Source organism: Magnolia sinica, chromosome 12, assembly GCF_029962835.1.
Source record: "Magnolia sinica isolate HGM2019 chromosome 12, MsV1, whole genome shotgun sequence".
NCBI lineage: Eukaryota > Viridiplantae > Streptophyta > Magnoliopsida > Magnoliales > Magnoliaceae > Magnolia > Magnolia sinica.
The window spans coordinates 39,239,016-39,311,104 of record NC_080584.1 but is presented as its reverse complement, the minus strand read 5'-3'; the positions used below and the strand labels follow the sequence as shown (position 1 = coordinate 39,311,104).

The following is a 72,089-nucleotide window of genomic DNA, read 5'->3' as shown; positions in this document are numbered from 1 at the left end:
CTTGCATTGTGTGTTGTGATTACTGTACGCCCTATTGACATCAAGGTCGTAGCCTCCACAGGTATTTTGTGGATGGCCAGATGGGACATCAAAAATCTGTTCTACATGGGGTGCTATAGATATCCCTGGGTAAAAGTCCCTAAACCCTCTTGGTTCTAGAGGTTGCTCCAACGTTTAGACAGAGTGGATGCACGAGCTCATGAGGGCCGTATACCGTTAGGCTGCGTCTCTCATTGTGTCATGGTCGATTGGAAGGGGGTACGGCCTTACGTGCCCAAGTGGAGGGGGTAACGGTAGGCTAAGTCTGACCAGCTCGAGGAATGAGTCCGCTATCGATGAGTCGGGCCCGATATTGGCAGGCGGATAGTGAGGTCTCTTCCACTTACCTTGTTACGCGCGATGGGGCGACAATCTGGTTTGGAGTGTAATAGACCCCGGTAATTTCCAAGAGAGGAACTGAACTGATATGTGGACTTATTGAGTAGGAGTTGCATACTCATACATTCATTTCATTCACTATCCACTCGGGCTGGTGGTGCCCAACTAATTGTTGTGTACCTTCCCATGGCCAGGATTTCGTTTGGGCGCACGACTAACCTAAGATCAGGAGTCTACCACATTGGGTCTGACTATCTAAATTTAGGTATGGGACGGGTTTGGATAGAAGTCCTTTGTGATAGACCCCGTAGCTTGCGATACTACGTACTATCATCCCGACTTCACACTTCAACTTGGTCATTTCATTCACATCGCATATTGCATTGCATCCTCAACACATAGTATTTGGCTTACTGTCTCCGCATCACATAGCTGATCTACATTACTTCATCAGTATATGATATTAGTTTAATTATAATTTTACATCGCATAGCCTGGTTAAGGCTGATGATATTTATGGGCCTATCAGCATATTTTCGCATTACTCTAATATTTTATGATTCATGATCTTGTCAGTATTTTCACTTATTCCGATAATGTATGATTTATAAGCTTTATTGTATACTTGGCACTTACCTTGTGCACACATTTTCACCATCTACTAAGATTTCTATGAGCTTATGCACGATAGATGCGTGCAGGTGGTGTTAAGTTATAGCGACGTTGAGCTTGGAGCATGCAGCGGTCTTCTGGAGCTTGAGTTTCAATTTATGTATTTCCGTTTCAACATTGTACTCAAATTATTATATTGGTGGATATGTGAGGATGGTGTTGCCCTTGTGATTTGGGTAATCTTGTAGTTATGCTTATTACGAGATAAATGTATGTTGAAAAATCCTCCTTGTAGGATCCCGGGATCAAAATCTGGCGTATGTACGCTGGGAACCGAAAATGGGGTACTAAGGAAGTTGTCAGCACCGGATTCGGGGATCTGGAATTTTGTGAGCTCGGTTTCTGAGTTTGGGGCATGACACATGATTTTTCCAGAAAATATGGGACACATAGATATCAAGCCAGGGGTGATCCAACTCCTTCCAAAATTTCATGGGCTTGAATCTGAAAATTCGTATCTACACTTGAAAGAGTTTGACAAGATTATAGCCACTCTATACTTTCCAAACGTGTCCGATAACACAGTCAAGCTGAAAGTCTTTCCTTTTTCTTTAAAAGAGAAAGATAAGAGGTGGTTACATTCACTACGTCCTCGATCTATTGGTAGATGGAATAACATGACAAGGGAGTCCATATAAAAAATTTTCTCATACCACAAGACGAACACCCTCAGAAAGTCAATCATGAACTTTGCCCAAAAGGAAGATGAAACATTCTTCCAATGTTGGGAGCGGTTCAAAGATCTTGTCAGTTCATGCCCACAACACGGTTTTGAAACGTCGCGCATCAAAAACTTCTTCTATGATGGACTGACATCTTCCATGCGCCAATTGGTTGAGACAACATGTAACGGGGAATTCATGAATAAAAATGTCGATAATGTATGGGAATACTTTGATAAGCTTGCTGAAAACACACAATCATGGGACATCTCCCCAAAATCAAGCACCACGTCTAGGCCAACTCAATCTAATGAGAGGGGTAAAATTTACCTACTAAAAGAGGTTGATAATATCATGCTAAAGTGGCTAATCTTACTAGAAAACTCAAGGCCATAGAATTAAAGAAGGATAAGGCTAAGGAAACTATTTGCGGTATTTGTGCTTGCAACATTCATACAACTGAAAATTATCCAATAATACCTACCTTTCAAGAGATACTGAATAAGCAATCCAAAGCTGTGAATAATTACCAAAGACCTTTCAGTGGGCCTACCTCTAATATGTACAATCCCAGCTGGAGAAATCATCCAAACTTCAGTTGGAGAAAAGGACAAATTGCTATACCTCAAGGATTCCCTAATCAAATTTCACATGAAGGGAAACCTCAGGAAGATCCAGTTTTAAAGCATCTTTAAAATCAAGAGCTTTTCAATCAGGGTATGCTACAAGTCTTTCAAGACCTCACAAAGGTCATACAAGGACTTGAGATTAAAAGTGAAATTGGGAATAAGGGGAGCCTTCCAGCTCAACCTCTTCCTGATCCAAAACCGCAATATGAAGTTAGCGACCCGAGCTCTTCAAATTAGATAGAGCAAGCTAAATCTATCACCACTCTTAGGAGTGGGAAGACCATTGACAAAACCATTCTGGTTAGGGTAGAAAAGCCTAAGGACCTGAAAGAGATCAACAATGATAGATCTAGCCATGCCCCATAAGAATTAGAAGCAGAACCTCGAGGGAAGTCGATTGCCCCATTTCCCCAACGGTTGATTAATCTAAAACCTCTCTCTAACTCTCAAGACATTCTAAAGGTGTTGAAACAAGTGAAGGTCAATATTCTTTTACTTGATGTCGTAAAACAAATACCTTCATATGCAAATTTCTGAAAGACTTATGTATGACCAAAAGACGGTAAAATATTCAAAAGAAGATCTTTTTAACTGAAAAAGTAAGTGTCATCCTAAAGCAAGATGTACCACAAAAGTAAAAAGATCTCGGTAGCCCAACCATCACTTGCGTAATTGGGAACTACCAGATTAAGCACGCACTTCTTAACTTAGGAGCAAGCTTGAATCTGATCCCGTACTCGGTCTATGAGCAACTAAGTCTAGGTGAATTAAAACCCACCCGGACCACATTATAACTTACTGATTGCTCAGTTGTGTACTAAGAGGGATAATTGAGGATGTGTTGGTCCAAGTTAATAAATTTTACTACCCGGTAGATTTTATCGTCTTAGATACTCAACCCATCGTGGACATGAGCACTCAAATTCTTGTAATTCTTGGTCGCCCATTCCTTGCCACATCAAATGCAATTATTAATTGCAGGAATGGAGTCATGAGTTTGTCTTTTGGAAATATGACATTGGAGTTGAATATCTTTTTTAATACGGGCAAGCAGGTAAAGGATGATGATGATGCCCACAAGTTAACTTGAATGATTCTTTTGTGGAGGATAGAGCACTTTTGACTTTATCCTCTGATCCTCTAGAGACGTGCCTAGCCTACTCCCATGATTTTGATGATGACATGATTAGAGAGATGGGGACCATGCTGGATACCGTGCCGGTACATGAAGTTAACCGGTTAAGGCCACAGTTCGAAGAATTTCCCCAAACTGATGTAGTGTCTCTACTGTCTAACCTTAAAGTGTCGAAGCTTGACCTAAAACCTTTACCCTCTGATTTGAAATATGTCTATTTAGGTCAAGATGAGACATACTAGTGGTGATCTCTTCCCACCTTAAGCAAGAACAAGAGAGTATGCTTATCTCTACTCTCATTAAGCACAAAGGAGCTCTTGGATGGTCGATTGCGGACCTTAAGGGAATTGACTCTTTGATTTGTACTCACTGCATTCATCTTGAGGAGAATGCGAAGACCTCCTGAAAACCACATCGTAGACTAAATCCAAACATGAAGGAAGTGGTTAAGGCCGAGGTTCTTAAGCTATTGGATGTAGGTATCATATACCCAATATCCGATAGCCAATGGGTGAGTCCAACTCAGGTGGTTCCCAAGAAGTCTAGAATCACCATCATAGCCAATGCTAATAATGAACTCGTGTCAACTATAATCACTACTAGTTGGAGAATGTGCATTGACTATAGGAATTTGAATACCATCACGAGGAAGGACCACTTTCCTTTGCCCTTTATCGATCAAATTTTAGAAAGGCTAGCTAGTCACTCTTACTATTACTTCCTCGACGGTTATTTAGGCTACAATTAGATCAAGATAGCCCTTGAAGATCAGGAAACCCCGCCACTTTTCAGCTATGCATGCTGAGTATTTTTTCTAACATGGTGGTGCAATATTTAGAGGTCTTCATGGATGACTTCTCAGTCTTTGATTTATCTTTCAGTGAATGTTTGGAAAATTTAAAAATTTTGCTAAAGTGATGCGAGGAAAAGAACTTGGTACTGAATTGGGAAAAGTCTCACTTCATGGTTCATAAGGGAATTATCCTTGGACATATCATCTCGTCCAAGGAAATTGAAGTAGATAAGGCTAAAATTGATCTTATCTCTAACCTACCTCCACCCAAGAACATACGAGACATTTGATCCTTCCTAGGACATGCCGGGTTTTATAGAAGAATTATAAAGGACTTCAGTCACCTCTCTTATCCTCTATGTAATCTACTTCAAAAGGATGCACCATACGAGTAGACTAAATAATGCCATGAAGCTTTTACTAAGCTCAAGGGCATGCTAACCATTACACATATCATGAAGCCACCTAACTGGAGCCTTCCTTTTGAATTTATGTGCGACATGTCTAACTATGCTCTTTGGGCGGTTTTAGGCCAGAGAAAAGAAAAGAAGCCCTACGTTATTCATTACACAAGAAGAACTCTAAATTCCACCGAAGTGAACTACTCGACTATGGAAAAGGAACTCTTAGCCATAATGTTTGCTTTGGACAAATTTAGGTCCTACTTGATCAGATTCAAGATCGTCATTTACACAGATCATGTGGCGCTTAAGTATCTTCTTTCTAAGAATGATGCTAAGCCCCGCCTCATAAGATGGATCCTCCTACTCCAAGAATTTGATTTGAAAATAAAAGATAAAAAGAGAGTAGAGAACGCCTGATAAGATGGATCCTCCTACTCTAAGAATTTGATTTAGAAATAAAAGATAAAAAGAGAGGAGAGAACGTAGTGGCTGACCATCTTTCCTGCCTTGATCTCTCTGATTCCCTTGAGACAACACATATAAATGACATGTTCCCTAATGAACAATTGTTCAAAGTCTCCCATTCACCTTGGTTTACTAATATTGCTAATTATCTTGCCACAGGTTTCATGTCAACACATTGGACTACGCAAGATAAGAAAAAATTCTTCACCGAGGTTCGTAAGATCTTCTAGGATGATCCATATTTGTTTAAATATTGCCCAGACCAAATCTTAAGGAGATGTGTGTTAGACAATGAACACCAAAGTACCATCTCCTTCTGTCACTCTCAGGCTTGTAGTGGTCACTTTTTTGATAAAAAGACCACAGCCAAGATTCTGCAGTGTGGCTTTTACTGGCCCCCTATGTTCAGGGACACTCATGAGTTTTCCAAAGCTTGTGAGAGTTATCAGAAGTTAGGAGCATTGTCCTGTCGAAATATGATGCTTCTAAACCCCATTCTGATCAATGAAGCATTTGATTGTTAGGGCATCGATTTCATGGGACCATTCCCCCAATCCTTTAGGAATTTATACATTCTACTAGTAGTAGACTATGTCACTAAATGGGCGAGGCGATTCCATGCCGGAACAATGACCATCAAACGCTCACTAAGTTTTTAAAAGAGAACATCATTTCCCAGTTTGAAACACCTTGAGCCATCATTAGTGATGGGGGCTCACATTTTTGTAATAGGCCATTCGCGAACTTAATGAAGAAATATGGCATCTCTCACAAAGTGAGCACTCCATACCACCCACAAACAAGTGGGCAAGCTGAGATTTTCAATAGGAAAATTAAACACATCTTGGAAAAGACGGTTAACCCTAACCGTAAGGATTGGTCAATCCAATTGATCGATGCCTTATGGGCTTACCGTACTACATTTAAAACCCCTATTGGAATGTCTCCCTTTAGACTTGTCTATGAGAAGGCTTGCCTCTTGCATGTGGAGTTGGAACATAGAGCCTACCGGGTGATCAAAATTTTGAATTTCAATCCAGACAACGTTGGCTCGCTATGTGAACTTCAGTTAAATAAACTCGAATAAATTCGGAATGATGCGACAAGAACTAAAGAATTTATAAGGACTGGATGAAGGTGTTTCATGACCAACACATTCTTCAGAAATTATTCACACCAAGTCTGAAAGTCGTCTTGTATAATTCTCGGTTACATCTCTTTCTGGGCAAGCTTTGATCTTGTTGGACCGACCCCTTCACTATTACCAATGTTATCCTCATGGGGCTGTTGAGATAAAGAATCTGAACAATGGCAATGAATTCAAAATAAATGGACATCGATTAAAGCCATTTGTTGAGAAATTTGATTTAGAGGGCATGTCTATACCTCTGATTGACCTTGTTTACTAGGATTGACCTCCTAGTCTGACGGAGGTATAATTAGGTTTATTGCTTTCATAGAATTTAGGAATAGGATAGTTTGCTTCCGTTGTTTTAGGATAGTTTGCATTCCGTTTGTTTAGGATAGTTTTCTTTCAATTGTTTAATTCTTGTGTTAACCCACCTTCACGTTGAGATTCTTTGGAAAAAAGCCTCAAAATTCATTCATCAGGTACTATCTTTCCATCACTTCTCCTTCAATTACGTTGTCTCTTTTACAAATCATGTTTATTTCTTTTACATTAAGGACAATGTAGATTTTAGGTTGGGAATGGGAGATTAGGTAAACTAATCAGTGTTCTCTCAGTTTTGAGCAATTTTTTTAAAAATTTTTCAATGTTTATTTGTTTGGAAAGCGATAAGTTGTGTATTTAAGAATGTTTTGAGTATGATGATAAGATAGAAATCAAATTTTTAATTGTTGGAGTTTGATCAACTAAGTAGCCTATCACTTATGGTTCTTACACTCAATTGATTAAGAGGAATTTTGAATAGCATGTTAATCTAAATTACAAGATACATCCAATTTGTTTTCTATGAATAGTACTAGATTTTCTGATTGTTAGTATGATGATCATTGAAAGATGGTGAGAACCAAGTCTGGAGAATTTTATCCACCTTAAAAGAAGAAAAGAATCAGTAAAAAAATAGGAGATCGACAAAAAGAGTCATGTATGGTGAAAAGATTGAAAAAGTCTGAAAAAGAATGAAAAATCTGAAAGAAAAAAGAAAAGATGAAAAGACTGAATGAATACAAATGACCGTCAATATAAAATTTAAAAACTGGAAAAAGAAGGAAAATGGGATAAGTTCAGAATCAGTACTGTAATTTTCAACCAATCTTGAAGTAATGAGCATGGCTAACATTATGAAAAGATAGTATTTTTACTGGGCATGTTGAAAAGCTTGATATGCGAACTATTCTCTGACTTAACGGATAAAGAACTTATTTAATTGATTACTTATGTGATTCAGCTCTAGGTTTTCAAAATCTCACTGTCTCAGCTTGAGTCTACTCATTCATACTTAATTATACAAAAGATTGTTTTCTGAAAAAGGTTTGAGCATTGCGCATTGAAGTTCATTTTTCGCATACTTTGCCTGGGACTAGCAAAATGCCGGTTGGGGATTATGTTGAGGGTCAAATATTATATATTATCCCCAATTTATTACTTGGTTTTATGAACATGATAATGCTTAATGTTCTATTTTAATCATGTTTGTGTTGCAAGGTAAATTTAAAAGCTTGGATTGAAAAGGATGCTAAGAGCATAGATTTAATACTCAAGAATCACCATGCAAAGGATGGATCCTAGAAGACCAAAAATGAAGAATTCACATGGCAAAGATCCAAGAAAACCAAGTGAGGAATAAAGAGTATTGAATACTTGAAGTGAAGAAAAAGAACCTAAAAATCTGCCTCCTTCGACTAATCCCTCGACTAGTCAAAGATTCCTCGACTTGAACTTTAGCGAAGAAATCCTCTAAATTCCCATCATCCTTAACCAATTGAAGGAGATCCTCGACTGGTCAAAGGTGACCCTCGACCATTCGAGGGTTACGCAGATGGTGCGTAGACTACATAGGTGGTTTCCGAAATTTTCCAACTTGGTGCAAAAGGAGGTGATGCACAAGTATAAATAGAAGTCCCCAAGGCACCCTAGGCATCTTTTAAGGTTTGAGGAGGGGAGCAAAAGCTTGGAGAAGCCGTCGTCAAGATTTTTTCTTAATTTAGTCATTTTTATGCTTTTCTTAAGAGATTTTAGTTCAACATGTCTATAGTTGGCTAAACCTCTTAGCTAGGGCTAAGAGATGAAGCTTGTAGCATGATTGGGATGTTTGCTTTATTTTGATTCATGTTTTATTGAACTCTCTTAGATTCTAGTTTGATTCTTAAGGAATATTTTTAGTTTTTAATACTTTGTTGTGACAAATTACAATAAATCTGCGATAGCTTGAAATATCTTCTTTTCCTGAATTGAGATTGTAAAATTAGGAAATCCTATTATTCACCATCGTCCCTTGGGCATGGTAGGATGATGGAATCCTTCCTAACTTTCACAACTCTCTTATGATTAGTTGTGGGATTGGTAAATCCTGTTGTTTGCCTTGTCTCCTGGGCATGGTTAGGTGATGGAATCACTTCGAAATCCTTATAACTCTCATCCATTAATGATTGGATCCATGAGAAGTTCAGAGATCTAACAAATCTCTTTTTACCAATTGGATAGGATAGGACTCTGACTCTAGTTGTGTCCTTGAATCTAGTAAGGTAGCATCCTAAGAACCTATAAGTGGATCCTTGGAAACCCTAGTTACCACCTTTGAATTTGTTAGTTTTAATCACTTTAATCACAATTAATGTCTCAATTAATTAAGATCTAGATTCACATCTTCTTCTAGTTCTAGTTCTAGTTACTTTCAGAATACACACAAGATTAGTCCTTGTGGATTCGACCTCGGTCTCACCGAGATTATTACTACATCCGACCCTACACTTGGGGTTATGAACACATAGATCTTTCAGAAATTTGGCATATCTGTTTAACGACATTTGTTGAGGATCAAATATTGCATATTAAACCCCATTTATATCTTAGTTTTATAAACATGATACTGCTTAATGTCCTATTTTACTTATGTTTCTGTTACAAGGTGAATTTAAGAGCTTGGATTGGAAAAGGTATTAAAAGCATGGATTTGACTCTCAAAGATCGCCAAGGCAAAGAATCGATCTTAGGAGACAAAGTTTGAAGATTTCAAGGTCCCAAGATTCAAGAAAACCAAGTGGAGAAGAAACGAAGCCGAAAGAACAAGTGCAGAATGCACATTGACTGTATCATTGAGCACCGTCCGATGACATCAAGGGCACATTCGATGACATCGAACACAAGTCGATGACATCAAATTTATGAAGGAAAATTGAGTTGGTCGTTGGAAAAATTGAAGATGTGTTTCGATGACTCGAGAACTTGTTCGATGACTTGAAGCTTTGCTTGATACGTTGAAATTTCTGGGGAATTTCAGCAAAACTCGGTGGACATATTGGGCACCATTTTCGATTACTCGAAGCACTCCTCTATGACATTGAAGATCTACTCGATGACATTGAATTTATTGAAGAAATTGGAATAACTCTCTGAACTGTTTTGGACACATTATCGATTCCTCGAACAATGCTCAATGACATCGAAGGCCTCTTCGATGACATCGAAGGTAGGTTCGATGACATGGAAGGTAGCAGACTCCAGATGAAGCTACAAAAGCATGGAAAAAGCATGTATAAAAGACACCTTTTATGACGTCAAAGCCTGTTCGATGTCATCAAACAAATCACGCTAAGTTATGCAGAGTTACGCGAAGTGCATATATTTGAGGCAGTTTCTGGATTTTTTCAAAGAGGAACAAAAGGAGGTGTTGCACAACTATAAATAGGAGTCCCTAAGGCATCCCTAGGCACTATCTAGGATTTGAGAAGTGGAGCAAAAGAGTAGAGAGCCGTCGTCAAGCGTTCTTCTTCTTCCTTAGTTTTTCATGCTTTCTTTTAAGCTTTTAGTTCGAATCATGTCTATGGTTGGCTAAACTTCTTAGTTAGAGCTAAGAGGTGAAGCGTGTAACGTGATGGGATGTTTTCTATTGCTTTGATTCATATTTATGTTGAGCTCTCTTTGATTCTACTTTGATATTTAAGAAATACTTTCAGTTTTTAATGGTTTGTTGTTACTTAAATTACAATAGATCTGCAATAGCTTTGAGTATGTTCTTTTCATGTATTAAGATTGTGAAATTAGGAAATCCTCTTATTCACCACATCCCTTGGACATGGTTGGATGATGGAATCCTTTCTAATCTTCATGATTCTCTTATGTTTGTTTATGAGAATGGCATATCCTACTGTGAGCCATTGTCTCTTGGGCATGGTTTTGTGATGCAATCACTTTCAGTTCTCACGACTTTCATCCGTTGAGAATTAGATCAAAGGAAGTTTAGATTTGGTTTTAATGAGATATCTTCTAACTGGATAAGATGGGACTTTGATTCCAATTGTGTCATTGAATCAAGCATAGATCTCCCTGATTGTTATAAGTGGATCCTTGGAAACCCTAGTTCCCACCTTTGAATTTCTTAAGTATTTCATTAAATCTCTCACAATTACTCTCTACACTTCCAGATTTAGGTTTTCATCTTCTTCTAGTTCTACTTCTAGTAGCTTTCAAAATACTCCCGAGATTAGTCCCTGTGTATTCGATCTCGGTCTCACCAAGATTATTACTACATCGCAACCCTACACTTGCAGTTGTGAACAAGTTCTTGGTGTCATTGTCAAGGATTAATGGTTGTGTTTTTCTAAGATTAGCTAGTTTTGGAATTAGTTTAAGATTACAGTTTTTCTATTTTCTATTTTTAGGGTTAGGGTTTTTCTGTTTTATTTTATAAACTAACTTCGCTTTCTAATTCTAGGTTTAGAAACTTTCCTAATTTGTTTTTAGAAACTAACTTTTTCTCTTTTTAAAAACTTTCTATTTTCTCTTTTTAGAAACTTTTCTTCTTTTTTTTTTAATTAAAAACGAAGTTGCTTTCCTTATTTCCTTTTTAAAAACCAATTCACTTTCTTTTTTTTCTTTTCTAGGATCCTAACATTGAACTTTCTAATTGGGTAACTTCTTTCTAATTCTCTCTCTCTTTCTAATTCTAAATTTCTATTTCCCTTCTTTCTTTTAGGTTTAGGTTAGAATCTGAAATTGAGGGCTGAGAGTGTTTCATGCCCAAGTGGGTCCATGACAACACTCGACATCTTTTGAGTGAAGGAGAATTAGTTAAGGGGTTATCTATCCATCACAGGATTAGACACCACTTAAGATCCTCAAAGTTAATTGAGGTTATGATTACAAATCAACCTGTGAATCATCCTGTAAATCAACCACAACCTCGAGTTGCGAAAGTCCAGGATGAGAATGAGGTGCACCATACACCCCCACCTCGTAATTTACGAGATTACTTACAACCAGCAGGGGTGAGCACGCCCTCATGTATGGTTTTTCCAAGAAACATTGGAAACATAGATATCAAGCCTGGAGTGATCCAACTCCTTCCAAAGTTTTTTAGGCTTGAATCTGAAAGTCCATACCTGCACTTGCAAGAGTTTGACGAGGTTATAGCCACTTTATACTTTCCTAATGTGTCTAAGGACACGGTCAAGCTGAAACTCTTTTCTTTCTTCTTGAAAGAAAAAGCTAAGACATGGTTGCACTCACTACGTCTGTGATCTATTGGCACATACAATGACATGATGAAGGAGTTCATAAAAAAATTCTTTCCATACCATAAGATGAACACTATCAGGAAGTCGACATGAACTTCGCCCAAAAGGAAGATGAAACATTCTTCCAATGTTGGGAGCGGTTCAAGGATCTCGTCAGTTCATGCCCACAACACGGTTTTGAAACGTGGCGCATAACAACTTTCTTCCATGATGGACTAACATCTTTCATGAGCCAATTTGTCAAGACGATGTGCATTGGAGAGTTCATGAACAAAAACTGGAGGTATGATATTACTTTGACAAACTCATTGAAACCGCACAATCATAGGACATCTACACAAAATCTAGCACCACATCTAAGCTTACTCAAGCAATGGAGAGGGGTGGGATATATTTGCTGAAAGAGAATGATGATATAAATGCTAAAGTGGCTAGTCTCGCAAGGAAGGTCGAGGCCATGGAACTTAAGAAAGATAAGGCTAAAGAAGTTGTTTGCAGTATCTGTGCTTGCAACATATATACAACTGAAAATTGCCCAACGATACCTGTTTTTCAAGAGGCACTGAATGAGCAATCGAACGTCGTGAACAACTACTAAAGACCTTTTAATGGAACCATCTCTAATGCATATAATCCTAGTTGGAGAAATCATCGGAACTTTAGTTGGAGGAATATTCAGACTACTACTTCTCAAGGAATCCCTAACCAATTCTTAAATCAAGGGAAACCTCAAGAGGATCCGGTCTGGAAACATATTCAAAACCAAGAGCTTATCAATCAGAGTATATTGCAAACCCTTCAAGACCTTTCAAAGGTCATTCAAGGTCTGAGACAAAAAATTTAATTGGAGAAAAAGGGGTTCTTCAAGCCCAACCTTTTCCCCATTACAAAACCACAATATGAAATAAGTGATCCAAGCTCTTCAAATCCAATGGAGCAAGCTAAGTCTATCACCACTCTTAGGAGTGGAAAGATAATTGATAAATCTATTCCGATAAGGGCTAAAAAGTCTAAGGACCCGAAAGTAGATAAAACTGATAGACCTAGAAACACTCCATGAGAATTAGAACTGGAAATCCAAAGCAAACTGATTGCACCATTCCCCCAATGGTTGATTGCACCAAAACCTCTCTCTAATTCTCAGGACATTCTAGAGGTGTTGAAACAAGTGAAGGTCAATATTCCTTTAGTGGATGTGGTTAAACAAATACCTTCATATGCCAAATTTTTGAAAGACTTGTGCATGACCAAGAGGCGGCAAAGTATCAAAAAGAAAATTTTTCTAATAGAAAAAGTGAGTGACATCCTAAAGCAAGATGTGCCATAGAAATACAAAGATCCCGGTCGCCCAACCATTGCTTGTGTAATTGGAAATTACCACATTGAGCACGCACTACTTGATTTAGGAGTGAGCGTAAATTTGATCTCATACTCGGTCTACGAACAACTGGCTTCAGGTTAATTAAAACTCACGTGGACTACATTACAACTTATCGACCGCTCAGTTCATGTACCGAGAGGGATAATTGAGGATGTGTTGGTCCAGGTTGACAAATTCTACTACCCGGTAGATTTTATCTTCCTGGATACTCAACCCATCGTGGATATGAGCACTCAAATTCCTGTCATTCTTGGTCGTTCATTCCTTGCCACATCAAATGTAATCATTAATTGCAAGAATGGAGTTATGAGTTTGTCTTTTGGAAATATGACATTGGAGTTGAATATATTTTTCAATACGAGCAAACAGTTAGAGGATGATGATGATGCCCACAATGTTAACTTGATTGATTCTTTCATGGAGGATAGAACTCTGATGACCTTGTCCTCTGACCCTCTAGAGATGTGCCTGGCCCACTCCCATGATTTGGACGATGATATGATTTAGGAGACGGGGGCCATGCTTGATACTGTACTAGTACTTGAAGTTAACCGGTGGAGGCCACGATTTGAAGAATTGTCCCAAACTGATGTAGCACCTCTACCATCTAACCTTAAGGCACCAAAGCTTGACCTAAAACCTTTGACCTCTTATTTGAAATATGTCTATTCAGGTCAAGATGAGACATACTCGGTGGTGATTTCTTCCCACCTTGGACAAGAACAAGAGAGTATGCTCATTTCTACTCTCATTGAGCATCCAAACCATAACATTTATTTTCCATCCAATATGTTCATAAGGTCACAAATAATTGTATGAAGAGGGAAAAAAATATTCATATTGATCCAAAACTTCTGTTACCCCAAAAAGGGTTTCAATGGTAGACATTTAATCACTACTTTTTGCAGTGTGGTCCATTTGATAGTTCGATATGTCTTATTTTTAGTCTCAAGCATTAATACGAACTCGCCAAGTGGATGGATGGTTTGGATATAACACATACCTCATGATGGGACCCACAGAACTTTCTGACAACAATAGAGCATCTATATAGCTGGTGTGAGCCAATCTGTATCCTACTTGGACACGGATTAGCTACTAATAGGTTGAATAGCGAGATTCGCTATCGAAGTGATGTCACCAAGTTTTATGGGCCCACTATGATGCATGTGGGCCCCACTATAAATATGTGCTTTATCTACACCATCCATCTATTTGGAGATTTAATTTTAGGGCATGATTTAAAAAATGAGGCAGATCAAAATACGTAGTTGACCCCACCACAGAAAACAGTGGGGAGATTGATGCTTACTGTTGAAACCTTCCTAAGGCTTACCGTAATTTTTATTTGAAATCCAACTTGTTCATAAGTTAACACAGACATGAAAGAAGGGAAAAAACAAATATCAGCTTGATTAAAAACTTTTGTGGCCTATTTAAGTTTTTAATGGTAGGCGTCACTCTCTCCACTATTTTTTGTGGTGAGGTCCACTGAAGCTTTGGATTTGACTCATTCTTTGGATCTTTACCTAAAATTATATTTCTAAATGGACAGATGGCGTGGATACAAAACATACATTATAATGGGCCCACATAACTTGGTGATGTCACTTTAGTGGCGAGTCTCGCTACTCAACCTATCAGTATCCAATCTGCGTCCGCAGCAACAGATCGGCTACTCCCCTGCCACCAGCCAATGGTTGGTGGTCGGTGCTATATGGGCCCCACCATGATGTATGTGTTTCATCTATGTCGTCCATCTATCTTTCTAGATCATTTTATGGTATGAGACCAAAAATGAGTTATATCCCAATCTCAAGTGGACCACATTATAGGAAAACAGTGCTAAATGAACATTGACCATTAAAAACTTTTTGGGGGCCATAAAAGTTTTGGATCAAGCTTATCTTTGTTTTTTCCATTCATCTGGGTCTATATTACCTAATAAACAGATTAGATGTCAAATAAACAGTACATTGGGCCTCAGGAGAATTTTAATGGTGGATATCCAATCGCTATTGTTTTCCTGTGGTGTGATCCACTTGAGATTTACATTACTCTAATTTAAATTACATCATGGTGGGCTCAAAGAAGTGCCCCGTGTTAAAATTTAGGATGTGTATAATGCAAAGGAGAAAATCTCTCTCACATAGGATAATTTTGGATTAAAAAAATAATAATCACAGAGCTCATTCTCCATTCCCCATTAAGCTAGACTCTCATCACCGAAAAATTTCAACATAAAGGACTCCCAACATAAAATCGTGAAGCACTTTCCTTCTTATGCATTAACAAACACCACTAAACATGGAATATTTTCCAAATTCCACGTTAAATACAAAAATTCAGCATTAACAAACAGGCCCTTAATATATTTGACTTATGAGACCTTTTCTAATATTAATAAAGGACCATGCATTTGCTGTCCATTGGTTGGATGATTAGGAACATTAGATGAGAGTGATCCTTGCAATGATCAGGCCTTTTTCTAGTATAATAATACAGATTATTAATCAGATGGTTGGGATGATCCAATCAAGTGACTCTTTGAGAGGATGACAATAAAAGTGGTCCCTAGATGGATGTCCCAGCAATGATTAGCCCTTTTCTAATATTCAAAAAAATACATATATGGACCTTCCATTTTCCCATATGTTGATTTTGGGAGGGATGGGCAACCGAAGGGGGAAATAAATTATCAAGCCTTTTCTAGTTATAGATCATCCACTTCTTTATATGTTGATCGGATGGTTAGGATGATGTGATGAAAGTGACCTTTTGGGAGGAATGGACATTGAATGGTGGGCCCCCTATGATAGACGGTCTATATTGGAGAGTGCATTTTCTCTAACATAATCAATATCAACAGTCCATTTTCCTAGCAATTGATCAGATGTTTAGAATCATCCAATAAAAGCGCTTTTTGAGAGAGATATGCAATCAAAGATGGAACACATGATGGATGGTCTAAATCAATGATCAAACATTTTTCAATATGAAAAAGTGAGTGTCATCCTAAAGCAAGATGTGCCATAGAAATACAAAGATCCCGGTCACCCAACCATTGCTTGTGTAATTGGAAATTACCGCATTGAGCATGCACTACTTAATTTAGGAGCGAGCGTAAAATTAATCCCATAATCGGTCTACGAACAACTAGGTTTAGGTGAATTAAAACCCACACGGACTACATTACAACTTGTCGACCTATATCGAGAGGGATAATTGAGGATGTGTTGGTCCAGGTTGACAAATTCTATTACTCGGTAGATTTTATCGTCCTGGATAGTCAACCCATTGTGGACATGAGCACTCAAATTCCTGTCATTCTTGGTCGTCCATTCCTTGCCACATCAAATGCAATCATTAATTGCAGGAATGGAGTTATGAGTTTGTCTTCTGGAAATATGACATTGGAGTTGAATATATTTTTCAATACGAGTAAACAGGTAGAGGATGATGATGATGCCCACAATGTTAACTTGATTGATTCTTACGTGGAGGATAGAACTCTGATGACCTTGTCCTCTGACCCTCTAGAGACGTGCCTAGCCCACTCCCATGATTTGGATGATGATATGATTTGGGAGACGGGGGCCATGCTTGATACTGTACTAGTACTTGAAGTTAACTGGTGGAGGCCACAATTTGAAGAATTGTCCCAAACTGATGTAGCACATCTACCATCTATCCTTAAGGCACCAAAGCTTGACTTAAAACCTTTAACCTCTGATTTGAAATATGTCTATTCAGGTCAAGATGAGACATACTCGGTGGTGATTTCTTCCCACCTTGGACAAGAACAAGAGAGTATGCTCATTTCTACTCTCATTGAGCATCCAAACCATAACATTTATTTTCCATCCAATATGTTCATAAGGTCACAAATAACTGTATGAAGAGGAAAAAAATATTCATATTGATCCAAAACTTTTGTTACCCCAAAAAGGGTTTCAATGGTAGACATTTAATCACTGCTTTTTGTAGTGTGGTCCATTTGATAGTTCGATACGTCTTATTTTTAGTCTCAAGCCTTAATACGAACTCACCAAGTGGATGGATGGTTTGGATATAACACATACCTCATGATGGGACCCACAGAACTTTCTGAAAACAATAGCGCTTTTTGAGAGAGATAGGCAATCAAAGATGGAACACATGATGGATGGTCTAGATCAATGATCAAGCAATTTTTCAATATGATCAACTAGAACCAACCACTTTTTTTGCCACTATTGTTTGGCCCAAAATTTAGGCCAGTCCAAGCATCATCTGGCCCACTTGATGAATGGCTTGGATCTCTCACACATGTTTGCCACCATCCGAAGTCTAAACTAAACATCACTTAAAACTATTTCCGGAAAACATTTAAACTTTCTACAATTTCCATAGAAAATAAATGCCGAAGAATAAAATTCCCAGCAACAAAATAAGCCCCAGCCACCCATTGAAAATATCGAGTATTTTCAACTATTAGAGTTTCTAGAAGCACCTAGCCACATAAACTAAGCCACTCATAGCAAGCAACACTACAAGAAAATTGGCCTTTACCGGCAGTTAAAACCGCCAGCAAAGGCTTAGAAAACGCCGGCAAATCCTTTGCCCGCGGTCAGCTAATAGCCGATAAAGCCTCGGTCGGTAAAGGCTTTACCGGCGGTCATGACCTTTACTGACGATTATGTTGGACGCCGCTAAATCACCAGTTTTTGCTACACTACCGAAAAATTGGTCAAAAGCTATGGATAAAATCCGTAGCTAAGGATGATTAGCCCCACAATGTGACCGTAGCCATTGGAACCGTAGCTCTTTAAAACTTTGCTATGGATTAAATCCGTAGCTATATGGATCATGGCCACAGACAATCCATAGTAATAGAGAAAATCTTTCTTATCAAAAAGTTTTTTAAAAAAAAGAAAAAGAAAAGGAAAAGGTAACTCACATGCATCCTAGTTTTTTTTTTTTTTTTTTACACCAGTCTAAGCAGCTAACATACCTTGGTTAATGTCAAAGATCTCCTTGTTGCCAATGATTGCCATTGTTTCCAAGGGACTAGTTTCTTCTGTTGATCTTCGGTGAGCTGTGTAGCAGTAGAAGGCATTATCACCAGTATTTTGGAGTCTTTCAACAGGTTCAGGCCCTCAATGCAAAAAATAATCTTATCTTCTGGCTAGAGTGGTCAGATTCAGAAACTCCTGGGATTTCCCGTTGTGGCTTGTCTGCGGTCATGATCTGCAGGAGTAATGGTGCACGGGTAGGTATGTATGGTGCTTGCTCAACGCTTTCGAATTCAAGCTGCAGGTGGATCTTTTCTTTTAATTTGGTCTGCATCCGAGTTATTGCCTACTGGGAGCTTGTTGTGTTGCTCTTCTGTTTAATGCTAACTTGGTGGCAGCCTCTAGCTATGGGATTGTGTGCTTTCCTTTAGTCTTGGAGCAAGGTTTTGTCTCTTTGCTAGTTAGAGAGGTTATCCCTTTCCCCATTTTCATATTAACAAGAGTTAAGGAAGCATTTCCATTCTTTATACAATAGCAAATACATACCTGTGCAGAAGGGGCTATTGTGCAAATGACAAAAGCCTTTCCAACAGTTTTAGTGCTAGAGGATCTGCATTTATTATTAGAATAGGTAGTGAAAATCTCACATTTATCTCAAAATACTCGCTTAGTTTTTTATGCCGAAAATCCAAATTCAATACTTGCATAAAAGCTCACCTTTGAATAATGGACACTCCACACTTCTTATAGAAGTCTACTCCAGTGTACATGGACCCTGGATAGAGAAAAAGGAAGTCTACTCGGATGCATCTCTCATGTTAATGATGCATTGTGATCGACTGCAAGCAAACAACATGCCCCAATATTAAGATAATCAAATGCAAACATTATCAGTTAGAGGAATAACAAACTACTCAAATGCAAACGTTATCAGTTAGAGGAATAACAAACTATGTTACATAAATGTGAGGGAATGAACAGATAGTACATGGCTTACATGAAGTTATATTTTAGGCTTCTAAACAAGAAATCACTTGTTATGCATGCCTCTTTGTCATGAAATGCATGCCTCACCAAGCGAAGCCCTCATCTAGGCTTACACATCTAGCATTTACTTGACAATCACTTGTCATTTCTGATAATTTTGGAAAGGTTTCAAAGGTCGATATGTTAGAATTAGCATTCTATTGATGTTGGATACACTTAAGTGACATGAGATGAGATGAGACAAACCAGGTTTGAATCATCTAACAAAACCTTCTCAAAAACTCCAAAGGGCAGGGCAACTGATGTTGGAATTCCTATCGAGGAAGGCACTTTTCCTTTTAGATATGAAAGTTTATTTGAATACCATCCCTAATTTTCCATATGCATATAGATTTACTCCAAAATGCCATACCAATGAAAGAAATAAAGAAGTGGAAGGGAAAACAGATCTTCAAAAAACCATTCCATATATTTTACAAGACTAACCATTTAACTGGTGAATTTATGAGCTGGTATAACATATCTACCTGCTTTTTATTAGAGTTAGGGATGGTGAAGATCCATCTTCTTTCAAATTTGTTGAGCTTGCATCAGAGAGTTCACTTTCCTCAATCTCACCATTGCTAAGACAAATGGATAAGGATCAGTTCCGTATTCATGTAGCTGATAGAAGTAGCATGAACACAAAATTACACAAAGAAAATAGTAAAAGAAAATTTGTGAAATTGGACCATAAGCTCATTTTATGAGGAAAATATAGGCTTATCTTGTAAATCATGAGATATATTGTCATAATCACATCATCCACAAATTCAAGGGATATATTTATTTACCTGTAAAGTATTTTTGTAGAGGTAGGTTTCAGGCATAACAACTTTGGCAAGATGTGATGGTTCATATATGTGGCATACAAGTAACTCAAATTAATCTATCAGCACCAACTTAGATGCATCATAATCTAAAAATTACCTTGAATTGATTACCAAACTAGCCAATTAGTGGACAAGTATCAGATGGTTAAAATTGAAAAATAAAAATAAAAAAATCCAACTATTCAACAAATAAGTTTCCACAAATCAAGGTTAAGATTGTTGAACCAATCTGATTTTCAGATTATAATCTGATCTACAGTGGACCCCACAATTTGAATGGCATAATGAGATAATGCACGCTGCGTTTACAGATCTTTATCTCTAAGTGCATGTGCATCATGCATCAAACTCTACCAAAGTATGAAATAACTTCCCATGCCCCAAATAGGGATGAATATTTTTGAAGATGTGCTCTTCTTTATTATGTTTATAAAGATGCGCTCTTCTTTATTATGATTATAAGAGAATGCTATCTTACAAACATTTGAAGAATCTCACTTCCATAAAGAAGGATATCCCCAAAGAATATTATTATTTAATCAACATAAACAAAACTCAATAAACCATTCCCGATTAATATAAACATATGAGGTTGTTCCCTACCGCAGCAATTACTATCATTTCAAATGCTTGAATCCCAGAAACACAGTCAGGATCCAGATTGGAGACAAGGATGGTGCACCTGTCATTTGTACCACTTATTCCAAGAGGCAAGCCTCCACCAAATGCAGTTGCAACATTTCACATATAGAGTAAAAGACACACACTTGTGGTGAAGCATCATTCAATGTTTTTATGATATAAAGATAGCTCTACTATAGAAACACACATTGGTGAAGTGTCATTGCACATAGAAACCCTTCTCGGGTTCTAGTCAATAAATTTGCATTTCACGTTCAGTAATGTAAGCCATAACGAAGCAACCAAAACAATACCTGTGAACATACCAAAATCAAAAATGCACAGCACCCATTTTGTAACACAGACAATGGCACCATTAATGTCCATAACAACTGAAGAAACATGAGTTATCAATGTTATAAAAATGAATTAAATTATATTAACTCCTAGAGGGTTAGAAACATTAACGATTTCTTTGAGTACAATAGTACAATATTTCTCAAACTACTTTAGACACAGACATGTTTCCATAGTCTAGACATGGTCACAATGAGTTGAAACATAATAGAAGAATAGACAAATAATGCCTTCAAGAAGCTTAATTTCATTAGCAAATGTTATTTTGTTGATCTTCTTAAAAAATTATTTACAATTATAAAGACTCTGAAAAAGAAGCATCTGGAAATAAATGAAATGTGAAAAAATATTATTGAATACAATTACCATTACATTTAATCAACATAAATGAAATGCTTACTTACAATTTAAATGCATTCCAGCAAGGCGAACACCCATCGACTTAATTCAAGAATAGAACAACGAAAAGAAAAGACACAAGGAGTTTAGCATCTTAAACTAAATGAAACACACAAAAGATGCATGTTAAACTCAATACAGAGTAACCATGAAGAAAATGCCAAGCATCAGTCAATTTGGGACAGTCTTTTGAACTAATCATCCTAGGCATATCCAAAAGTTTGATTTTCTCAGCCAAAGTTGGCCCATTTGCCACTCCATAGGTACCACATTCCATACCTTCTCAGGAGACAACATTGATAACCAGCCCAAGCTAGAACCCCTGACCCTGGCCAGAGCTAGGCCACATTCCATACCTTTCAACAGAAAATGGCAGTTATCTTGTAACTGTCAGTGACATGTCTATTGTAGGGAACAATTTAACTAAGCTTTGGTTTCACCACTATCTGCATCTACCACACATGGCATGCACATATAAACATCCAAATCATACTAATTGGGGTTCCAATGATCTAGAATACCTTAATGCTTAATACTGATGGGGCTCCTACCCTTACAAATGGTGGCCCATTAAATGAATGGCTAAAGATAATCAGCTAGCATCCCACAGAACTGGCAAAACAAGTGCCTGTAAACTGGTTTGAGAGAAGAATATTGACATATGAAATTGTTGAGATGCATTTTCCAATGGAACCAAGAGAGCATTAAAAGCACCTGACAAAGATTAAAATTGGCACCTTAACATTCCTAATCTTCAAATCCATAATGAATAAGAGCATAGTAAGCCAAAGGCATATTGCCATATCAAGAATAAAAATTATGCCATATCAGAACTGAAATGAATATGAAACTGGTAAGGTGAAGTAATGAACCTTCATCTTACTGGATACATCCCCATAGTAATGAACTTTCATAGAGGAAGACCTTCTCATACTCCTGTACATGATACCTTAAGTAGCTATCTACTCTAGTAATTGCATAAGCTTGTTTGGTTCAACTTTACCAAGTCTCTCGATGTAGACCGGTCTTCCTTCTTTAACAACTCCATGGTATCCCTGAAGGTAATAATACAAGACTTCTCCCAATGTTACATACTTAAAGTCCTTCAGATTAATATATGGTTACAGTGTTATAAATAGAAAACTTGAAATCTCTATATTCTGGAAATAATTTGAGAAAAAATATATTGAATTATTCCAATACAACAGTAGCTCCGGGCACCTTCGGCTTCTCGACGATAGGTATTGTGAAACAGAAGAGTAAAAAGGCTACAAAAATGAAGAAACCCGAGATATTGAGCTTCTATTTTAAGGATAATAATGTAGAAGATCCAAACTTGTCCCCACAATTATTTACAGATAGAGACCCAAATAGAAAAACAAGAATAGAGGAAATCGCAAAAGCTAATAAAGAAAATAGGTGCTACTTTCAGAGGTCACAGAATGCAGTGAACTGTCATAGGCAGTCTCGTCCCCGCTACATTTGCATCGAAATGGGGAAGAAAAGCACAATGCCTGAAGAAAGGTTATGTTTACACATTAAAGTATGAGAAAGAAAATAGCCGATTCTTATAACAACTTTGTTAGCATGCCACCAATCTGAGCATTAGGCAAAATTAAAGAGGACCATTACCAAAATTAATTAAACTTTGCTGCATAAATTTCCATAACAATTGTACAAATTTCCATCTATAAGAATTTTAAAAAGACATGGCGTTTGGCTAACAATTGCCACTATATGAAAGACATTGACAGTATGGAGGTCAAATTCAAAAGGCAATAAGGCCCTTCTAGTATGGAGGTTGTCTTTAAAGATGGCTTAGGATAAATACAAATATGTTTCTTAGGTCTATCTTGAGCTAAACATAATTCAAAAACTTGATAACTTGACTTCAAAGCCTAGTTCGTCCATGCATTGGCCTCACCTGATGCACAACTTATACGTCCACTTGGTATCCTTGCATAGAATGGCATATTAGGAAGACAAATTACATGATCCGCTTACCCAAGGATATGCATACCATCCTCAGGTCCTTCGTACAAATGCAGCCCTGTTTTGGTCATCCAGATAGTAAAGCCATACCCCATTCCTAAGCAACCAAATAGTAAAACATTCCTTAGGCAAGATAGTAGCTACACGACAAATCTTTTGAAGAAAAAAAAAACCCATAGAACCTATGCAATGAGAAAATATAGAAGATGATTAGTTATCTAGGAATGGGAATAAATAGAACTAGATGTAGAATGCTAACAGAATTGAATTGTGCTAGAACATAGATCTTCGATATGTTATTGCTAACAGGAATATCGATCAACCTATAGTTGGCTCCCAAAGGAACAACAAGCTTGGCTCTCTTTTTGGTAAGAGGGTACAGGTGGGTACTAGGACCACTTTTCTCAAAGGATGAAAATATTGTCATTGGACCTTAACCTCTTCTCTTACTAAAACTTTTATCCAATGGAGCACATCGAAGGATGACAGATCATTCTTACCAGTGAAAACAAATTTTCAAAAGCTTAATAGAATGCCTTTTCCTGATCATTTTAGTTTGGGAAATAAATCTAAATTACTCATATGGTTCTAAGAAAATGATACCAAAAAATGCCAACTGAATTAAATAGATATTTCGTATTTAGCATGAACAGTTTAATGAACTAATCGTCAATGAGTATTAGTAGCTAGTTGCCCACCTCTTACTTTTGTACCAATTTTATATATTCTGGTGCATCGTCAACAGCAACTAAAGCCAGTTCACAGAGTTTTAAAGCTGCATGTAGATCCTTTAAATGCCCCCACTTAGGCTGTCTCAGTAGGCCTAGAAAGAAGTGTAGATGTCATAAAATAAACTGACAAATGAGCAAGAATCTTCTACATAATGATCATAATAATAGTAGTAAAGGAACAGATTTCAAAAGTTAAGAATCCATTAACATTGATAGATCATGACCATCTGATTCTTTGAAGCCATTAAAGACACTCTCCAAAGTGCCTATACAAGTGGATACACAACAATCCTGTTTGTTCGTTTTGTGAGCTAGTTCATCTCTGTGTCATGGCACTCAAATTAGCTTAGCCTGTTCGATGTGTGCCACATGAGAATGAAGAAAATGAATGGTTGGCCAAAAGTTATCAGCAATCCACACTCAATGCATACTTGTCACAAAAGACATTATATTTTTCAAGAACACGACATTCACAATAGGATCCACATGATAAATAGTTCAGATTGCCTTAACTATAGCTCCACTTACATGTAATAGAGATTTAAACCCATAACTATTCTATCAATCCCATCAAACTCAACAACCTATTTCAATCCAAATAACATAAATCAAATCCATCTAATAAACTGCATAAAACCCATTCAAATATATAAATAATAATAATCATCAAAACATTCCTTGTTGAGCCATTTCATCAAACAGTTAGCATGCATGAAATATAGGAGGTATTTCACAATGAGGTTTTTAGTTTTTATGGCCATAATGGACTTCATGGCCATAAGGCAACAATATTTTAATATTAATCAGTGATTATGCCTCCCATGTGGTACCTTGCCATGTCATGTGTGAGTTTGTGCTCACTGAAATTTTAAAAAACCCACCTCACATGATAAAATTAGGCCCCCACACGTCTAGAAATCGAACTCCTCTTCCGCTTTCTTCAACACGTCTGGAATTTGAACTTCAATGCCAGTTAGATCTAACTCCTAACTCCTAAAAAAATCCAAAAACAGGACTCCTCACAAAATGCAATTTCTACAAGAAACCCACCACCAAATGCTTCGATCTCAACTAGATTTGCTCCAAGCCATATTTAAAACCCCAAAAACTAGTGAAGCGAGAAAGGCAAAAGGAAATCCAAACTAGATCTGCTCCAAGTTGTAGAGAGAGAGAGGGGGGGGAAAGGGAAAACGAATAGGGGAACAGGGCGCTGGGAGTAAGTGAGTGAGTGAGAGAGAGAGAGAGAGGGAAAGGGAAAGGGAATAGGGGAACAGGGCGCTGAGAGAGAGAGAGAGAGAGAGAGAGAGAGAGGGAAGGGTGGCGGAGGGCGCTGGGAGTGAGAGAGGGAGGGAATGGAGGTGGAGGGCACTAGGAGAGAGAGAGAAATAGAGGAGAGAGAATATAAGAATGAGGGTTCTATTTTTTTAAAAAGCTTTTTATGCACCCTTTGCTAGCGGCAGCTTTTAATTAGTGCTAAAAGAGTTCCTGTAACACCATTGGATCGTCAGCGGCCACACGAAGTGCTAATTAATGATTCTTACATTTGCTGGCAATTCGTGCTAGTCATCGGCCAAAAAAGTGCGGCAATGGCCCACTTTCTTGTAGTGCAATGAAGTGGATACTTTTATAATTAAAGCAAAAAAGGGGCAGAACATGAGCTTCAAACCAGTACATGATTATGATATCATTGAAATGTGACTTTGAGAGGGCACCTGACATAAAAACTTGATGGGTAACATTTATTCCCACAGCCAAAATGTCTGCTCCACTTATGAACACAATATCAGCAGCATCTGGGTCACCAAATATCTGGTCATCCAAAGCCACAAAGCAAAAGGTATTAGCTAGCAGATGAGTGTTGCAAGTCAAACCATTTTGACGGCAGGGCACGTAAGACATCACAAGAAAAAAATAAAAAATAAAATAAAATAAAAAGTGAACTGAACAAGTAACCTGCAGACAATCAATATGCAGTAACCAATTTGCAAGATGCAGAAGACTGTCACAACTGAAAAGGAAATGGTGTCTTTATAATGTTGGATTTCAACCATGCATTTTTTGTTTAAATCTATGTTACTTAAGGTACAATATGAGATTGGATATAGTGCATTAATCTTACCAGTATATGGATTCCCAGACTCCAAAGGGGAACATTGACTTGTCTCACCAGAAATAAATAGAGGTTAGACTAGAGTGATAAATCACCAACACTTTAATCTGGTGGTGACTCGTACTCCTCACATGGAACACATAAATGGCAATCTAGAAGTTCAAAATCATTGGGTCCCATTCAGTGTTGTCATACACTACAAGAAAACTGGTCTTTACCGGCGGTCAAAACCGCCGGCAAAGGCCCAAAAAACTGCCGGCAAATCCTTTACCCGTGGTCAGCTAACAGCCGGTAAAGCCTCGGTCAGTAAAGGCTTTACCGGTGGTCAAGACCTTGACTGACGATTGTGTTGGACACCACTAAATCTCCAGTTTTTGCTACACCCTACCAGAAAATTGGTGAAAAGCTACGGATAAAATCCGTAGCTGAAGATGACTAGCCCACAGTGCGACCGTAGCCATTGGTATGGTAGCTCTTTAAAATTTTACAACGGATTAAATCCATAGCTATAGGGATCATGGCGACCGACAATCCGTAGCAATATAGAACATCTTTCTTATCAAAAAGTAAAAAAGAAAAAGAAAAAGAAAAAGAAAAGGTGACCCACATGCATCCTAGTTTTTTTTTCTTTTTTTACACCAGTCTAAGCAGCTAACAAATCAGAATAGGAATAAACTATCTCACTGATGTTGACATTCTTCAAGTTCATGCCGGTAAAATCATCAACATATATATAAGAACTAGAACCTTATGACCAAAGGTCCTCTTCAAGATCCTAGGGGAAGCCTTACAACTAGTTCACTCCATACATCACCATTTCAAATTTAGAAATGCAAGTAAAACATACAAATGGAAGCATGGCCAGGTAAAGTATAATCGATCCATTTCACATGAATTGGTACTGATTTTCCTAGAATCATGATACCTAGATACTTTGAGAAAGATCAATTACCCAATGCCAAATGGCATGAACAACGCATCAATAGAGCTACTTCATCCTTGTTCCGCACATCCATTGTTTCCGAGCCCTTTTCAACCAACTCATCTAAAATTTCAACCGTCTAGGCATCAACAGAGTAGAAATCAGCATATGCACAATGCCTAATGAGCAAAAGGTTCAGAATACAGTTTGACAAGTCATTCAACAAAGAAATGAAGGACCTTATTGATCACTTTTGTGTAGCCACTAATGATTTCACTTGGATGCAATCCCATCCTAATAAGCTCCTCCGCATTTTGGAGAAGCTCCCTAACAAAAGATATCGTCAAATTAGCTCCATCGCTAATTTCTTCCTGTTGTGCTTTGCCTGCTTACACCAGAATCTTGCAGCAGGATGTTGTACCTCAAGTTCATTCACAATAGTTGCAGCATCATTTGTAACAAAGAGTTTGTCCAAATTATTAATGACCATCTTATTCATACCTGAACATGCCCAAAAAAGGGGGGAAATTTTTAATCAACCTCACATATTTCGAAGCCAGACCGAGGATCATTACAATGAGTAAGAATCTAATATGGCCGGATAAAAACCTTATGAGCTACTGCTTATATGAGAATATTTTGATAGCATACACCATGTGAGGCAAAGAGCGAGTGCGAGATCATTGAATGTTAGGATGGTTGTACTTGTGAAGAATTACAAGGACGTGGTGCATCAGACGATGAATAGTGTCCCGATGCATCTATTTTATATAATTGGGAACAAAGTTTTGGTTGATAAGATGGACCTACCATGGATAGATAATGACCCTCAGATTTTACATATTAGACAATCCCATCCAGCTCATCCATGGATTTTATTTTGTACCATTATTATCCCTAGCAATATATTTGTAGGCCACTGATTCAAGGGTTAGAATCATCCGATCTGGGAAGTTTTTAAGCACTAACATGCATTATGGGCTCCTTCAAATCAATGGTCATTATCCCCAAAACATAGGACCTTTATGCACAAAACTCCTTGCAAGTTTGATGAATTGTAGTTTTTACCATCCTTTTTCACTCACTAAGATTCTACTCTTTCTTCTTATCTCAACAGTCAAGTCATTGTTAATAAAAATAAATAAATAAATAAATAAATCAAAATTAAAAGAACTGAATTTTTAAGATCGAGAGTAAATTAAAAATGACGAAAGTAGAACAACAGAAATCCAAGAAAGAAAAGTGAACAGGCATTTTTTTTAATCAGTTGGATTTATGATCCAATGAGTGGCAAGCTATTTATGAAGACATGATCCACCATTAGCAAGATTTTTCCTTTCTCATCAACTCATCTCCACTATATATGTGCCACATGGTTTGTCAATATGATAGGCCGCCATGTGGATATACTGTGGCTTATTAAAAAGAAAATAACAGGTGCAACTCGAGCCTAACTATTTGAATTAGACCAATGTGTGAATTTTTCCCCAACCTTTCTAAACCCTCCATTTGCAAATCAATGATGGGACAAACAAGATAGTCCAATCCCCTCTCTTTTTTATTTCTACAGTTCATTTATGCGGCTGACCACTTGATTAATGGTCCCAATCGCCCTCAATATGTGCCACGTGTACAATAGAGATGAAAGAGAAAGGGATCAAAAGAAAACCATAGTAATATTAAACAGTAGAACATAACAATCACTCACTAATTGACATTACCGAATAATTAACAGAAATCCTGGTCATTATTAACATTTTCGAAAATAACACAAAAATGGGAAATGAATAAGAAAGTCTACTAAAAAGCATCGAAAATTTTGAATATTTTCAGGGCAAAGAAACTTCAGTAGGCAGAGCCGTTACCGTTCGGTCTGAGTGAAGTTTGGGTGATGGTGGAGAACTGCTTGCAAGCATCAATGTTCTTGAGGACCGCTTCATCGAAGGCATATTGCCATATCAAGAACAAAAATTATGCTATATCATAACTGAAATGAAAATGAAAATGGTAAGGTGAAGTAATGAACCTTTATCTTATTAGATACGTCCTCATAGTAATGAACTTTCATAGAGGAAGACCTTCTCATACTCATGTACATAGTACCTTAAGTAGTTGTGTATTCTAGTAATGTGCATAAGCTTGTTTGGTTTAGCTTTACCAAGTCTCTCGATGTAGACCAGTCTTCCTTCCTATCAAAAAAATACAGCTACGTGGATCTATTCATAAACATTTTAATTATTAAAAAGAACGTTAATATACACATCCAACAAGAAACCTTTGTGGAAATATAGCATAATAAAACTTATGCAGAAAGATCTTCCATTCTGCTGGTTGCTAGACCTGCCCTTACAGATTCTTACAAAATCAACACTCCGGTGGAGGATATACATGATCAGATGTTAGCTGATCACAACAAACACTTACTACCATGATTGCAAGGATCAAGTCAATCACTGATGCAACCAAATGCACCTTTGGCCATTTGATGCAACCAAATGCTATAATAGAGACTTTTATTATGAAAAAAGAAACTGTAATGAAGCATCAAACACATGCTAGTGTAAGACGGTGGTTACTACAATAAGGAGAGTGAGAGGTTACCGTAAAAGAATGTCTCATAAGTTTTCCAAAAGAATATAATTGTCATGAGAGCCATTTAAGTGCCCAGGGAATTGAATAACTGAAATGGCCAAGCTATATGTCCTAGAGGGGGGGTGAATAGGACTATGCCAAATTAAATTTGAATACAACAGAATATGAAACAAAGAATATATAACACTATACACCAATCACAATATATGTAAGACCCGTGTCCTAGCTCGTACCGTTCCATAGGCTTTCACGGTCCTCCTAGTCAAATTTCGACGACCCACGACGCGTAAATAGCAGTGGCACATGATCCTGAGTTGTACCCTGTATTTTAGAGTCGGTTCGACCCCGAGACTTGTACCCTAGCGACCGCACCGTCGCCACGGTTCCAATGTCGCATCTCGCGCACCGAGGTGATACCCAGGCCAGAAGATGTGGGCCCGCGTTCAGTTCGAGAAAAACACCGCGCTGTTGCAGAATCCAAGAGAACATCACATCAAATCCCATCAATCTCATCAATCAATCACACATCACCTCACATGTCAAAGTATAACCCCATCCCCAAGCAACCCCCAAAGTCAAACTCTCTCTTACACAAAGTACACCCACCACATCACTCACCCAACTCTCTCTTCCAACCTCTCTCTCTCCCTCATTCTCTCCAAGCAACCGTCCATGGTTTCCATGGGAGAGAAACTAGTGTGGCCCACCTTCCTACCTTCCATCTCCACCATCCAAGTCCGATCTCAACCTTTGAAGTCCACCCATTTGAGCTCTAGCCTACATTGGCGGAAGAATGAAGAAGAGATCTAACGGTGGGTGTTTTTCTCTCTCTCTCTCTCTTGGTTTGATGGCCCACCATGGATGTATATATGAGATCCACGCTGTCCACAAAATGGGACAGCCTTGTTGAACCATCCAGGGACAGCAGTTGCTGCATGTTTCTAGGCACACCCTATTGAAGGGAAAACACGAAGATCAACTTAATCTCAAGCTAGATGGCCCACCTACGTGAAGCCCCCTCTGATGTATGTATTTTATCCATGACGTCCACTTAATGGGACCACCTTACTGCCGTCATAGGGCCTGCATGACCGTCCGATCATGTAGGGTTGTTTGAAGGGAGATTGTAAATATGAGCTTGAACCTGTAGCTGGTGGGCCACATGCGTGGATCCCACCTTGATGTACGTATGTTCTATATCCCTAGCCGTCCATCTGCATGTCCCAGACCCAATGTCCGTGGGTCGCACCATGGCAGCAGTAATAGTGGTGTGCTGGTACCGTGGATCTCCAGGCCACCCTACTTTGTTGCTGACTGCTGGGATGAAGGCAAGCATAAATATCAGTTTCATCTCCTCTAGTGGGCTACTGTACATGGACCCCACCCTGAGAAGTATGTGATCTGCATCTATACCATTCATCTGCACAGGGTTCTGTGAGCTGCACCGTACAAGCAGCAGAGGCGTCCATTTGCATTGTCATGGCTGTTGACCATTTGAATGGGGGGGAAAACAAATACCAGCTTGTTCCTAAGCCGGTGGGCCACACTGAGGTGGATCCCGTCTTGATGCATGGTGTCTACACACCAGCCGTCCATCAGAGAGATCATTTTAGGACTTGGGACCAAAACAGGCAGGCCCAGCAGACATCAGGTGGAGTGAGACGCCACCTTGATTATATGTGTTGCAATCCAGGCCGTCCTGGTGGCCTGGACGCTGTTTCTTTGTAATATAATATATATATATATATAATATACTAATAATATAATTTATATATTATATAATAATGTTATATGGTGGGCCCCACGTGGGACCCACCTATCTGGGATGCTGATTGGCTGGTCTATATACACCAGCTATAAGGCTGGTGTAATTGACGTCAGCAAGTCCTGAGGGTCCCACCTTGTTGTGTGTATTGTATAACCACCGCCTGTCCATTTCACATGGCCCGCCCCACACGTGTAGATGGGATCCACACCGATGTATTTATCATATCTGCACCGTACGGATCTTCTGGACGGTGGCCACACCTTGATGTAATGCTTTACATCCACGTCGTCCATCTGATTTCGCTGGGACCTTCTCACTGACGTGCTGCAGCGCAGCACGTGAGAGCCTCTATGATGTACATGTCTCACCCCTGCCATCCACATGGGCATGGGGCCCCTATACTGTATATCCAAACCGTCTATCTGTGGGCCCCGCCACCTACGTAGCTGTTGTACTAATGTCAGCAGATCAGTGGTCCTAATCATGAGGATTGTGTATATCTAAACCGTCCATTTGGACGGTGGGCTAGCAGGCCACACCAGCTATATGACTGTTGTACTTCGACGTCAGAAAGTCGTGGGGCTCACATGAGTTATGTGTTACATCTAAACTGTCCATCGGAGGGCCCCACCGGCTATATTACTATTGTAGTTGATGTCAGCAAGCGCCAAGGGGACCACCAGATATATGTGTTGTATACCCACGTCATTCGTCCAGTTTTGTGGGAACCACCGCGAGGTATGTGTGCATCTAAGCCGTTCGGCCATTTATCCCACCGTGATATATGTGTTTCATCAACATCGTCCATCTACTTCCTGTGGTGTGGGGCGTACTGAGATGTACTTGTCTATATTCACACCGTCCATTTGGACGATGCTGATTGGAGCCGACCTTGATGTATGTGGCCTTCCATGATGCATGTGCTGTATTCACACTGTCTATCCATTTGGATGGACGTGTGGTTCACTTGGACAATGTTTGGATCGTACTGATTTACATAGACAATGTTTGGGTGGTGCTAATTTACTTGGGAATTGTTTGGACAGTGCTAATCACATTAGTGAACCATGTACCCCTATAATAGTGTACAGTGATACACATGATACACCTACAACTATTAAAATGAATTTTGGTGTAATCTAAGCCCACTTGAGGCCCCTTGGTGCGGCCTATCCATGAGGCCCATCATGATGTATTTTTTGGCCCATGTGCGGGGCCCACCTGTTTGTATTTTGGCCCATGTGACAGGGCTCACTTGCCTTGTATTTTGAGGCCCATGTGATAGGGTCCACCTGCCTTATATTTAAGGCCCATATGATGAGGCCCACCTGCTTGAATCTGAGGCCCATGGGCAAGGCCCATTGTAATGTATTCGAGGCCTATGGGCAAGGCCCATTGTGATATGTATTAGGCCCATGATGTGTGGCCACTTGATGTATGTTGAGGCCCTGGTGTGAGACCATGGGCCCACTATATGTTTGGCCCTATGAGGACCGCTCCTTGAGAGCAATGATGGTTAAATGTCCACATTGTTGGGCAATGATGGTTTAATGTCCATATTGTGACCTTCCCTTAGGCCTTGTTCAACCGATTATCATGGCCAATTGTCAATTTCGATTGACGTGACCGATTTACCGATCCTGATTGTCATGGCCGATTGTTGATTTCGATTAACTTGGCCGATTTACCGATTCTGATTATCGATCGATCCCGATTATTGTGACTGACTTGCCGATTCTGATTATCGCTCGATCCCGTTTATCTTGACTGATTGCCGATTAGCGATCGAGGTCGTTTATCTTGACCGATTGCCGATTAGCGATCGAGGCCATTTATCATGATCGATTGTCGATTTCTGATTAACTTGATCGATTGCCGATTAGCGATCGAGGCCATTTATCTTGACCGATTACCAATTAGCGATCGAGACCGTTTATCTTGACCGATTGCCGATTAGCGATCGAGGCCGTTTATCTTGACTGATTGCCGATTAGCGATCGAGGCCATTTATCATGATCGATTGTCGATTTTCGATTGACTTAACCGATTGCCGATTAGTGATCGAGACCGTTTATCTTGACCGATTGCCGATTAGCGATCGAAGTCGTTTATCTTGACTGATTGCCGATTAGCGATCGAGGCCATTTATCATGATCGATTGCCAATTTTCGATTGACTTGAGCGATTGTCGATTAGCGATCGAGGCTGTTTATCATGACCGATTGCCGATTAGTGATCGAGACCGTTTATCTTAACCGATTGCCGATTAGCGATCGAGGCCATTTATCATGATCGATTGCCGATTTTTTATTGACTTGACCGATTGCCAATTAGCGATCGAGGCCGTTTATCTTGACCGATTGTCGATTAGCGATCGAGGCCGTTTATCTTGACCGATTGCCGATTAGCGATCGAGACCGTTTATCTTGACCGATTGCCGATTAGCGATCAAGGCCATTTATCTTAACCGATTGTCGATTAGCGATCGAGGCCGTTTGTCATGACCGATTGCCGATTCCGATTGACTTGACCGATTGCCAATTCCGATTGACGTGACCGAATTGCCGATTCCAATTATTGACCGATTTCAATTGTCGAGATGGATTATCGAGACCTATATGGTGTATATGCGACTCATAGTCAAGGCCCTTTGTGATGTTTGTTAAGCCCCTGTGAAATGTCACGCCCCAAACTCAGAAAATGGGCTCACAAAATTCCCGATCGCCGAATCCGACACCGACAGCCTCCGTAGTACCCCATTCTCGGATTCCGACACTTACATGCCAGATTCCGAATCTGGGATCCTACAAGGAGGATTTTTAGTATGATTTTTTTTTTTGTAATGGAGCATAACCACAATCATAACCAAGTCACAAAACAACATCACCACATATCCACTATATCAAAAAATTTTAAGTACAATGCGGAAAGGGAAATATATGGTGATCAAAAAGCTCCAAAAATGATCAGACGCGCGCTCCTGCCTCAACGCTGCTACTGTCCAACGACACCTGCATGTAACGGTCGTGCATAAGCTTACAAAAGCTTAGGTGGTGGTGTAAGTGTGTACGCAAGGCAAGCGCTAAGTGTACAATATCAGAGTAATGCGGAAGTATGCGGTAAGTCCATGAATGCTATCAGCTGTACCAAAGCTATATGATGCAAGACATGAATGCTATCGGCCATACCAAGGCCATATGATGCGAGGCCTCAGTAGCCAAATGTCATATGCGAGATGCAAAGTAAGAGTGCCAGAACTCGTCAAGTACACATATCAGTACAGTTCCTCTCTAGATATCACCGAGGTCTAGTACACCTCACACTGACTGCCTCCTCCCTCGCTGCACAGTCAAGCAAGTGGAAGAGACCACACTATCCGCCTGACCAGTAGTCTGTCAATACCTACCCAGCTCGTCGATAGCGGACTCATTTGCAAGCTGGTCAAACTCAGCCTAGCTTATAGCCCCCTCACTCGGGCGGATAAGGCCACACCCCCTTCCAATCGACCACGACAAAGTGGGAGACGCGGCCTACTGGTATTCGGCACTCGGGTGCTCGTGTATCCACTCGGTCTTAACGTTGGAGCATCTCCTGATACCAAAAAGGTTCTGGGATTTTCACCCAAGGACATCCTAAGTGCCCACAATGTTAGAGCCAATATTTTCGATATCCGATACGACCATCCACGATGTGCCTGTGGAGGCCACGGCCCTGATGTCACTAGGGCGTGCAGTGATCAAGTCACACATATACAGAATGCATGAGTCACATCGTCAAATCATGCAGTAATCGTGTGCGTACCACACACTCATATGGGGGCACTCCGTCTCATAAGGAGTCCCGTAAATGCCTCAGCCCAACGGCTTATGCTATGATCAAACATTCCTCATATCAAGCATACATATGATGCGTGTGGGCATATATCATGGAGTTGTACTAAGCATGTTATAAAGTGATGAATTATTCTTAAAATGCAGATGGCCTAGACAGCCTACACACAATAAGTACGACCTATCAATAGGCCCTAGGGAGAGTCGTAATGCAGACATTTAACCAACATTATACTTGCAATGTGGACGTCAAACCAACATTGCTCCCACGGCATAGCCTGCCACAAACCATGGAGAAATCACGCATTGCAATGGACCCTAAAGACAACCCATTGGGCCTCGACCCATGGGCCTTAGGTACATCAAATGGGTCGTATCACATGGGCCTTACATTCGTCAAATGGGCTACATTAATGGGCCTCACCAACGGGCCTTATATACATTGCAATGGGCCATAACCCATGGGCCTTAGAATACACCAAAATGGGCTTAATCACATGGGCTTTATGTATCTCAAATGGACCACACCAATTGGGCCCCATGCATATCAAATGGGCCACACCCAAATATAAGTGGAGATAGTGATTTTTCCACCATTAAGGTTCCCAAAGCCCACCCTAACATTTATTTTCTATCCAATCCGGTCATAAGGTCACACAAACCTGGATTAAGAGGAAAACACATTTCCTATTAATCCAAACTTTTGTGACAACAAAGGATTTCAATGGCAGGGACTCAATCCCCACTACTATTTGCAATGTGGTCCACTTAATCTTAAATCTGCCTCATTCTTCAGCCCATGCCCAAAAAAATGAGCTTTCCAAATGGTTGGGAGGCTTGGATGTAACACATGCATCATAATGGGGTCCACTATCCATCCAGCGGCCAGCAAAATGGCTGAACGGTTTGAATAAAACACATACATTATCGTGGATCCACCGTCCGCCTAGACGGTGGCAATAAAGCACATGCATCACTGTGGGTCCCACGTGGGGCCCACCATAATGCTTATATGCCATCCAATCTGTTCATAAGGTCACACGTACCTAGGTGAAAAGGGAGAACAAATTTCGTCTTGATCCAAAACTTCTATGGCTTAGAAAAGGAGTTTCAAGGGCAGACGTTCAATCCCACTGTTTCCCATGATGTGGGCCACCTGAGTCTTAGATGTCACTGAATTTTGAGGGGGCCCACTGATGGAGGTGGCCCACCATATGAACGGGTTCGATGGTAAATATACATCAGGGTGGGGCCCACGGTAGGGGCCATGGGTCACTGTTGTCCGCCCGCCCACCTGGTGCTGTCAGTGCCTCTGACGCCACAGCAGCAACAATGTTGCTGCTGGTTTATTTATTTATTATTTCTTTTTTGAAAAACCTGTGTTCTCAAGGTTTTTCGTACGTGGGGCCCGCAACATGGAAATCCGACCCCGCCATCGATCCCCATAGCTCAAGACAAGTAGGACGAGCCCAATATTCAATATATTTTGGTGAATAAAAATAGCAATTGGTTTTTCAACGGTAACCACCACAATTTCTCATGCTATGCCCACCAGATACTCGGATCTGCTTCATTTTTCGGCTCAACGCCTAAAATGAACTCGAGAATGGAATGGACGGCATGGATTGAATACTTACATCAAGGTGGGGCCTACACCAGTGGACCACCCTAAAATCTTGTGAACCAAGCTAATATTTGTGTTGTCCCAAACCACATCCAGGGACACTGGACGGTTGGACGGAACACATGCATTCGAGGTGGGCCCGGCTTAGGTGGGCCACCACATGGAGGATGGTGTGGGTGCAACACATATAAGGTGGGCCCCACTTATAAATGGCTTGGGTAAAAATCATGCCTCATGGTGGGGTTCATCCAAGCAACCCACACAACCATATCACCACAGAAGGCAGAGAGAGAGAGAGAGAGAAATAGAGTGGGACACGGGTGATGGAGGGACCCCGACACTATGGGCCCTCCGTTTCAAGCATCCAATCATACATCAAGTTGGCCCCATAGCATGTGGGCCCATCAAATCAAAGATTAACGGTGGAGATCCCTTCTCCACCAAGATGAAAGGTCTAGATGATCTTATTTATGCAAGAAAGTAAACATCATGATGGGGTCCATGGAAAATGGCCCCATCATGGAATGATTATGAGCATCAAGGTGGGCCCTCAGCCACACCTAGGGTCCAAAGTGAGATCCACACCATCAATCGGTAGGCCTCACTTGGTTCATCATCAAAATATGGAAATCTATCCTAATAAGCACCCACCGTCGATCTTCTTGGTCCGTTGGAAAGCCGATCTCTTTGTGCTTCACTTTGATGGAGGGAGATGAGAAGTGGATGGCTTGGATGAAGGATCTTTGGGATGGGAAGTGGGCCACCAAAGCACATTTTTCTCTCCATGGGAAGGCTTGGACGTGGGATTTTCCTTGCTTGGGAAAAGTGATGAGAAATGGGAGAGAGAGAGAGAGAGAGTTGTAAAGAGAGAGAGGGTAGCTTAGGTAGGCCATGATTACTTGTAAGAGAGGGTGGCTAGCAATAAATGCTTGAAAGAAGGCTAGGGGGTAGGGTGGCTATAGCTAGGGTAGGGTGGCTAAGGCTAGGGTGATGTCATCCATCACTCTCATGATTACCTAGAGATTGGTGCCACATGGGATGAGTGGGTCCCGTAATATGCGGTCCATGGCCATTAAAATGCACGGTCCACATCTTATGATCTAAGCGTCGGGTTGGTGCACGAGACGTGGCGTTGGAACCGCGGCGACGGTGCGATCGTGATGGTACGGGTCTCGGGTTAAGCTGACTCAAATCTACAGGATATGACCTAGGATCGCGTGCAAACGTCGATTATAGGTCGCATGTTACCGAAATTTGACGGGAAGGATCGCGGCAGTCGACGAAACAATACGAACTAGGATACGGGTCTTACATGAAAGGCCCATCGTGATGTGTATTAAGCTCTTGAGTGAGGCCCATGGTGTTGTATATTTGGCCCTTATGTGAGGTCATGAGCTCATTACATTTTAGGATCTATGAGGGTCATTCCTCGAGGGCAATATTGGTTAAATGTCCACATTGTCGAGGTCGATTGTCGATGCCGGTCATTGATATCGATTATGAGTATGTGACTGCATAACATCATGATACATGCCCATATGCATCATCTGCATGTTTGTTATGAGATGTGGTTGACCATTGCATATTTCATTAGGCAGATTGTTATGAGACTCCCTGATAGGTGGAGGTTATCTCACATGATCGCACGGTATGCGTAGGGTTGATATATGACTAGATTGTATGACTCATGCATCCTGCATTGTGTGCCCTAGCGACATCAGGGCTGTAGCCTCCACAGGCATATCGTGGATGGCTAGACGGGACACCAAAAATTTATTCTACATAGGGTGCTATAGATATCCCTGGGTGAAAGTCCCTAAACCCTCTTGGTTCCAGAGGTTGCTCCAACATCTAAACCGAGTGGATGCATGAGCGCATGAGAGCCGTATACCATTAGGCCTCATCTCCCACTGTGTCGTGGTCAGTTGGAAGGGGGTACGGCCTTACCTACCCGAGATGAGGGGGCAATGCTAGGCTGAGTCTGACCAACTCGAGGAATGGGTCCACTATCGACGAGCCGGGCCCGATATTGGCAGGAGGATAGTGAGGTCTCTTCCACTCACCTTGTTGTGCGCGATAGGGCGGTAGTCTGGTTTGAAGTGTAATAGACCCCGGTGATTTTCCAGTGAGGAACTGTACTGATATGTGGACTTATTGAGCAGGCATTGCATACTCATTCATTCATTCATTCACTATCCACTCGGGCTGGTGGTGCGCAATTATTTGTTACGTGTACATTCACATGACTAGGATTTCGGTTGGGCGCGCGACTAACCTGAGATCAGGAGTTTACCACATTGAGTCTGACTATCCAAATTTAGGTATGAGACTGGTTTGGATAAAAGTCCCTTGTGATGGACCCCGTGACCTGCGATACTACGCACTATTATCCCAACTTCACACTCCAGCATGGTCATTCCATCGCACCACATATCGCATTACATCCGCCGCATATGGCATTTCGGGTTACTATGTTTATGCATTTATATGACCTAAATACAACTGACGGTATTCGTGGACTCATTAGGATTTATATATTGTATTGCATCAGCGACATCTAATATTTGGCTTGTTGTCTCCACATTGCATAGTTAATCTACATTGCTTCATCAGTATATGATATTGTTTTATTATATTTCTGCGTCGTATAGCCTGGATAAGATTGATGGTATTTATGGGCCTATCAGTATGTTTTCGTATTACTCTGATTTCGTATGATTTATGATCTTGCTAGTGTTTCTGATATTGTATGATTATGGGTTTATCAGTATTTTCGCTTACTCTAATTACTCTGATATTGCTTACTTGGCACTTACCTTATGCACACACTTTCACCACCCACTAAGCTTTCTATAAGCTTATGCACGATAGATGCGTGCAGGTGATGTTGGGTTGTAGCAGCTTTGAGCTTAGAGCATGCAGCGGTCGTCTGGAGCTTTGATTTATTTTATATATGTATTTCCCTTTCAGTATTGTACTCAAACGATTATTAGCGGATATGTAATGATGATGTTGCCTTTGTGATTTGGGTAATCTTGTGGTTATGCTCATTACGAGATAAATGTACGTTGGAAAATCTTCCTTATAGGATCCCAGGATCGAAATCTAGCGTATATACGCTAGGAACCGAGAATGGGGTACTATGGAGGCTGTCAGCACCGGATTCAGCGATCGGAAATTTTGTGAGTCCGGTTTCTGAGTTTGGGACATGACAGTATAGGAATGGAAGGCAACCTAAAATAAAGAAATAGAAACAAAATTTGTTCTAAGGACAACCTTAAACCAAAAACCAAAGTTTATGATAGGACAACCTTATTTCTAGAACAAATAGAGAAACTGAAGCTCAACGTAATAAAGAGATAGCAAAAATATAATGCTGAAATGTAAATCTAAATTATTACAACATTCCCCACCGTGCTTGAAATGTAAAATTTACAACATTCACATCCACACATACATTCCACAATTCTGAATGATAAAAGATAGGAAATATAAATCACACATCCACAACACAAAGAATTATAGTGGTTCGTCTGTGTGTTCACCAACTGTTAAACAATAGGCACACAGAATGCTACTCCACTCGTAATATCCTCACATAGGGGATATTAGCATTCACTATCAAATAGGTTTTCACCAGTTCACCCAAAACCTTCACAATTATGTCTTTTTCAAAGGGCTTACACAATTCAAAAACCCTCACTTCTGAGTTTTCTGGCTCTCCTCAGATAACCAACAACTTTGAGATTTTTCTGGCTTAACCTCAAATAAAACCAAACAATGTAAATTACACAAATTGTAAAATACCTGATTTTCTCCTTCGTTGTAGCAGCCTAGAAGAACCAAGTTGGAGTAGAGATTTGAATGTCAAAGTTCAATGTCCAATACTCACTTTATAATGGTTCTAGGTTCAAATAGATTTTAAATTAAAACAAAAGGGCTAGCTCTAATTGATTTTGATTCCAGAAAAAGGAAAACAACAATTCCTCTTTTCAAATTAGATTGGAATGTAAGAAACAAAATCAATTAACAAAGCTAAAGAAAGAGAATATTAAATATGCACACTTAGCTTAAATGGAGCACCGACTTATCTCTCAGAAGGCCGAATTAAATTAACTTGAATTGCTTAATTTATTCTGAGATTCGTGCTCTATTTATAGGTGAGAAAATCAAATCTTCGACTGGTCTAAGGACCTCTACGACTGGTCGTAGAAGCAACAGATATTTGAAAATTAGAGTGCGATAAGATTTAGCAGTTTCACGACTAGTCGTAGGTTTCCTTCAACTGGTTCTAGGTCTCCTTCGACTGGTTGTACGATCCCTTCGACTGGTCGTAGGTAGTCGAATTTCAACGCTGTTCTTTGAGTCGTAGGTCTACAACTAGTCGAAGATGCAGTCGACATTGTTCCTACGACTGGTCGAACAGTCCTCAGGACTAGTCGAAGCCTAACAAAAAAATTTTGATTTTTGTAACAAACTTATGACTGATCCAGGAAATGTTTAGACAGGTCGAAGTAGTGCTAGGACTAGTCGAACAAAGTCCAGGACTAGTCTTAGAACAAACCAAACTCACTTATATAAAACATATGAATTATGTATCCAAAATCGCCTACTCTAAAGGTCAACCTAAGGTCAGTCATACCTCAATAGTGAAGTAAGGACATTGAAACTTTAGAGACGAGTGACCTTTAAAAGTAATAGAACTGGAAGTCTTGCTGTCGTTTAAACTTGAGAGCTTTTTGAGATCTTGAGATTGAACTTGAAAGCTTCTTGAGATTCTTGACTTGTGAACAGTGTTTATCAACCTAAGTTGATCTTGAGTAGAGCATTGTTCTTCACAAATGCAAGCTTTATAATAGTGTCTTTGGCACCACAAATTTGACAACACAAAGAGCTATAAACTATGGCACTTACAATCTCCCCCTTTGTCAAATTAGTGACAAAACACACTTTCAAGATATGTTACATAACACAGAATATCTGATTAAAGAATCATGCACCAGTTGTTATCAACCGGCATCCTGCAGACTTGTTATCAACCGGCATCCTGCAGACTTGTAAATTAATATTCAGTCCACCTCTGCACACCTCTGCACATACTCCCCTTGAGTAACATACTCATAAAACACCATACAATCTCCCTCCTCATGACAGCATCCATATCCATATACATATCCATAACATATCCATACTCCCTGTTTTTGTCACAATAGGATAAAGGAAGCACAAAATAGATGGCTGAGGAGAAATAATCAATGAGAAATATGAGAGGTAACTAGTCAAGATATGAGAACATAGCATAAGCAACACACATAATTCATAGACTGAGCTAAGTTAAAGAGAGTGACAAACTCAAAAACTAGTTAGGAGTAATAAAGTTATTACAGACCAATAAACTTAAAAATACTAATCTGACCTAGATGAAGTAGCAGGAATGGAAGGATCAAGTTGATGCATGCCTTTGTTCAAGCGCCTAAGATATTTGCGCATATATTTGAACTGTAAATCATGGGCAACAGACATGTTTTCCATCTTAATATTTAGATTCTCAACTTTATCTTCCAATGCACTCAGACGTGCATCAAATGAAGAAGGCTCATAATCTGAATCATTTGTAGAATCGGACTCAAGTTCTTCGAAAATATTATCCATGTTAATATCATCAGGAGGAAGATCACCAGCTTCTTCCTCATGTTCAGCTTCAGCACTACCAACACCATCACCTTGGCCAGGAAGGAAATCCAGTTTCATCTTATTGATAATGGAATTGTTAAATAGGGGCCTCTCCAACCGGCATATCGACTAACATATGTGTAGCCAACACAGTCATCAAATATCCAAATGGAATGTCATTATGACCAGGATGGAGTCGAAATTGAATGATGAAGTGACAAATCAAGGATGGTAAATAAATGTTAACACCACTGACAACAGAATGAAGAATACGAACCATGAAGGACGTCAATTCAGATTTATTACCCCACTGAGGATACAAATTAGACACAAAGATTTTGTGAAGAACTCTATATTTGGGTAACAGATATTTTGAAGGAAGCGCATTCCCTTTATGTGTCCAGTGTACATCCAAATTGCATAAGTCCTTACTCAGCATACATTTTTTAGCGACAGAGGATTTATCAGATAAAGTATGGATGGGAATACCCTTATCATTCACTGGAATATCCATAAGGGCTGAAATCAAATGACGATCAACTTCAAATGGCCCTTCTCTTGTGGAGATAGATAAAGTTAAATTTTCCAGTGAGAAAGCACATATGCATGCAAACATGGATTGGGCAATGGACCGGTATGCTGGCCCACCCCAAAGCAATAAGTTATTCCAACCTACAGATTGGAGCATAGGAAAAATATCAAAAGAAGCAACATGATTAATATCAACTGGATGCTCAACAATAATATTACGCAATCTGATGTCCCGAACATAACATGCATCGTCCTCAAGAGCCCTAAGATGATGCTTAGTGATAGGGGCCGATCTGAAAGAAGAAAATGGACCACAGGACGTTGATTTTCTTCCTCTAGAAGCCATATGCAACAAGGATTTCAAGAATATAAAGAGTTGCAAAGGATTATGAAAAGAGTATTCTCAAATTAAATTTTTCAAAAGAAAAACCTCAGATCTCAACTAAATTCGAAATAGACAACTCCAAGAGAGAAATAGAAGCAATCTAGACACAAATCTACAAGCAAAATGCAAATGGAGAACTAACCTTGAAGATTTTAGAAGATGGGTTCGACTAGTAGTTTGTCGGCTCGTTGGAGAGTGAAGTTGAAATGAAGAAGAAGATGATTTCTCCCAAATTTTAAGTGAATCCACACGATTCACGACTGGTCGTGGATATACATGACCGGTTGTAGCATGACTGGTTGTGGATACTCACGACTGGTCAAGTACAGGCCAAAAAATCTGATTTTTGCATATTTTTCAAGATTTGAAAACTAAACTAACAAATATATACACTATGATACAAATAGGCATAATTAATCATTTTAAAATGCACATGCCGAGATCAAATTTCATTTTGTTAAACCTACTTTTGTCGAACGATTTAGTGAAAATATCAGCACGTTGATTCTCGGTAGGGATATATTCCAAAGATATAACCTTTTCTTCAACTAATTCCCGAATATAATGAAATCTAATATCAATTTGCTTAGTACGAGAATGCTGAATTGGATTTTTTGAAATATTTATGGCACTGGAATTATCACAATATAATAACATAGAATCCTATTTAATTCCATAATCACTTAGCATACGTTTCATCCAAATAAGTTGTGTACACGCATTACCAGCTGCGATATATTCAGCTTCGGCTGTTGAAAGTGATATAGAACTTTGTTTCTTGCTAAACCAAGAAACTAAATAGCTTCCGATATAAAAACAACCACCATTGGTTGATTTTCGATCATCAAGATTACCGGCCCAGTCAACATCTGAGTACCCAGCTAATTGAACACTAGTCTCATATGGATACCAAAGACCGAGATTAACAGTACTTGCGACATATCTTATAATTCGCTTGACAGTAGTCTAGTGCGACTCTTTAGGTTCAGACTGATATCTAGCGCAAATACCAACACTTAAAGCGATATCGGGTCTACTAGCACTTAAATACAATAGACTACCAATCATACTCTGATATAATTTCGGATCCACATTTTTACCTGTAGAATCTTTTAAGAGTTTCAAGGTTGTACTCATAGGAGTATCAAAGTTATTACCATTCTCAAATCCAAATCTCTTAATCAAGTTCATAGCATATTTAGATTGAGAAATGAACATTCCATTAGGTTTTTATTTTACTTGCAACCCGAGGAAATAATTCAATTCCCCAACCAAGCTCATTTCAAACTGAGATTTCATTAAATCTGCAAACTCAATAGTCATGTCAGTACAGGTAGATCCATAAATGATATCATCAACATAGATTTGTACTAACAAGATGTGATTTTTATGTTTTTTAATAAACAGAGTTTTATCAACATATCCCATTTGAAAATTATGGCTTAATAGAAACTTTGTTAATTTCTCGTACCATGCCCTAGGAGCTTGTTTTAAACCGTAAAGTGCCTTTTTAAGACGATAGACATGATCAGTATTTTTGGGGTCTTCAAAATCCATTGGTTGTTCAACATAAACTTCCTCATGCAAATCGCCATTTAAAAATGTACTTTTCAAATCCATTTAGTAAATCTTAAACTTTCTAAAACGCGCAATGGATATAAAGAGTCTGATTGATTCAAGACGTGCTACTGGTGCAAAGGTTTCATCATAGTCAATACCTTCAATTTGAGTGTAACCTTGTACCACTAGTCTAGCCTTGTTTCTAATTATATTGCCAAGTTCATTAGATTTATTTTTGAAAATCCATTTGGTTCCAATGATGTGTTTATCTTTAGGTCTAGGTACAAGATACCAAACATCATTTCTCACAAATTGATTAAGTTCTTCTTGCATCGCAACAATCCAGTTTTCATCAGCAAGAGCTTCTTTTACGTTAGATGGTTCTATCTAGGATGTAAAACATACTTAATTGTATATATCCTCAAGTTGTCTATGGGTACAAACACCAGTGAGAGGGTTTCCAAGAATCTGTGTGGTTGGATGAGCTTTAATAGTCCTCAGTTCAAAATCAGTCTGATTAGATGAAATATCAGATTTATCAATTACTAGTACTTCATCATTATCTGAATTTGAGACTGGTGTGTTTAAGTGATCATCAATGACCACATTGATGGATTCTTGAATCACACTGGTCCTTTTCTTTAGAACCCTATAAGCTCGACTGTTTAAAGAGCATCCTAAAAAGATCCCTTCATCACTCTTCGTATCAAACTTTCCCAGATGTTCACCGTAAAATACAGCACTTGCTGCCAAAAACTCGAAAGTATTTGACAGTAGGCTTTTTATCGAACCACATTTCATAAGCCATTTTATTATTACCTTTACTAGTGTCAACCCGGTTAATAATATAGCAAGCTGTATTGACTGCTTCAGCCCAAAGATTCTTAGAGAGCTTCATACTATTCAACATGACATTAGTCATTTCTTGAAGCACTCTATTTTTTCTTTCAACTATACCATTTTGTTGTGGAGTTTTGGGCATTGAGAATTCATGTAATATTCCCTGGTCGCTACAGAACTTCTCAAAACCGCTATTCTCAAATTTAGATCCATGATCACTACAAATCTTACTGACTTGAGAACCTTTTTCAGTTTGAATCCTTTTGCGAACCTTTTTTACTTCTTCAAGGATTTCTAATTTATCCCTTAAGAAGACAACCCATGTATATCTGGTAAAGTCATCTACTATTACCAAAATATATCTTTTGCCACCTCGACTTTCCGTCCTGGTAGGTCCTACTAGATCCATATGGAGAAGCTCGAGTGGTCTTGATGTGGTATTGGAATTCACCTTTTTGTGTGAGTTCCTTGTTTGTTTGTGAATCTGGTATAAAATACCTGATTTTCTCCTTCATTGTAGCAGCCTAGAAGAACCAAGTCAGAGTAGAGATTTGAATGTTAAAGTTCAATGTCCAATACTCACTTTATAATAGTTCTAAGTTCTAATAGATTTTAAATTAAAACAAAAGGGCTAGCTCTAATTGATTTTGATTCCAGAAAAAGGAAAACAACAATTCCTCTTTTCAGATTAGATTGGAATGCAAGAAACAAAATCAATTAACAAAGCTAAAGAAAGAGAATATTAAATATGCACACTTAACTTAAATAGAGCACCGATTTATCTCTCAGAAGACCGAATTAAATTAACTTGAATTGCTTAATTTATTCTGAGATTCATGCTCTATTTATAGGTGAGCAAATCACGTCTTCGACTGGTCTAAGGACCTCTACGACTGGTCGTAGAACCAACAGATATTTGAAAATTTGGGCACGATAAGATTTAGCAGTTTCACGAATGGTCGTAGGTTTCCTTCGACTGGTCATAGGTCTCCTTCGACTGGTCGTAGGATCCCTTCGACTGGTGATAGGTAGCCGAATTTTAATAATGTTCTTTGAGTCATAGATCTACGACTGGTCGAAGATGCAGTCGACACTTTTCCTATGACTGGTGGAACAGTCCTCAGGACTAGTCGAAGCCTAACAGAAAATTTCTAATTTTTGTAACAAACTTATGACTGATCCAGAAAATGTTTAGACAGGTCGAAGTAGTGCTAGGACTAGTGAAACAAAGTCCAGGACTAGTCTTAGAACAGACCAAACTCACTTATATAAAACATATGAATTATGTATCCAAAATCGCCTACTCTAAAGGTCAACTTAAGGTCAGTCATACCTCAATAGTGAAGTAAGGACATTGAAACTTTAGAGACGAGTGACCTTTGAAAATAATGGAGCTTGAAGTATTGCTGTCGTTTAAACTTGAGAGCTTTTTGAGATCTTGAGATTGAACTTGAAAGCTTCTTGAGATTCTTGACTTGTGAACAGTGCTTGTCAACCTAAGTTGATCTTGAGTAGAGCATTGTTCTTCACAGATGCAAGCTTCATGTAAGACCCGTATCCTAGACCGTACCGTTCTATAGACTTCCGTGGTCTTCCCGGTCGAATTCCGACAACCTTCGACCCTAAATCGGTATTTACGCGCGACCCTGATTCACATGCCGTCAACCTGAATCGACTCAACCCAGGACTTGTACCTTGGCGACCGCGTCGTCACCGCGGTTCTGATGCCGAGGCGATACTCGGGTCGAAAGATGTGGGCCAGCGTTCAGTGCGAGGAAAATGCCGCGCGTTGCAAAACCCGAGAGAATCTCTACAAGATGTCACATCAATCAATCAACCCATCAATCCCATCATATCAAGTACACATCACCTTTCACCCTTTCCCAAGCAAGCCCTAAAGTCAAAAAGTTCTTACAAAGCCCATACTTTTCTTGCACCATTTGCCACAAAAGTCAAAAAAGGGTTCTTACACCCATCACTCACCACATCAACACATCCATCACCCATCCCTCTCCTTACTTACAACTCTCTCTCTCATTTCTCAAAGTCATTCCTAAGCAACCAAGAGCCTCACGTCCAAGCCCTCCCATGGAGAGAAAAATGCATATGTGAGGCCCACCTTTCCATCCCTAGATCTCCCATCCTAGCCATCCATTTCTCATCTTCCTCCATCAAAGAGAAGCACAAGGAGCTAAGGAAGCCAAGGGAGCAAGAAGATCAAGCGGTGGGTGCTTCTATAGGCTAGTTTCTCTTGTTTTCATGATGGGCCAAGTGAGGCATACCGATCGATGGTATGGATCTCACTTGGGACCCTAAGATGTGGCCGATGGCCCACTTTGATCATCATGATCATTCCATGATGGGGCCATTCTCCATGGACCCCATTATGATGTTTATTTTTCTTGTATACCTAGGGTCATCTAGACCATCTATTTTAGTGGAGAAGGGATCTCCACTGTTGGATTTTGATTTAATGGGCCCATGTGTAATGGGACCCACTTGATGTATGATTGGTTGCAAGGGAGGGCCCATAGTGTCGGGGTCCCTCCATCACACGCGTGTCCCACTCTCTCTTTCCCTCTCTTTTTCTTTTTTCCTCTTCTTATGTTAATATGGTCATGTGGCCCATTAGGTTGGACCCCACCATGAGGTAGGTATTTTATCCAAACCATTTATAAGTGGGGCCCACCTTATATGTGTTGTACCCACACCCTCCATCATTTGGTGGCCCACCTAAGCAGGGCCCACCTCAATGCATGTATGACGTCAAGCTGTCCAGCGTCCCTGGACGCTGGACAAAAAGGGAAAAAGGGCACAAATATTAGCTTGTTACCAAGCATATGGGGTGGCCCACTCTTATAGGCCCCACCTTGATGTATGTAATTAATTCACGCCGTCCATTCCTTTTCCAAGCTCATTTTAGGCATTAAGCTGAAAGATGGGACCAATCATACTTTCAGACGGGCCATAGCATGGCAAACAGCGGGTTTACCATTGAATTATCCCCTATTGTTTCTATACACTGAAATAGGCTCAATATTGGGCTTGTTTTGCTTGTCTTGAGCCATCGAGGGCCATTGGACGGAGCGGATTCTCAGGATGTGGACCCCACCTGTGAAAAATCACAACAAATCAAAAAATATATATATAAACAGCAGTAGCAGGCGCTACTGCTGTGTCGGAAGGCAGCAGGCGCTGCTTGCGCACCAGCGGGCGGGCGGAAAGCAGGAACCGCCGTGGGCCCCACCATGATGTATATTTTATATCCACTCCGTTCGTCGTGTAGGCCACTTCCTGAAGTGGGCCTACTCCAAAAATCAGCCTGATCTAGAGCTCAGGTGGCCCACACCATAGGGAACAGTGGGATTAAACGCCTGCCCTTGAAACCCTTTTTGGGTCCACAAAAGTTTTGGATCAGGGTGAAATTTGTTTTTACCCTTCATCTAGGTCTATGTGACCTTATCAATGGGTTGGATGGCGTATCAACATTATGGTGGGCCCCATGTGGAGCCCACAGTGATATATGTGTTTTATTACCACCGTCCAGGCGGACGGTGGAGCCCACTGTGATATATGTGTTCTGTCCCCACCGTCCAGGGGACGGTGGGTGTGTGAGTGTGCCTGTGTGTGTGTGCGTGTGCGTGTGTGTGTATATATATATATATAATATTATATTATATATAATGTTGTATATACTATATATAAATTATATATTATATTATATATAATATACTGGGTGGTGGGCCTTCAAGTGGACCCGCCACCATTCAAAGTAATGGTCAATGACGCCCACTATTTAAAATTTCCAAGGGGGCCATAGCAGTTTCCCATCAAGTTGATATTGACCCCACTCCATCTATCACTATGTAAATTATGGAAGGGGTTGATGGGAAACATATTTCATGGTGGGCCTTAGGAATTTTAATGGTGGAAATCATTACCACCACTTTTGTTGGGTGTGGCCCATTGGATTTGCATGGGGCTTAATTGGTGCGGCCCATTTGATATACATAAGGCCCATGTGATTAGGCCCATTGTGATGTATTTTAAGGCCAATGGGCTATGGCTCATTGCAATGTACATAAGGCCCCTTGGTGAGGCCCATTAATGCGGCCCATTCGATGAATGTAAGGCCCATGTGATACGGCCCATTTGATGTATTTAAGGCCCAATGGGATGTACCTAAGGTCCATTGCAATGTGCGATCCCAACATGGTTTTTGTAATGATGTTTATGACGGTCGTGCCTTGAGAGCAATGTTGGTTTGACGTCCACATTGCAAGTATAATGTTGGTTAAATGTCCACATTACAACTCTCCCTAGGGCCCATTGTTTAGCCCATACTTGTTGTGTATAGGCCGTCTAGGCCATCTGCGTTGTAAGGATAGTGCATTACTTTATAACATGTGTAGTATAGCTCCATAACTCATGATCATACGCATCATATGTATGCTTGATATGAGAAGTGACTGATCATAGCATATGCCTTCGGGCAAATTGTCTAGGGGCTCCCGGATAGGGGGTGTTGCCCTACATGAGCGCATGATACGCGAAAGATTGCTGTATGACTGGATAGTATGATTCATGCATTCGCATCATGTGATATGGTTACTGCACGCCCTAGCGACATAAGGGTCGTAGCCTCCACTGACGTATCGTGGTTGGCAGGATTGGATACCAAAAATATTATTCTACATGGGGTGCTATAGATATCCCTGGGTGAAAGTCCCTAAACCCTTATGGTACCAAGAGGTTGCTCCAACGTCTAGACCGAGTGGGTGCATGAACGCCGAGTGCCGATTACCAGACGGTTGCGCTTTCCACTGTGTCGTAGTCGGTTGGAAGGGGGTGCGGCCTTACCCGCCCGAGAGTAGAGGGTAATACTAGGCTGAGTCTGACCAGCTCGAGGAATGGGTCCGCTATTGACGAGCCAAGCCCGATATTGGCAGGCGGATAGTGAGGTCTTTTCCACTTACCTTATTGATGGGGCGGCAATCTGATTTAGAGTGTACTAGACCCCGGTGATATTTCAGATTTTGAGCTGTATTGATATGTGGACTTAGATGAGAATTTGTATGCTTGAGCTGCATTTCGCATTGCATGGCTTTGGTATAGCCGACATCATTCTTTGCACCGCATGGCCTTGGTACGGCTAATGGTATTCTTGGCTTTCATTAGTATGTTCCGCATTACTCTGATACTGCATAACTGTATTACCACCTTCAGCACATACTTTCACCACCCTCTAAGCTTTCTATAAGCTTATACACGACCGTTGCGTGCAGGTGACGTTGGATCGTGGCAGCGCTGAAGCTTAAGCACGTGGCAGATTATTTTAGAGTTTTGTTCATCATTATTGTATTTCCCTTTATGCTCATTGTACTTGTAAAGTTTTTTATCATAGTGGAAATATGATGGAGTTTTTGGTTGTTGTTTGTGGGTTATGTCTTTGGTTATGCTTATTATGAATCAAACTGATGTTGAAAATCCTCCTCGTAGCATCCCAGGATGGGAACCTGGCGAATGGGCGCTGGGAGCTGAGAATGTAGTTCTACAGAGGCTGTCGGCGCCGAATTCGATGATCGGGAATTTTGTGAGCCCGGTTTCCGAGTTTGGGGCGTGACACTTCATAATAGTGTCTTTGGCACCACAAATTTGACAACACAAAGGGCTATAAACTATGGCACTTACAATAACATATAATAGAAAGATCAAAAAGGAAGGGCACAATTGACAGCTTAACACGATAAGTATGGTGATGGCAGAGCTAATGCACATCAAAGGTCATGTCTTCAAAAGGCTTGTATGATCAGAATTTTTCTTTACTGATAGTTCAAGTTTTTCAAAACTAAATGAAACTAATCCCATTCCAAAGTTCTTCATCACATTACCTAAGAAATGAAGGGAAAAATCTCTGTTTTGATGTCTAATAAATCAACATGGGCAGCCCTTTCCAAATCTGACCTAGCAATCCTCTCCCTTTCCAGCTCCTGTAGATTGGCAGGAATGCAGATCAATAGGTCAGCTTCATAATTTGATGCATTTCTTTTGAAAGAAAACGTTAAATTATTAAGAATGAAAACAGATAAAGACAAGAAATCAATCCCATAACTATAAAGCCGCTGAAGAAAATCAAAAGAATCTAGAAGATTGGGCTTTGTCATCCGAACATTGAGGCATGATTGTATTACAATGAATAATAGAAAACTGAGTAAAAGCATCCACAACCAACAATGCTTCCACCCACATGTTAATGGCAAATGACATGATATGAAGAAAGTTCCTATAAACACCAATAAGCGTTAAGTAGATAAGGCATGTTGGGCCCTCAACAAACACAAGAACATGAACAAGAACAGAGCCTTAACCACAATAACAAACCAGAGCCTTAACCACAATGAGAGGCTTAACCACAATGAGAGGCTTAAAGATAGGCTGGAAAACCTGTGATCCAATAACAAACCATGATTTTATTTTAGGATGCACATATATGATTGCTCCCTTAGATTATCAATTCATTAGATGAACATATCAAAATTTTGTAGACCAAATTGTATTGAAAGCCATACCTAAAATAGTATTCGGCATGGCTCTTGGTATATTTAGTTTGATGACTCCAAACATTACATGTTGTTTCACCATTAGCTTCAGGAAACCTCGTTACAAAACAGATAAATTAGTTAGATTGTGAAGCCCTTCTTATTATATATGCAAGCAACAACTAGGAAGCCAAATGAGTTTATTAGCAGTCTTCTTTCCCACTCTAGGTAACTTCCATTTGCATCCCCTGCAGTTCAAACCGTGCCCATTCAAGTTCACGAGAAACATTCCACTGCTAAATAGCTAAAATCATCTGATCAGGGAGATTTTGTACTGGATCATCTAATCTATGACATGACAAACAGTTTTAACCACCAAAACATTCCTTGTTGAGCGATTTCATCAAACAGTTAGCATGCATGAAATGCAGGAGGTATTCCACAATTGGGTTTTTAGTTTTTATGGCCGTAACAGACTTCATGGCCATGAAGCAACAATATTTTAATATTAATCAGAGATTATGCCTCCCATGTGGTACCCTGTCATGTCATGTGTGAGTTTGTTCTCACCGGCAGGTCATCCAAATTACCTATAATAAATCCAAAGCATATTACTAAGGTACCTCTAGCCACAATTGAACTCACACCAAATACACTTCTCACATATCAAACAACAACAAACACCAAGAAATTCTAAGACAGTAAGTAGCGGTCGGGGTTTGGAGTAGCTGGAATCGTCAGTGAGTCCCGAGTTAGACTCATCATGGAACCATCCAACCGATCTTTGAGCATCAAGAATGAATTGCGAAAGCACTAAAAAAATGAAGTCAAATGGGAATTTAGGAGAAGTCGGTGAGATTTCAAAGAGAGAGAGAGAGAGAGAGAGAGAGAGAGAGAGAGATGGAGAAAAAACCAAATGGCCTTGCTGCGCAAAACCCACCCCAAAACCCTAGTCTTCTGCAATGGGATCATGAAACCATGGCAAGATCCTGTCGCTTCCTTGCAAGGATCAAAACTCACTTCAAAAAATATCTTAAAAACCTCTTCCAGTCCCACCCCATTGAATTATGCTCGTCCTTCTCGAGAATCTTCAAAACCCCTTTGAAAAAACCGACCTCACATGATAAAATTAGGCCCCTGCTCGTCTAGAAATCGAACTCCTCTTTCGCTTTCTTCGGCACGTCTGGAATTTGCAATTCAATGCCAATCAGATCTATAACTCCAAATGCCTAAAAAATCAAAAAACGGGACTTCTCTCACAAAATGCAATTTCTACAAGAAACCCTCCACCAAATGCTTCGACCTCAACGAGATTTGCTCCAAGCCATATTCAAAACCCTAAAAACGAGTGAAGGGGGAAAGGCTAAAGGAAATCCAAACTAGATCTACTCCAAGTTGTAGAGAGAGAGAGGGAGGGAAAGGGAATAGGGGAAGAGGGTGCCGAGAGAGAGAGAGAGTGGGGGGGGGGGGGGGGGGCGGGGCGGGGAGTGAGAGAGAGAGGGAATGGGGGTGGAGGGCACTAGTAGAGAGATGATATAAGAAACGAACGCTCATTTCTTTTAGCTTTTTCTAGCTGCTGCTTTTAATTAGCGCAAAGAGTTCCCCTAACACCACGCTTTCAGTGGTGCTCATTTCCTTCTATCCTCAGCAACCACACAAAGCCCAACGATTCTTACCTTTGCCCGTGCTTCGTATTGGTCATCGGCAAAAAAAAGAGTTGGTAATGGCCCACTTTCTTGTAGTGATATGCAATTACATAATTGCTTATGTGATCGCATATGCCATTTTGGAGGAATAGATCGCATATGCCATAGTGGCATATGTGGTTTTATGACCAGTAGGTATTATGCCATGGCATTTGTGATGATTTATGCGATTATGCAATTGAATATGCGATCATGTCATCACTTATGCGATGAAAAAACGTAAAAAATTTGGAAGGCTGTGCAATGGCATATGTGATTATGCTATCGCATATGTGCACATGCCCCTTGGGTCGCATATAATCACTCATGCTATTTGACAACAATGGCCCCATTGTGGATGGATCACACTTATAACCCATAAATTGCACTGATGGGATGTGCTTAACTGATTTCACCTACCGATTCAGGCTTTCAACCATTTTATCTTTTACCATCCATTCAATAGCAACCAATGATAGCATCTTTTGATTTCACCGTTCGATTCAGGCTTTCAACCATTTTATCTTTTACCGTCCATTCCATAGCGACAAATGATAGCACCTTTCAATGATCCTGATATTCGGCCTATATATACTCCATTTACCTACTATTTGCAGTCTGGATTGATATGCATTTCTGCCATGTGTATGGTGGACAACATACCACTGATTAAAATAATGGAGATGAACTAGCACCACAATCTTGTCTCAAGTATTTGGATATCTCTTCCCTAGAGCATCTGCACTAGTCTTGTCCTATATGTTCAGGCTGTGGAGTGAAACTTCAGACCAAATCGTCAATGAAGGGAAGACTCGGAGTCTGCTATTTATTGGGTTTCTGAGTCTAGTCGGCACCTTCGGAACAGCAATTCATTGTAAATGGATTTAAAGAGACGCTGTCTAGGATGTTAGTTTCCTTCATCTCATCCCTAGAACTCTTGGTTGGACGCTGTGGCCAAAGATGGAGCTGGCCATGTTTCACCATTGATAATTCTCCCTTTCTGCTTTCTCGGAGAAATTGCATTACCTATAAATAAAGGATATTCCTTCCCCAATGGATAACTATAACACAACCTACTAGTTTGTATTTGGAAAGAAACTTCCTATTCACAAGGAACCCACAGTCATTTTGTTAGAGATACAAAAGCATAGGTCATGATGCATGTAAGTAAACATGAGTATCCTACAGATACAAAATTCTAATGTGTATCTAACATTGGTAAGTTGATCAGATTGAAGTACTCACGCTTTCATGCGTCACTTGACAGGCAATGCTTAACAATGCTTTGCACGAACCTCCCTCAATATTTCGATCTCTTGAGAATATGAGCTTCCTAAAAGTTTTCTTGTAGCGATGTAATTTCTGTTTCCATGCCAGCCCTTAAACTGACATCTACTAACTAGTAACTTCCATTCATTTCTTTTCTACTTTAAAATTTTCGATCATATTGAAAAAAAGTCCTGCTGATTTTTTTCCCTGGCAGTTTCTTGATTTCTTTCCAAATGACCTCCACTAATGATGAAGAAGAGCACTAAAATCTAGAAGAAATGAAACATTTGCAGATTATTAAAAATGTACCAAGGACAGCATAATTAGAATTGGCATACATTGGCCTCAGCTGCTGGATTAACGTTCCCATTAACTGAAAAAGCCCCGCCGAGAATAACAATCTGCCCAATCTTTTTTGGAAATCCAGGATCAAGTTGAATAGCCTGTATTTAGAAAGATACCTATTAGGTATTACGGTTTACTGTGAAACTAAGACTTACAGAAAGAGGCTGTTTATTCAAAGCAAAAGATCGAGAAGCTCACCAAAGCAATATTTGTAAGCAGGCCTAGTGCAACCACAATAACTTCTCCAGGGAACAGATTTGCTTGCTGAACAAGAAATGAGGCAGCTTGCTGGTCAATTGGCTTTCCTTTTGGTGGAGGGAAGTTTTGGTTTCCTAGTCCATCCGTACCATGGACAAAATCAGCAATACGAAGCTTTGTACCTTTCTTTCACATGCCAAAAAAAAGAAAGAAAAAAAAGAACAGAAGTAAGGCAATCATCCCCTTAAAATTGATTCATAAATGTGTCACATACATGTGCCGGAGCAACCACGCATGAATCTGCATGCTTTCTTGCGTGGATGTGTTAAATGCAAAATGTACATTTCTCTTCTTGAACAATAGTTATTGAAAAGCCCATTACAGCACATACACATGCATTCACATGCGCACCAGGTAGGACATGTCACTTTCTTTCTTTTTTCTCTTAGGGCGTGTTTGGATTAACGGCCCAGATTTTATTGCATTGTTTATATATAAAATAATACATAATGCAGCATTTGAATTTGAATTGAAATCCGGCGTCCATGTGTCGGCCGAGTACGTCGTCAAACCAGATTTGTAAGGACACACATCTCCGCTGTCATTCCACAATGCATCGTGCAGTGCAACGCTTTCAGTGCACTGCACCGCTAGCAGAAAAAAAAAAAAAAAAAAAAAAAGGGGGTTTCATTCATGCAGTGGTTCGGTGGTCCATAGCACCTTTCTACAACCTCCTTCTACTTCTTCATTCGTCCTCACCTCCTGTGAGAGCGGAGATAGTGCTTCTCCGACCACATCTGAGACGTTTGGTTGGATGTTAGCCTCTTTCATCCTCGGCTACGACGAAGATGAGATGAGTTTAGCCGCTGCGTGACTTTGGCATAAATCGATCTTTCTTCCGCTCTTTAAAAATTATTCTAATAGATTTTGTGAAACCAGGTAGTTTATTTTCTTTCCATTACAATTTCAGGGACAAAAGGTGATTAGGGTTTTATGTTGAGAATATCCATCTTTAGAGTGATGGATACAGTTACTCTCAATGTACCTTCTTTTATAGGAGCAGTTGAGTATAGTAGAGACAGTTCTCTCCTATACCCTAAAAAGAGGTTATCCCATGCAATACACTCGAATCTGATTTTTGTAAAGAGAGATCTTCTTGACAACATTACGTATCAGCAGTGTATCCGGGAGATGGATTCACCTCTGACACCTAGGACATGACCTTTGCATGTCATCCAGTGTGGTAGAAATGAACTCCATTAACCGATACAAACTCTATTTCGGGAATGGCTATAAAAGAGTATATTATCTTCCATCTTCTTCCACAAAAAACCTCAGTTCTAAAAGTATTTTGTAGGGTTTGTAATATGCAGTGGCTTCTTGATTGTTTAAGGTAATTACTCCTTTTTCAACTTTACATGATTTTGAATGCATCATCCTTCTTCTCATAAGGCGGATATGATGCATGTTCAAACTCTTGTTTGTTGTGATTGTATTCTATCGTATTATGAATATTCAGTGTTTAGCTAGATGTCTGAAAGACTATCATATAGTTTTAGGTTTTGCAAACTATATTGTAAAGATGCTCTAAGATCATGTCGATTCTAACTTCCATAATATTTTTGCATATCGTAAGTAGTGAGGTCTAACTGTCACCCACTGGTGCAAACAAGTCTCGCATGCATGCAGATCCTGATACTAATCAGTTCATTCCATTGTAACAAAGACTAAAGGTGCATAATTACACTACTGATGCAATCCTAAAATCAAACATATATTACTAATATACTCTTATTTTAGTCTCAGTATATTTTTTGTTATGTTACTGTTAAACTTCTCCTAATCACAAACTCATTTTGCTCGACTGTAACAAGTGCTACGTTTGAGACTACCTAATTGTAATATACTTCACAGATAGATATATTTTGGATATGCCGATCATGTTAAGAATCCATATGATGTGATTTGAACTTACCTTGTTTGTACTTTAATGTCTTGCTGTACGTATAGTCTTCTAGTGTCATTTGCACTAATAAATAGAAAATAACTGAAAAGAATAACAGGTTAGTACCCCATTTGTCTTATAGGGTCTCATAGTGGTGACCTAGCCAAAATCAGTCATCCAATAGTGATTGGAATGAAAATGAAATAGCAGCGGCATTAACCACGATTGTAGCGTCTGCGTGTATTATGGGAGTTGTTGAATACTATCACTGTTATTGTATCAAGGCTTCACCTAGGGGTGGTGATATAGAGAAATAGATTCATAAATGGAATCATAAAGAAGATCAATGTTGACTGTCTAGCATAGCTAAGAATGGGTTGGGATAAGTTCTTCGAATTGTGCTCTTTAATTAGAGATAGAAATTTACTTTCTGATTCAAGGAGGTGCATTTTAGAGGAACAAGTGGTAATGTTCCTGCATACTATCGGCCACAACATATGAAACTGTGTCATTGGTCATCATTTATCAAGGTCTAGAGAGACAGTTAGTCGTCATTTCAACAGAGTACTTGATGTTGTAATTGGATTTTATCCGCAATATGTGAAGTTCCCATGTTTACATACTCCCAAAGAGATATCCGATAATACAATGTGGAATCCATACTTTCAGGTAAAACATTCTGAGAAACTATTTATATGATATGAAGTATGTGTTGATCACAAATAATAACTTAAAAGTCAGATTAACTTTCTTATAGGATTGTATTGGGGCACTTGATAGGACTCATATACCCACATATTTGCCCAAAGCGTCACCTTTCTAAATCAAAAAGGTTTTCTGTCTCAAAATGTAATGGTAGCTTGTACATTTGATATGAAATTTGTATATGTGCTTGCGGGTTGGGATGGTTCTACCTCTGATGCTCATATTTTGCAAAATGTGTTAACCCATCAATCAGACTATTTCCTTGTTCCTCATGGTAAATAAAGAATGTTGTGCTTTTCCTCTAAAGTAATAGCATGTCAAATGTAATATGCTTAATATCCATACATTACTTTGTGTAGGAAAATATTATATCGTTGATGCAGGATATGCGCATTCTCCTAGGTTTATGGCACCTTATCGAGGTGTCACATATCATTTGAATGAGTTTCGTACATGAAGAAAGCCTGCTAATAAGAAAGAACTCTTTAATTATCGTCATGCCCAACTGTAAAATATCATCGAACGTTGTTTCAGTTTAAAAGGCCATTTTCCTATACTACATATAGCACCACAGTTCAAGTTTATAGCTCAAGTATAGATTGTTATAGCTTGTTGTGTTATACACAACTTCATTTGTGTTTATGGTGAAGATTGTTTTACTAAAGTAGTTAAGGATAGTAGAGACAGTTCTGAGGACATTTCGCCATCTCCTGTGAAGGTAACTATTATTGCAGAAGATCGCACATTATCTCGCGTGACAGACCATGGTAGAGAAGAATGGGTGAAAAAAAGGGATGAGATTACGGAGAGGATGTGGAATGACAGTCTCCCTCACATCCGGCAATGATATTGACTTTGTCTAATTTCTGCTTTTGTATAATGTTATCTATGTAACAATAGAATTTTTAATTTACAGTGTTTTTGTATTTGGGATTTGTGGTTAAATTAGGTTTGAAGTATATACGGATTTTAGTATAACAGAATTTTACAATGCTTGCTATATAACAGTCAATGTGATACTATATTTAGAATGTCGTCTTCTCTAATTTCTATTGACTGATAGTGCTACTATATTTCTTTATTTCATAAATTCCTATATCCATTGACTGTTACTAATGCATAGGTATAATGAACTTCTTATGGAGTTCTTACGAGGGAATAAGAGATAAGAATGAGATAGATTCCCCTACAAAAGGTACAAGCTCCCCAAAAAAAAGTACTGCATCTCCGAGTAAGATATTCGGTACCCCAAGTAAAAGAACTTTGTAAGTGCTATGATGTATTAAGCACCCTTTGTTGTCAAATTTTGGTGAGACAAAACAATTTAGAGTGTGACTTGTTAATATGATGGAAAGTTCACCTTTAGGATTATCATCATATGAAGATTTGAAGTACAAGACATGAAGATCAAGCTACTAAGATCAGTCTTCTAATGGGAGTCTACTTCAAGTTCAAGCTTCTAATGCGAATCTACTTCAAGTAGAAGATCTGAAGTTACTGAAGATTTGAGTTCAATGTCCAATGATTCAGGTATAATTGACCCTAAAAAGACCCTACGTTTAGGTCATTTCTTATACATATTATCTACGGGTTATTATACTTTGAATAGACTTAAATTCGACTAGTCCTAGCCTAAGTTTAACTAGTCCAGGCTCTGGTTCGACTAGTCCAAGAATTGCTTCAACCAGTCCAAGTTTTAAACTCAATTTCGAAATTTTCTAGTAGATCCTCAACCAGTTGAGCACCCTACTTAACCAGTCATGGGGAGCTCAACTCAAACTCCAGAAATATATTTTTAGCTCCCACGACCAGTCGAGCAGGCCACTCGACCAGTCGAAGGTTAATTTTATCCGATCCCACCAAAAAATTTAAAATTTTGTTGAATCTAAGACTAGTCAAAGGAACCCTTTTTCAGCCTATAAATAGAGGTCTTTTCTCATTCCAAATCATTCAATTAAGCCATGGAAAGCTTCCACTTTGAGAGAAAAGCCCCCGTCATTATCAAGCTATAGTCCGGTAATTTTAGGTCTTTTAAATAGCTTATTTGTGTTTATAATTCCTTGATCTCAATATTGTGAATTTGATTTTCTTTTAAATGGAGTTTTTAATCTAACCTTTGAGATCCAAGGAATTCAAACAAGTAGCCCAAGGTTTGAGATAATTTAAAATCTATTTAGATCTAGAACCTTTAATTATGTTTGTTAGACATTAAACATCTACATCAAGCGAAGCGGTTCTACGGGCTACATCAAACAAGTGTCTTCAAGAAGAAGATAAGTATTTTTTGATTATTTACTTTTTAGTTTTTTCCTTAGATTAGCCAGAAAAATCTCTGTAATAGTTTTGACTGAGATCAGCTAAAAAATCTCAATGCGGGGTTTGATTGTGATAGCCCAATTGAAAACACAATTGTATAGGTTTTAAGGTAAACCTGAGAAAACCATATTTCATAGTGAAGTCAATATCATGTGGGTTATGATTATTGAGAGTGGAGTAGGTGTGACCATTTGAGAACAGTTGGTGTACACACCGAACCACTATATCTCTTGGTGTTTGAGGTGGATGATGATGTGTGTGATGGATGTGTACTGAATGTTTGTAATCCTTTCTTTCATGTTCATGTGGTGAATGCTTGTAATAGATAGCTTCCTTGATTTGTCTCTTATTTTAGTTTGCGATCTTGATCCTTACTACATTCAAGAAATTAAGTTGTCCTACCATAAACATTTATTTTTGGTGTAAGGTTGTCCTTTGAAAAAGTATTTGAATCAATTTCTCAAGACTATTACAATTGAGATCTATGATTAATTAAATTATTTATTATTTTTGTTCAACAATTTTATTTTTTTTTTGGCATAGTCCTATTCACCCCGCCCCCCCTCTAGGACTGAGATCTCTCCCTTTTCAAGTGGTATCAGAGCTAAGTTGCTCATTCACTTAGATTAATTTCCTGAGCTTATCGATCTATAGCTTTCATTATGTTAAATTTCGATAACTTGTCTATTACTAGGCCACCACCCTTTGATGGCTCAAACTATGCTTATTAGAAATCCAGAATAAGGATTTTCTTAAAATTCATTGATGAAAGCGTGTGGCAAGCCACGTAACTAAATGGAAACCACTAGTGTCTAAGGTTCTAGGTAGTGATGGAACCAAGTCCATTAAAGAAACACCTTTGTATTTATGGACCATACCTCAGAAAAGTGAAAGCAGTGCTAATGCTAAGGCTTTAATTGCAATTGCATGTGCTCTATTACCTGATGAATTCAAAAAAAAAAAAAAAAATCATTTCATGTGATACAACTAAACAAGCCTAGGACATTCTTGAAATGACACATGAAGGAACGACTATTGTTAAAAAGTCTAAAGTTCAGATCCTCACTAGTAAGTTTGAGGAAATTTGTATGGAAGAAAATGAGTCTTTCATGGATTTCTATATGAAACTAAATGACATAGTCAATTCTATGTGGGGTCTAGGAGATGGGGTCCCAGAAAGCAAAGTCTGTGCTAAAATACTACGATCTCTTCTTGAGAGGTTTAATTCCAAAGTTACTGTCATTCAGGAACTAAGAGATACAGAACAAATGAAGGTTGAAGAGTTAGTTGGTTCACTTCAAACCTATGAGTTAAAATTTTAAAGCTCCCAAAGGTAAGTCCATAGTTCTTAAATCATTTAATCTATTTTAAAAGATAGTGATTCTAATTTTGAAAACTCAGAGGATGACATAGCTTTACTTGCTAAAAAGTCTTATAAGATTTTTTAAAGTAAGAAAAGAGTAGATTTTCAAAAATCCTCTGAGAAGAGAAAGAGAAAATCTAAAAATTAAAAATCTCTATAAAAAAAAACGGTCAGTGTTTCAACTGCCATGAATATGGGCATTTGGTAAATAAATGTTCAAAAAGGGGCAAGCCAAAAAGAAAAGGCATGTTAGCCACTTGGGATGAATCATCCAGCTTTAAAGTTTCTTCTGAGTCGGATGAATCAGAATAAGAAACTTCAAATGAAGTAAAGGCTCTAATGACTATAGCTAGAGTCACCTCCTCAGATAGTTACAATTCATCTGATTATGAGAATCTCAGGAGTGACCCTGAAAATAAAAATGAAGAAGATCTTCGAGATGCCTATAATGCCCTATATAAGGAGAGTTGTAAGATTGCTGTCAAATTAAAGCTTCAAAAAGAAAATTTCTTTAAATTAAAAGAAGAACTTGAAAATTTTATTTTAAAAAAATATCATCGTTCTGATTGTTATGAAAAAGCTAAATGTGATTTAAGTTTCAAAACTTCTGAACTTGAAAAACTCAATACAGAAAATGAGAAACTAAAGCTTGAAGTTTCTTCTCTATTGAGTTCTAAGGATACTTGGAGTTATGCCCAATGAGACCCTGAACTTGAAAATTTATTAACCGCATCCAGAAAATGTGGTGATAAAATGGGTCTAAGTTATATCAAAGATACACCTCTGAAACATAAGAATGTATCTCTTATATTTGTTAAAAGAGAATCCTCAAACTCAAAAGGAAAGAGCTTGAAAAATAATAACTAAAACAACTTTAAAAATTTAAAACCTTTTCAAGCTTCTAAAGTCAATCCAAATAACTTCAGTTTTTGAAAACTAAGTTATAACCCCTTAGCTGAAAAGATAGTGGACTTACCTAAGGAGCTTCTCAAATCTAACTCTAATATCAAAGTTGATAAACAGAGAAATTTCAATTCTACTAAGGTAAAGAAAACCAATAGTACTCCAAAACCCAGAACTACAATGAAATGGGTTCTAAAAGTTACTTGTCTTGTTGCCCACACTACCTTCAAGGCTTCTAGCTATTCAGAGTGGTACCTAGACAGTGGTTGTTCAAGACACATGACATGTAACAAAGTTATGTTCACCAACTATAAAGAAATGACTGATGGCTCAGTTACTTTTAGTGATGGAAGCAACCGTAAGATTATTGGCTAAGGCATGGTACAAATTTCTAACCTTCCTCCTTTTAAAAATGTCTTATATGTTGAAAGTCTTAAGCATAATCTTTTAAGTACATCTCAAATCTGTGATAACAAACATAGTATTAAATTTACTAATCAAAGATGTGAGATTTCAAATGAGAAAGGTTGTGTGATATTAAGTAGTCGTAAAACATCTAAAAATTGTTATATCATTAATGAGTCTTGTTTGTCTACATTCTCATGTTACATGGTCCAAACTGATGAAACTGAATTATGGCACAAACGCCTTGGACATGTTAACTACCAAAACCTCTATAGACTGAGCAAAATTGAACTTATTAGAGGTCTACCCAAACTAAAGAAAGTGGATACAATATGTGCCACATGCCAAATTGGCAAACAAACAAGGAGTAGTCACAAGAAGGTGAACTCCTCTGCCACATCCAAACCCCTTGAACTTCTCCATATGGATCTTGTTGGACCAACTAAAACGGAGAGTAGAGTTGGTAAGAAGTATTTTCTGGTGATTGTTGATGGCTTTACCAGATTTCCTTAGGTAGCATTCATGAGAGAAAATTTTGAGATTCTCGATGAACTTAAAAAGATTCTAAAACGAATTCAAATGAAAAAAGAAATGAATGTTATCAATATCGAAAGTGATCATGGGACGGAATTTGAAAATAGTAATTTTGAGAAGTTTTGTAACGATCATGGCATATCACATGAGTTTTCAGCTCCTAAAACACCTCAACAAAATGGGGTTGTTGAAAGAAAAAATAGAGTGTTACAAGAGATGGCCAATGTATGCTAAATAGCATGATGTTACCTAAGAATTTAGGGGTTGAAGCTATAAACACTGCATGTTATATTATAAACCGTGTGTGCATTAGAAAATCTAAAGATAAAACATCTTATGAATTGTTGTTTAATAAGAAATCTACTGTCAAATACTTTTGAATTTTTGGAAATAAGTGCTTCATCTTACGTGACCGTGAAAATTTAGGAAAGTTTGAAGCCAAAAGTGATGAAGAAATTTTTTAGGCTATGCTCTGAGTAGTAGAGCTTATCGAGTTCTTAACAAGAGAAAAGGTGTAATTCAGGAATCTATAAATGTGGTAATTAATGATCACCTGAACACACCCTCTTCTAGTTCAGAAGATGATGAAGTCAATATAATTGAAAAACTTGACTCATCATCTAATCCAGTCAATACTGAACTAAGATCAGTCAAAAACCATCCTACTGATCTAATACTAGGCAATCATCTCACTGGCGTGCATACTAGAAAACAATTAGAAAATATTTGCAACTACGTTTGCTTTACTTCTCAAGTAGAACCAGCCAACATAAAAGAAGCACTTACTGATAAAAATTGGATTGTTTTCATGTAAGATGAATTAAATCAGTTTGTTAGAAATGATGTTTGGTATTTGGTTACAAGACCATCTAATAAACATATAATTGGAACTAAATGGATTTTCAAGAACATATCTGATGAATTAGGAAATATAATTAGAAACAAAGCTATATTAGTTGTACAAGGGTATACTCAAATATAAGGAGTTGATTATGATGAAACCTTTGCTCCAGTAGCTCATCTTGAATCCATCATATTATTTATATCCATTACCTGCTTTAAAAAGTTTAAAATATATCAAATCGATCTTAAAAGTGCTTTCTTTAAATGGTGATCTACATGAAGAGGTCTATGTTGAACAACCTTAGGGCTTTGAGGACCTTAAACACTCTAATCATGTTTATCGTCTTAAAAAGGCATTTTACGGTTTGAAACAAGCTCCCAGGGATGGTATGAGAAGCTGACTAAGTTTTTACTCAGTCATAATTTTATTCTGGGAAGCGTTGATAAAACCTTATTTGTTAAAAAATATAATGAACACATACTAATTATACAGATATATGTTGATAATATTATCTATGGTTCTACATGCACTAACCTGTCCATTGAGTTTACAGAGCTTATGAAATCCAAGTTCGAGATGAGTATGGTGGGAGAATTGAACTACTTTTTAAGTTTATATGTTAAACAGCTAGAAGATTGTGTCTTCATTTCCCAAACAAAGTATACTTTAAGTCTGTTTAAGAAATTTAGATTTGAAAATGGTAAGAAATTCGATACTCCTATGAGTACAACTCTCAATTTCTCAAAAAATGAAATAGGTAAAAGTATAGACGCTCGTTAATATCGTAGTATGATTGGTAGTCTCTTATACTTAACTGCAAATAGACTAGATATTGCATTTAGTGTAGGTATCTATGCTAAATATCAATCAGATCCAAAGGAATCACATCTTATTGTTGTCAAACGCATTATTAGATATGTCGCAAGTACTGCCAGTTTAGGCCTCTGGTATCTATATGATACAAATGTTCAATTAGCTAGATATACAGATGCTAACTGGGCAGAAAACATTGATGATAGAAAATCTACCAGTGGTGGATATTTCTATATTGGGAATTATTTAGTTTCCTGGCATAGTAAGAAACAGAGTTCGGTATCATTATCCACAGTTAAGGCTGAATATATTGCAACTGGTAATGCTTGTACCCAGCTTGTTTGGATGAAAAGAATGCTTAAAGATTACAGAATTGTGCAAGATACTATGATCTTGTATTACAATAACTCTAGCGCAATTAATATCTCAAAAAATTCCATCCAGCATTCTCGAACAAAACATATTGACATTCGTTATCACTACATTCGGGAATTGGTTGAAGATAAAAGTATTTCTTTAAAATATATCTAGACTGAAAATCAACTTGAGACATCTTAACTAAACCGCTTGACAGGAATAGTTTTTCCAATTTGAAACTTGATATTGGTATCTGTAATTCAAATTAATTAGATTATGTTTTGTTTGCATGCTTTAATTTTTATTTTTTCCATGCAATTATTTTTGAAAATTTTTAAATAAAATTTAAATTTTTCGATATATCACGACCGATCAAGCATGTACTCGACCAGTCATGGAGCGCAGGTGGGTGTCTTAAAAAGAGAAAATCACTTTATTTTCTTCATTTCTTCATCTTTCACATTCGGCCCTCTTTGACTTCGAACCTATCTCTCATAGGATCATTGTAAATGCTCCATTTTCATTTTCCTTCTAGATTTGGGTCTCATTGTATGCTTATTGTGCTACATTTTGAAATTGATTTGGGTTTTCCATTTCATTTTTGTGGATTTTGATCAAAAATCTGATTTCTTTGAAACCCATCATTCGTTTGTTGATTTCCTCTATTGTTTACATCCAATGGACGTTCATTCTAGGAAGAAAGCAACCTGTGCTTCTTTTTTAAGGGCAACTCCCCTTAGGGCGCATACCTACGGCCACTTAAGGAAGACGTGGAATATGTGCGGGATCTCCGCAACAAGGAAATCATTATCGAGCGTACCGTAAATGCTGATCATTTGGCTCCTTTTCATCTTCTTCCCATTCTTAACCCTGTAGCTTGGGAAAACATCCTCAATTGGGGCGGACAGGCATACTGCTCTATTACACAAGGCATGTATGCACCAATTAGTGAAGCGTCTCTTGATGATCTATCTTTCTCCATTAGTTTTAGAAAATGGATGTATAATGTTGAAAAACATCTCATTTCGAGTTTATTAGACATCAATGTTAATGATGACAGTATTCCTATACCAACTCTTGCTGAGAGAATGCCTGAATCAGAGCGACACCGCATCTTTATTGCCAATGTGTATCTTAGATTTGGGAACAAGGCAAAGCTGACCTCGTTTATGTGTCATATTCTCCATTCTATCATTTTTGGCATTCCCATTTGTCTTCCTTCCTTGATCTGTTATATTATCATTCAATTTCATCTCCATCCTGATCATGGTTACATACCTTTTACCTATTTAATGACTACATTAGGTCTTCATTGTAATGTAGTCATGCCACCTGCTGACGCACCGACAGCGGTTCTACCATTCAATAACTCCAATATCAACAAGACAAACCTAAAGTTCTTATCTGGCCAACGTGATGAGGAGGACATAGAAGTTGAAGAAGAAGACACTCTGCCAACTGACACTACTATGGATAATATCTTTGATGAATTGGAAACTGATGCTGAGGCAAACCCTGATTTTCAGCCGTCTAAATTTGATGAGAGTCTTCGCTCACTGGAGGAGAAGGTGGGTGAGTTAAAAATGTCTCAGGACAATCTGAATAAAAGTCATAAATTTTCGATGAAGTATATGCACAAATATTTCCATCGCATTACCAGGGGACTTCATCAGATTGACCCGTCCATTCCACCTCCTTCTTCCTCAGGTTCTGATTAGTCTTTGAGTTTTTCTATACTGGATCTGTATAACTTTACTTTCTCTATTCACTTGGTTTGTATGGGATTATTCTGGATAACACTCTCTTTTTTTCTTATTACTATCTTTATGACAATCCTTTGATGCTACTCTCATTATTTTCTCCAAATTATATTTTTGCTTTAATTAGATTTATGTCTTCCTTTCTTAAGTTGTGACAAAAAGGGGGAGAGACTTATTATTATGGTCATGATGTTTGGCTCATTTGCTCATTTGCTTGTTATGCTTATGGTAACATATGCATAAATGAATTAGATTGTGTGGACTGTATATTTTGGATATCTGTATAGTTCTTAATACAGGTACTCTACACAAGTCTAGTCAAAGCCAAAGCTTAAACTGAGGGGGAATAGATTGAGGGGGAGTATATATTGTGAATGAAAGAGTGTTGTAAATGATTATGAAGTTGATTGTGAAGTTGTGTAGTTTGCGTATTATAACCTTCTAAGTTTGTTTTGTCACAAATTTGACAAAGGGGGAGATTGTAAGTGTTATGATGTATTAAGCACCCTTTGTTGTCAAATTTCAGTGAAACAAAACAATTTAGAGTGTGACTTGTTCGTATGATGGAAAGTTCACCTTCAAGTGAAATATGATGGAAAGTTCACCTTCAAGATCATCATCATATGAAGATTTGAAGTACAAGACATGAAGATCAAGCTACTAAGATTAGTCTTCTAAAGTAAGTCTACTTCAAGTTCAAGCTTCTAATGCAAATCTGCTTCAAGTAGAAGATCTGAAGTTACTGGATATTTGAGTTCAATGTCTAATGATTCAAGTATAAGTGACCCTAAAAAGACTTTAGCTTTAGGTCCTTTCTTATGCATATTATATACAGGTTATTATACTTTAAATAGACTTAAATTCAACTAGTCCTAGCCTAAGTTCGACTAATCTAAGCCCTGGTTCGACCAGTCCAAGAATTACTTCAACCAATCCAAGTTTTAAACTTAATTTTGAAATTTTCCGGTAGATCCTCGACCAGTCAAGCACCCTGCTTAACCAGTCGTGGACATCTGCTTGACCAATCGTGTGGAGCTTGACTCAAACTCCAACAACATATTTTTGGCTCCCACGACCAATAAAGGGCTATGCTCATCCAGTCAAGTAAGCCACTCAACCAGTCGAGCAAGCCACTTGACCAGTCGAAGGTTAGTTTTATCCGATCGCGCAAGAAAATTTGAAATTTTGTTGAATTTAAGACCAGTCGAAGGAACCATTTTTCAGCCTATAAATAGAAGTCTTTTCTTATTCTAAATCATTCAATTAAGTCACAGAAAGCTTCCACTTTGAGAGAAAAGCTCCCGTCATTATCAAGATATAGTCCGATAATTTTAGATCTTTTAAATATCTTATTTGTTTTTGTAACTCCTTGATCTCAGTATTGTGAATTTGATTTTCTTTTAAAGGGAGTTTTCATCTACCCTTTGAGATCCAAGGAATTCAAACAAGTAGCCCAAGGTTTGAAATAATTTTAAATCTATTTAGAACATAGAACCCTTGATTATATTTGTTGGACATTGAACATCTACATTACACGAAGCGGTTCTACGGGCTACATCAAACAAGCGTCTTCAAGAAGAACAAAGTACTTTTTGATTATTTGTTGTTTGGTTTTTTTTTAAGATTAGCCAGAAAAATCTCTGTAGTGGTTTTGACTGAGATCAGCCAGAAAATCTCAGTGCGGGGTTTAATTGTGATAGCCCAATTGAAAACACAACTATATAGGTTTTAAAGTGAAGCTGAGTAAACCTTTTTTCATAGTGAATGCCAATATCACGTGTGGGTTGTGATTATTGAGAGTGGAGCAGGTGTGGCTATTTGAAAACAGTTGGTGTACACACCGAACCACTATATCTCTTGGTGTTTGAGGTGGATGATGATGTATGTGATAAATGTGTGCTGGATGTTTGTAATATCTTCTTTCTTGTTCATATGGTGAATGCTTGTAATAGATAGCTTTCTTGATTTTCCTCTTGTTTTAGTTTGCGATCTTGATCCTTACTACGTTCAAGAAATCAGGTAGTCCTACCATAAACATTTGTTTTTGGTGTGAGGTTGTCCTTTGAACAGAGGTTTAAATCAATTTCTGAAGACTATTACGATTGAGATCTGCAATTGATTCAGTTATTTATTATTTATGTTCAGTAAATTTTTTATTTTGGCATAGTCCTATTCACCCCCCCCCCCCCCCTCCCCCAGGACTGAGAGCTCACCCTTTTCAAACTTCAACACCGACCAGCAATAGAAAATCCACAACTAGTAAGAAATCAGCTCGGATTCATTAGACTGATCCTGTGGATAATGCATTGGTGGATGCACTAGTCGAACAGGTCAATCTTGGAAGGAAAAGTGACATTGAGTTCAAACCAAAAGCATATAAGGCAACAATCAATGAAATTTTTGATAAATGTGGAATTGAACTAGAGAATAAACACATTTCTAACTGCTTGCGTATATTAAAAAAATTCTATTGGGCTGTGAAGGACATGCTGAATGCTTCTGGTTTTGGATGGGACACTGAACAGAAAATGGTGATTGCTATAAACGATGTGTGGGATGGCTTTATTGCGATAAGTATTAGTTATAAATCAAGTAAATAGCTTTACTTCTATATGTTTTTTATCCCTCACATAGGTGTTGTCCTTGTTGACAATGTGCTAACTTAATCTAATTTACTATTTTTATAGTCTCACCTATTTGCAGAAAGAGTGCATGGGAAACATATTGACAGATACAATGACCTGGCTTTTATGTTCGGCAATGAATGTGCCCATGGTTCATTTGCGAGCACTGCATACTCGTCACCACTTTCTGGTTGACACCGATCAAGAAATGATTTCAACTCTGACTCCGAGTCCGATGAATATGGGTCTGAGACAATTCGCCTTTCATCTGACGATGAGGATGACCACAATAGTGGTTCTATCCATCGTTTGAATGAGGGATCATAGCAGTTAAAAAGGGTTAACAAAGTCCCTGTGGAGACCTCTAGGGGGTCAAAAAACAGTCAATCCACTGCTGGCGGCTTGACTCGACAAAAAAGGGGTAAGTTAAGTGATCTCATCGATGATCGGATGAGCGAAATGGCTGAGGCTGTCAAGTCCCTGACCATTACTATGTCTCAGGGCAAAACTATGAGCCGACTCCAAAAAATGTTGGGCATACTTGAGGAAGTTGATGGCCTCAGCCCTGAGGACCAACTTCGTGCTGCCAGGTTGTTACAAGGGGATCTCATTAGCGCTGCTTTTCATGAAGATGGGCCATGAGAGAAGGAAGGAGTGGGTACAGAAACTCCTCGAATGCAGTGGCCCTGTCTAAAAAATATCTGCCTTTAATACACAGCTTATGGGAACTTGATGAAAGTTTACTTTCTTTTTTTGTATAAATGTTATGTGATTTAGGATTGGATGGGTGCTTATGGAGCACACAGCATGTTGGATTATGTTAATTTTGGATAGTGGCATTATTGATGGTTGGACCATCTGCAACTATGTTGATATATCTCTACCTAATTTCATTCGCATACATCTTCATATATATCAACTGACTTTATTTGAAATATTGGCCAATGTAAGTTGATTGGTTAATACAGGTACCTGTAGTAATGTCTATTTGAAATTATTACAGACACGGACATTTGGGTTGGAGTTGTTGCTACTACTATGTTTTGTTATATCATCTCATTCAACTGCTATATATAGATCATATGTTAAAGTTGTGATGATTTATTCATTTGGTAAGTTTTGTGGTAACAAAGTCTGATTTCATATCATGAATGTTGAACTTGTATGATACTTCTTTTAAGTAAAAAGGGTATATAAATTTGTATTCACAGCAGCCATGATTTGATTCCATCATTTGGATGGGTATTATTATGTCAATTTGGGAATAAATGAAAGGTCTGTTTCAGGTGAGACTATGAATGTTTATAGTGGAGACAGAATTTTCATTTCTTCATCTATAAATTCCATCATAATCTTCTCTCGTCTGCTGTTGTTATTTCTAGATGAGGCTGAGGAAATTCCATGACCAGTCAATGCACTTCAAATCTGACCCCAAATTTATTTTTTAGGTATAAATGGGTAAATACTATGTGGTA

At 38.7% G+C, this 72,089-nt stretch overlaps 1 protein-coding gene, 3 long non-coding RNA genes and 1 other non-coding gene across 6 annotated transcripts; all 5 read right to left on the bottom strand.

Moving 5' to 3' along the window:
- Positions 1-1,715: 1,715 nt before the first annotated feature.
- Positions 1,716-1,822, bottom strand: LOC131222032 (small nucleolar RNA R71). The gene has a single exon (XR_009159741.1). It is a non-coding gene; the product is annotated as a small nucleolar RNA R71 (small nucleolar RNA).
- A 16,309-nt stretch (positions 1,823-18,131) lies between these two features.
- LOC131220449 (uncharacterized) lies at positions 18,132-20,857 on the bottom strand. Of its 2 annotated transcripts, XR_009158588.1 has the most exons (6): positions 20,036-20,854; positions 19,689-19,865; positions 19,213-19,571; positions 18,933-19,054; positions 18,762-18,825; positions 18,132-18,450 (listed from the first exon to the last, which is right to left on the bottom strand). It is a non-coding gene; the product is annotated as an uncharacterized LOC131220449 (long non-coding RNA). The 2 variants fall into 2 exon arrangements; XR_009158587.1 differs by having other exon boundaries at positions 19,213-19,865; positions 20,036-20,857.
- Positions 20,858-25,737: 4,880 nt separating this feature from the next.
- On the bottom strand, positions 25,738-56,876 carry LOC131220022 (probable uridine nucleosidase 2). Its single transcript, XM_058214998.1, has 5 exons — positions 56,777-56,876; positions 56,608-56,695; positions 56,046-56,235; positions 55,841-55,945; positions 25,738-25,983 (listed from the first exon to the last, which is right to left on the bottom strand). The coding sequence occupies exons 1-5, from the start codon at positions 56,874-56,876 to the stop codon at positions 25,738-25,740; spliced, it is 729 nt and encodes a 242-aa protein (XP_058070981.1).
- LOC131221249 (uncharacterized) lies at positions 27,231-52,951 on the bottom strand. The gene is made up of 4 exons (XR_009159133.1): positions 52,579-52,951; positions 51,901-51,999; positions 27,446-27,707; positions 27,231-27,345 (listed from the first exon to the last, which is right to left on the bottom strand). It is a non-coding gene; the product is annotated as an uncharacterized LOC131221249 (long non-coding RNA).
- On the bottom strand, positions 53,184-54,240 carry LOC131221250 (uncharacterized). The gene is made up of 2 exons (XR_009159134.1): positions 53,489-54,240; positions 53,184-53,361 (listed from the first exon to the last, which is right to left on the bottom strand). It is a non-coding gene; the product is annotated as an uncharacterized LOC131221250 (long non-coding RNA).
- Positions 56,877-72,089: the final 15,213 nt, after the last annotated feature.

Bases quoted from the DNA above. Each gene is read 5' to 3' on its own strand.
- LOC131220022 (XM_058214998.1), bottom strand. From the start codon at position 56,876: ATGAAAGAGGCTAACATCCAACCAAACGTCTCAGATGTGGTCGGAGAA. The intron at 56,236-56,607 runs GTACTCGGCCGA...TTTTGGCATGTG, and splicing joins TACAAATCTGGTTTGACGAC to AAAGAAAGGTACAAAGCTTC. The intron at 55,946-56,045 runs GTGAGCTTCTCG...TTCTAAATACAG, and splicing joins TGCTTACAAATATTGCTTTG to GCTATTCAACTTGATCCTGG.